Source organism: Puccinia triticina, chromosome 4A (genome assembly GCF_026914185.1).
Source record: "Puccinia triticina chromosome 4A, complete sequence".
Taxonomy (NCBI): domain Eukaryota; kingdom Fungi; phylum Basidiomycota; class Pucciniomycetes; order Pucciniales; family Pucciniaceae; genus Puccinia; species Puccinia triticina.
In genome coordinates, this window is record NC_070561.1 from 6,024,558 (window position 1) to 6,096,646 (window position 72,089).

Genomic DNA, 72,089 nt, shown 5'->3' on the forward strand with positions numbered 1-72,089 from the left:
TAAGGCTTCAGCACCTTTGTTGTTGACATGGAGGGACAAAGCCTCTTGAGGGCGGAGGCAAAGTTCTGTGAGGACGTTCCAAATCCAGAGACCTTCTTTGCAGGAGTCTGACAACACCTTGTATTCAGCCTCTGTGCTGGATAGAGATACGGTGTCCTGTTACCAGGACTTCCAGGATATGGCTCTATCGCCAATTCTATAGGTGTATGCGGAAGTTGAGCGACGGTCTTCACAATCCTCGGCCCAGTCGGAGTTGGAGATAAAGATGTCATCAGGTACCTCTTTGCGGGTACCTTGTGTCCGTGGGCAGGTACCCGCCAGCAGGCAGCAGGTACCTGTTTGCGGGTACAGGTGCGGGTGCGGGTGCCTGGCCTGATGAGCTACAGGTACCTCCCAAAATACCCCCCCGGGCACCGGTGACCCTGGAACATGTCACATGTATGTATGTGGCCCCCAGGGCCCAGATATCCACAGCACCCACCCACTCTGTCCGGACTCCGCACCAAATCATAATACACACCTTCGCCATGGGAAACAGTAGAAAGCGCCGCAAGGAGACCAAATCATCACTATCCAGTTCCCCAGCCCCATCTAAAGAAACTGTCAACAAGGATAGCGATTGAGGAGGACACAATATCAGCAACGATTCCGACGTTGAACATCTGCCTACAGGTTCCGAACATGTCGCAAACGTGCTCACAGACAAACAAGAGCTCAGTAAGCCACTCGTTCATCTAGTATACACATTCTATAAGCATAATTTGATTTTTGTCTGCCTTTGAATGTTCCAGGAAAGGCGCGACGGGTTCATAAGAATCAACTCAGCGGGTGCTATGCATTTTTTGATCCCCCTATACTTGCCAACCAAAATGACAAAAATGGTTGCCCAATGATTGCTTATCTGTGTAAGACGTCAGTCGGTTTTTTATTTTTGTTTTTCCCCTTAAAATCTTTGTGAATGTATCTAACTCTATTGGTGTACCTTTTCCTAGCTGTGGCAGCAAGATCCACCAACCAATTTACGAGACATTGCCAACAAACCTAGCAAAACATGTTGCCAGTTGCACCAAGAGGGAACGTGAGTCACAAGGGAATCAGAAACTTGGCGCCATGGGGGTATCAGGAACGGGTGATATTGACCCACGCGAGGTGAATACATCATTTGCTTTTTTCATTCTTCCTTTCATCGACTAAAGTCAATTATCTGGTAGGTCCCCCAGCTTTTTGCCATTTGGTGTGCACAAGCAGCGCGACCATTTACTTCGCTCGGAGAAACATCACATCTTGGACTCTTACATCCCATGGTTGTCAAGAATCTTCCAGCGCGCAGAACAGTCTTGAATGACATTGCAAAGCTATATACGGCTGTACAAGAGTCACTAATTGAATCATTCAAGGTAATCTTGATCTCGTGTGCCTGCTCTCGGATTTGATTTGATCAAAATGACTTGTAACCTTTGTCTTTTCAGCATCATAAGGGTGCCATGTACCTCGGGCTTGACGCTTGGCAGTCCCCCAATGGGTTTGACATCTTGGGAACAGTTCTATATCGGTTGGTTGAAGAAGACGAAGGTGGCTTCCACTTGGATGCCGTGCAGCTTGACTTTGTAAGGTTGCAGAAGAGCCACACTGGCATTTACTTGGCCGAGACCGTCCAGCTTATTGTCGAAAAGTTTGGCCTGAAGGACAAGGTAAGTTCTCAAGACTCACAAATCTATATACTCATCCTCTTCTGTGTAATTTCACTGATTGATAATTCTACTCATTTGGATTCATGGAATTGTCACGGACAATGCATCAAACAACCGCACTATGATCAAAGAGATCAAAACTTACCGGTGGCCTCGCTTCAAAGGTGAAACCCAATGGGTTCGTTGTTTTGCTCATGTACTCAATTTGATTGCCCAGATCATCCTGAGACCCTTTGGAAGCCACAAGAGAAAGAAGAATGTCAATCCAGTCTTAAACTCTGATAGCGAGGCATCAGACGAGGAGGAAGAAGAACCTGAGGATCGAGATGATCAGATCCGACTGTAAGTTTTTCTTATCCGCTGATAATCCTTCAGTGATTTCTAAACTGAAGGGACTGGTCACCGTTTTGATAGCTTGACCGGCGACTATCCAGATGGCAACAAAGACAACGACCATGATGAGGATGATAGTTCAATTGTCAACGATTCGGTACTGGCGGCCAAGCTCATTGATGATGAGGAGGTGGAACTTGAGGATGACGATGTAAATGACTTAAGTGAGGAAGAGCATGATGATCAATACACATCCAAATTATGCAAGAAAACGTTAGCCAAGGTAAGTCCATCTTTCTAGTTTCTGCTAACAAATCAGCCAATCACTTATATTTATTCAAATTGTTTAAATTTAGTTTTGAGCGATTTCTAGGAAGCTGAACAAGTCACCAAATTCAAAGGCTAACTTTGTGGAGATATGCCAAGATCTGGAGTGCTTGAGGCCGCATAACTTTGGCCGTGACGTCCGTACTAGATGGAATTCAACCATGACTCAATTGGCTAGTATTGTGCAATGCTCGGAAGCAATGTAAGTTCATCTGTTGCTGCTTGCATTTCCAACCCAAGGAATTGATAAGTGTGCCTTTGAAGCCTTGAGTGGCAAAAAGACAGAAGGCATGGCCTATCTCGAGAATACCACATCAATGATGATGATATTTCCTTAGCTGCCGACCTTGTTGAGGTACTTGAACCATTTTATGAAATTACGCTGCAAGTATCAGTCCGTGGGGCCGCTTGAATATTGGACATTGTTATCTTTATCGACCAAATCACCTGTCATCTCTCTACCGTCATCTCTGATAAGAAAAAGTACCCGCCAGCTTTGCAGAATGCATGCTGTGCCGGTCTCCAGCTCACAAATAAATATTACACACTGACTGACAACTCGCCTTTGTACCGAGTTGCTATGGGTATGTTTTGATTTCATTTTCTCATCATGAATCATGTAGACTGACTGTAATTCATCAGTCCTTCATCCGTCTTTCAAAGACAAATACTTTAAGCTAGCGAAGTGGAAACCAGAGTGGATTCAGGAATCCATCCGACTCACGCGCGAGATGTGGGAAGCCCACTACAGGCCTTCACCTCAGGCAACTAATTCCCAACCCCCAAATCCTCCTCCAAAGTTAACTGATAAACTGTGTAACTAGTCTCATGCTAATCATTGATTTGAAAATCACAGCAGCCGTATGCAGGTATAGTTGCAGGTTTGGTTGGCGCCTCTGAAGCGCGTGGAGTTAGCGTCCCTACAGATCCGCTCTCTATGTGGCTTGCTGGAGGGTTGAGTTCAAATGAACTAGGAGGGCCGGTGAACCCCCTCAAATGGTGGATGCGACAACGACGTGCAGGTAACACTCATGGGGGTCTGTCCCAGATGGCCCTGGATGTTCTTAGTTGTCCAGGTAAGATTTTTCATCTTTCATCACTTTCTGGTTGCGATACTCATTGATTTAATCATATAAATATAAGCAACAACTGTCAACGTGGAGCGTGCTTTCAGCTTTGGAAGGGATTATGTATCTCTCCGAAGGCATTGACTTAGTGCGTCCTCGGTTACAAGAGGAATGGCTGTTGCATTTACGCGAAGAACGGGGCGATACAGAGTGGTGTCTTACGTAAATGGAAGACCGATAAGAGGAACGATGCAAAGTTCAAGGGCAAGGGCAAGGGAAGATCGACAGGAAACTGAATTAAAGAAGGATGATAGTTTCTTACTTATTATCTTGAAATGAATTGTTGGCTGGCATTTTTGCCTCAAAAAATGCCGAACACCCGCGGGTACCTCCCCCAGGTACCCGGGTACCTGCTCCCTGCCCCTCAGGGGGGTGCGGGTGCGGGTGCAGGTGCCAAGGATTGGTGGTTTTTTTGGGGAGGTACCCGCACCTGTGGCGGGTACCCGGGTAACAAGTGACATCTTTAGTTGGAGAAACCACTGCAAGAGAGAGAACCACCTAGACAAAGGCGTAGATGTTTTGTGGATACCAGATAGTTCAGAATGCGGATAGCTGCAGCCGGCCAGTGTGCGGCGGAAGGATTTATAAGAAATTGGGATAATTTGTTGACCGCAAATGAGACGTCCGGTCTGGTACATTGAGCGACCCACAAGAGGGAGCCAATGAGTTGATTGTACGGCCCGGGGGACACTGCCAGCATATAAGCATTGGATGCGTGCATCCAAGTTAATCTGGGATGCGCGCAACCGATTTTAAATTGGTTGCGCACACCCGATGCAATCCACATCCAAGCCAAACTTGGGTGGTTAAAACCCAAGGGTTTCCACAACCAATTCAAAGTTGGTTTTGCTCAGGCCGAGTCAAACTCGGGTGTGCGCTCAACCGATTGATTCGATTTTTAGGTTGGTGGTGGGCCGAGTCAAGCTCGGACACCAACCACCGATGAATGAAAGCTTGGCTGCCAGTTCAGCCAAGCATTCTAATGTTTGGTTGCTGGCAACCAATGAATGAAAGCTCGGTTTGTTACACACCGAGGGAAATGAACCTTGGGAGCTCACAAACTGATGAAATCAAAACATCGGCTATGTGCTTCACCAAGGAAATCAAAAATTCTCGTAGAATTTGGAGAACTTCTCCGCGTCGGACAACTTCTCCGCATCGGACAACCTCTCCGGGTTGGAAACGTTCTCCGGGTCGGACAACTTCTCCGCGTCGGACAACTTCTCCGGGTTGGAAAAGCTCTCCGGGTCAGAAAACTTCTCCGGGTTGGAGAGCTTCCCCGCGTCGGAAAAATTCTCCGGGTTGGAAAACTTCTCCGGTTTTCTCTTGCAGTGAGCCTGGGTTTAATCTGGATTTTGACCAGGGTCCCGCGGTCGGGATTGCCCCTGGCGGGTGGCTAGCCAACAGCTTAAATAATTTGGGTGATGGGGTTGATACCCAAATGGTAGGAGTTGAGCAAGTGTGTATGTAGATGCATGACCACAACAAGATTCCTGGCCATTAGATAGTAAGAAACGATTGTTGACTGCTAAACCAGAGTAGCTACTGGATTCGGTATACCAGCCACTGCCACGGTGCACTGTGCAGAGGGCACGGATAATATGGCAGCACACGAACCACCAGCCCCGGGCTCACCCTTGGCCAACCGCCGCCAGATCCGCCGGCGCAAGAAAACCAACCCAACCAGCCATCCCAACGCCGAGTCCTCCTCCGCCGGCCCAGCAAGCTCTGACCCGCCCACGGCCATCCTGCTCCCACCCGTGTCAGGCTGCCAATAACCATCCAGCACCTCTTTGTGCCCCCACAAACCCACCCCGCTGGCTCACCAGCAAACACATACGCCCATCAGCAACAGAGCCACCCGTCAATATCCAGAACAAAACCGCTGTTCAGCTACTACGCCGGCAAAACCACCAGAGCCTTGAGCAGGCACATCCTCCACCTCCCATCACTACCAAGATGGATGAATTTGCGATGTCGTATATTGATCAATATAGCGTATATTGATCAATTTATATTGATCAATATAGCGTATATTGATCAATTTATATTGATCAATTTTTTTTTATTATTCCTCTTGATACCTTTGTCTGTTTTCCATGTCTCCTTGATACTATTCTATAATCTCTCTTCTTCTGCCTGTGTTAGCTTCAAGCCACAGGAATTTTTTTTTCTTTTGCCTGATAACATTCATATATTTCTACATACACCACTCAATTCTTCCTGAAAAAAAGACGTTGCAAGTTTTAGGATTAATGCAGGGTAGCTGAGGGGTCTCAATTTGTTTTTTTATTTTTTTTTTTACTTCAACAATTGATGTTATCAGAAGTCTCCAAATTGACTTTTTTTCAAAAGAGGAAAAACATTGACCCCTGACCTCTCTCATGATACCATCCTGCACACATTTTTAATTTGGTTGGTTGAACTTGCTCAAGATATTGCATATCATACTTGAAGTGCTACATGCATAGAAGGCCTTTTTGAAATTAGTTTACCATGGTTTAGCATATTTTTGTTGGGTTCTTTTTTTATCTACTTTTGTTATCAACCACAGATTAATGAGGAATATTTCCACATAAAATTTCATTGGACAATTTTTCTGCATATAAAACCCAGAAATATTTCAAAATACAATTTATTTGGGGTCGTATCCATTATGCAGCAGCAACAATGTGTTCAGTTCCCAAATATCACTAATTTGGTAGTTTCTGGCCCTTTCTGCCACTATATCTCAACACAGCGCGGGAGTTCTTCCATGATATTGGTATCAAAATGATCAACAGCCCCCAAGGATTCATTTTGTACCTTAAATTACCACATAACCCAAATGTGGCAGATACAATCTGATCAGTTGCCAAATGTCAATAATTTGGTAGTTTCTTGGTGTTGCTGCCACTATATCTCAACACAGCCTGGGAATTCTTCCACGATATTGCGATCCAAATGATTAATAGCCACCAAGGATTCATTGTGTACCTTAAATGACCACGAAACCCCCTAATGTAGCCCCTACAATCTGATCAGTTGCCAAATATCACTGATTTGGTAGTTTCTTGGTGTTTCTGCCACTATATCTCAACACAGCCTGGGAGTTCTTCCATGATATTGGTATCATAATGATCAATAGCCACCAAGGATTCATTGTGTACCTTAAATGACCACAAAACCTCCAAATGTAGCAGGCACAATGTGATCAGTTGCCAAATATCACTAATTTGGTAGTTTCTTGGTGTTTCTGCCACTATATCTCAGCGCAGCATGGGAGTTCTTCCATGGTATTGGTACCAAAATGATCAAACACCCTCAAAAATTCATTGAGTACCTTTGATGACCACAAAACCCCCAAATGTAGCAGCCACAATGTGATCTGTTGCAAAATATCACTAATTTGGTAGTTTCTTGGTGTTTCTGCCACTATATCTCAGCGCAGCATGGAAGTTCTTCCATTATATTGGAACCAAAATTATGAAATGCCCCTGAAGATTCATTGTGTACCTTGGATGACCACAAAACCCCAGATATAGCAGCCACAATGTGATCAGTTGCCAGATATCACTAATTTGGTAGTTTCTTGGTGTTTCTGCCACTATATCTCAGCGCAGCATGGGAGTTATTCCAAGATATTGGTACCAAGATGATCAAATGCCCTCAAAGACTGATTGAGTACCTTGAATGACCACAAAACCCCCAAGTGTAGCAGCCAAGATGTGGTCAGTTGACAAATATCACTAATTTGGTGTTTCTGCCACTATATCTCAGCCCAGCATGGGAGTTATTCCATGATATTGGTACCAAAATGATGAAACGCCCTCAAACATTCATTGAGTACCTTTGATGACCACAAAACCCCCAAATGTAGCAGCCACAATGTGATCAGTTCCAAAATATCACTAATTTGGTAGTTTCTTGGTGTTTCTGCCACTATATCTCAGCGCAGGATGGGAGTTCTTCCATGATATTGGTACCATAATGATCACATACCCTCAAAGATTCATTGAGTACCTTTAATGATCACAAAAACCCCAAATGTAGCAGCTACAATGTGATCAGTTGCCAAATATCACTAATTTGGTGTTTCTGCCACTATATCTCAGCGCAGCATGGGATTTCTTCCATGATATTGGTAACAAAATGATCACATGCCCCTGAAAATTCATTGTGTACCTTGAATGACCACAATACCCCCAAATGTAGCAGTCACACTGTGATCAGTTGCAAAATATCACTAATTTGTTAGTTCCTTGGTGTTTCTGCCACTATATCTCAGTGCAGCATGGGAGTTCTCCCTTAATATTGGGACCAAAATGATCACATGCCCTCAAGAATTCATTGCGTACCTTGAATGACCACAAAACCCCCAAATGTAGCAGCTACAATGTGATTGGTTGCCAAATATCACTAATTTGGTAGTTTCTTGGTGGTTCTGCCACTATATCTCAGCACAGCATGGGAGTTCTTCCATGACATTGGTACCAAAATGATCAAACACCCTCAAAGATTCATTGAGTACCTTGGACAACCCCAAAACCCCCAAATGTAGCAGCCACAATGTGATCAGTTGCCCAATATCACTAATTTGGTAGTTCCTTGGTGTTTCTGCCACTATATCTCAGAGCAGCATGGGAGTTCTTCCATGATATTGGTACCATAATGATCACATGCCATCAAATATTCATTGAGTACCTTGAATGACCATAAAAAACCCAAATGTAGCAGCCAAGATGTGATCAGTTGCCAAATATCACTAAGTTGGTAGTTTCTTGGTGTTTCTTCCACTATATCTCAGCGCAGCATGGGAGTTCTTCCATGATGATTGTACCAAAATGATGAAATGCCCCTGAAGATTCATTGTGTACCTTGAATGACCACAATACCCCAGATATAGCAGCCACAATGTGATCAGTTGCCAAATATCACTAATTTGGTAGTTTCTTGGTGTTTCTGCCACTATATCTCAGCACAGCATGGGAGTTCTTCCATGATATTGGTAACAAAATGATCACATGCCCCTTACAATTCATTGTGTACCTTGAATGACCACAATACCGCAAAATGTAGCAGCCACACTGTGATCAGTTGCAAAATATCACTAATTTGTTAGTTCCTTGGTGTTTCTGCCACTATATCTCAGTGCAGCATGGAAGTTCTTCCATGATATTGGTACCAAAATGATCACATGCCCTCAAAAATCCATTGTGTACCTTGAATGACCACAAAAACCCCAAATGTAGCAGCTACAAAGTGATCAGTTGCCAAATATCACTAATTTGGTACTTTCTTGGTGTTTCTGCCACCATATCTCAGCGCAGCATGGGAGTTCTTCCATGATGATGGTACCAAAATGATGGAATGCCCCTGAAGATTCATTGTGTACCTTGAATGACCACAATACCCCCAAATGTAGCAGCCACACTGTGATCAGTTGCAAAATATCACTAATTTGGTAGTTTCTTGGTGTTTCTGCCACTATATCTCAGAGCAGCATGGGAGTTCTTCCATGATATTTGTACCATAATGATCAAATGCCCCTGAAGATTCATTGTGTACCTTGAATGACCACAAAACCCCCAAATGTAGCAGCCACAATGTGATCAGTTGACAAATATCATTAATTTGGTAGTTTCTTCGTGTTTCCGCCACTACATCTCAGCACAGCGTGGGTGTTCTTCCATGATATTGGTACCAAAACGGTTAATCACCCCTGAAGATTCATTTTTTACCTTGAATGACCTCAAAACACCCAAATGTAGCAGCCACACTGTGATCAGTTGCCAAATATCGCTAATTTGGTAGTTTCTTGGTGTTTCTGCCACTATATCTCAGCGCAGCATGGGAGTTCTTCCATGATATTGGTACCAAAATTATCAAATTCCCCTGGAGATTCATTGTGTACCTTGAATGACCACAAAACACCAAATGTAGCAGCCACAATGTGATCAGTTGCCAAATGTCACTAATTTGGTAGTTTCTTGATCTTTCTGCCACTATATCTCAGCACAGCATGGGAGTTCTTCGATGGTATTTGTACCAAAATGATCACATGCCCTCAAGCATTCATTAAGTACCTTGGGTGACCACAAAACACCCAAATGTAGCAGCCACACTGTGATCAGTTGCCAATATCACTACTTTGGTAGTTTCTTGATGTTTCTGCCACTATATATCAGCACAGCATGGAAGTTCTTCCATGATATTGGTACCAAAATGGTTAATCACCCCTGAAGATTCATTTTTCACCTTGAATGACCACAAAACCCCCAAATGTAGCAGCCACACTGTGATCAGTTGCCAAATATCACTAATTTGGTAGTTTCTTGGTGTTTCTGCCACTATATCTCAGCGCAGCATGGGAGTTCTTCCATGATATTGGTACCAAAGTGATCAAATGCCCCTGAAGATTCATTTTGTACCTTGAATGACCACAAAACCCCCAAATGTAGCAGCCACACTGTGATCAGTTGCCAATATCACTACTTTGGTAGTTTCTTGATGTTTCTGCCACTATATCTCAGCACAGTGTGGGAGTTCTTCCATGATATTGGTACCAAAATGGTTAATCACCCCTGAAGATTCATTTTTTACCTTGAATGACCACAAAACCCCCAAATGTAGCAGCCAAACTGTGATCAGTTGCCAAATATCACCAATTTGGTAGTTTCTTGGTGTTTCTGCCACCATATCTCAGCGCAGCATGGGAGTTCTTCCATTATATTGGTACCAAAGTGATCAAATGCCCCTGAAGATTCATTGTGTACCTTGAATGACCACAAAACCCCCAAATGTAGCAGCCACACTGTGATCAGTTGCCAAATATCAATAATTTGGTAGTTTCTTGACGTTTCTGCCACTATATCTCAGCACAGTGTGGGATTTCTTCCATGATATTGGTACCAAAATGATCACATGCCCTCAAAAATTCATTGAGTACCTTGGATGACCACAAAACCCCCAAATGTAGCAGCCACAATGTGATCAGTTGACAAATATCATTAATTTGGTAGTTTCTTGGTATTTCTGCCACTATATCTCAGCACAGCGTGGGAGTATTTCCATGATATTGGTACCAAAATGGTTAATCACCCCTGAAGAAATGAATCTTCAGGGGCATTTGATCATTTCGGTACCAATATCATGGAAGAACTCCCATGCTGCGCTGAGATATAGTGGCAGAAACACCAAGAAACTACCAAATTAGTGATATTTGGCAACTGATCACAGTGTGGATGCTACATTTGGGGGTTTTGTGGTCATTCAAGGTACACAATGAATCTTCAGGGGCATGTGATCATTTTGGTCCCAATATCATGGAAGAACTCCCACGCTGCGCTGAGATATAGTGGCAGAAACACCAAGAAACTACCAAATTAGTGATATTTGGCAACTGATCAGCTTGTAGGGGCTACATTAGGGAGTTTCGTGGTCATTTAAGGTACACAATGAATCCTTGGGGACTATTGATCATTTTGAAACCAATATCATGGAAGAACTCCTGGGCTGTGTTGAGATATAGTGGCAGAAACACCAAGAAACTACCAAATTAGTGATATTTGGCCACTGATCACATTGTAGCAGCTACATTTGGGGATTTTGTGGTCATTCAAGGTACACAATGAATCTATGGGGGCTTTTAAAAATTTTGGTACCAATTTCATCGAAAATTTTCCAGGCTGTGTTGAGATATAGTTGCAGAAATACCAAGAAACTAACAAAGTAGTGAGATTTGGCAACTGATCAGATTGCAGCTGCTGCATAATGGATGTGACCCCAAAAACATTATTTCTGGGTTTTATATTCAGAAAAATTGTCCAACAAAATTTTATGTGGAAATATTCCTCATTAATCTGTGGTTGATAACAAAAGTAGATAAAAAAAAGAACCTGACAAAAATATGCTAAACCATGGTAAACTAATTTCAAAAAGGCCTCCTATGCATGTAGCACTTCAAGTATGATATGCAATATCTTCAGCAAGTTCAACCAACCAAATTAAAAATGTGTGCAGGATGGTATCATGAGAGAGGCCAGGGGTCAATGTTTTTCCTTTTTTGAAAAAAAAGTCAATTTGCAGACTTCTGATAACAGATCAATTGTTGAAGTAAAAAAAAAAAAGAAAAAAAAAATTGAGACCCCTCAGCCACCCTGGATTAATCCTAAAACTTGCATTGTCTTTTTTTCAGGAAGAATTGAATGGTGTATGTAGAAATTTATGAATGTTATTAGGCAAAAAAAAAGATTCCTGTGGCTTGAAGCTAACACAAGGGGAAGTAGAGAGATTGTAGAATGGTATTAAGGAGACATGGAAAACAGACAAAGGTATCAAGAAGAGTAATAAAAAAAAGTTGATCAATATAAATTGATCAATATACGCTATATTGATCAATATACGACATCGCAAATTCATCCATCTTGGTAGTGCATCAGCCACCTCCTCATCCTCAAACCCCGCCCCCGCCATGAACCCAGCACCTGTCGCCATCAGCCCCGCCGAGGCCCTCCCCAACCTCAAGATGTACAAGAGCCCAGTCAAGGGCAAGCTGACCGAGTGGGCGGTGGCCAAAGGCCAAGTCCTACACAAACGCGACGGCTGGCGCACGCGGCCAATTGTCAAAATCAAGGAACCCTGCACCCATGCCGTCCAGTAGCACGGCCAATGCGCCATCTGCGGCAGCAATCTTACCATGTCCGTCCAGCCCGTGCTTGCCTGTAACGATCTCGTGTGGATTATTGTCATAAGAACGGAGGACTCTGTTAATCGACTTCTTATGTCATGCGCTGACTAATCTAATTCGATCGGACAGCGGAACTCTTCGTGATTAAGGAGGCTTTCATTGTGATTAATTAGGTTCGATCTCGTTCGTCATTCGGATTTTCACGCTATGTCGTCATCGGATCACCTTTTTGTTTCTGGTTATGTTCCTTCGACTCTGAAGACTTGTTCCCTCTTTCTTTTCTTCTTTTCTTCATCGAGATATTCTTTGTCTTTGTTTCCTCGAAAACCATTATCAACAAATCAAAATCTTATATTATACAAACATCATTATATTACATTCGAGGTTCAATCCGCACTTCTGCGATAAATCATTAGAGTTAAGGATACTATTCAAGCATTCGGCAAGATATCCTCTTGGATCATCTTCATAGCCTATACATAGCGAACTGAATAGTAGCCCAGCCCTCACAATTATATCTCGCTCTTCCAAATTTAGTATATAGCATAAAATTTTCGGCCTTTCTAAGTTATGTCTGAGCCATCAGCAATTTCCCCAATCACTCCAGTTCGAGTTTCTCCTCGTTTCACCCCTTCCCCTCCTCAAGTTCCTCAAGTCCCAGCCATGCATATCCCGATACCGATTCCCCCACAACCGACTCCCTTTTTTTCAGTCAACACTCCCTCCCCTTTCGACCATAACTCTCCTTCGTTCATCAACTTTTCTCCTCGACTGATTCCTGGCGTTCAAGATCTTCCACCAGTTGCGGGACCGAGCGGTCACGAAGGCGTTCAAGAAGACTTATCAAATCTTCTATCAAATTTGAGGGTCGATAACAGTGTTCAGTCCAGCCTTATCGAATTGCAAGCGGCTTCAATTGCGCAGTTGAAGACTCAAGCTCGTCAAGACAAAAAGGCGATAGCTTCGTTGGAATCCAACGCTAAAAAAATTAAGAATATCTTTCATTCGGAATTGCTCAAGTACAGATACAAGAATCAAGAATTGATCGCTCATTTGCGCGGCGTTGTTGATGGCGTACATGAGGGATTGACGGGACAAATGGGTCGTTTGGAGTATGCGAATGGTAGAACGGCTGATCGACCAAAAATTTTTATTGAACCACCTCATGAACCCCATATCTATTTTACCGGTATGCCTCGCGAGACTAACAGTTTTTGTTTCTATCTCCGAAACACCTTTGAGCGCATTGGTGACCAGTTCAATACGGAAAAACAGAAGATTCTTTGGATTTCGGGGTTTTTTCGGCCGTCATCCGGCCGAATGGATGAGGAAGTTCCTTCGTACACATGGTGGCGCAGGCTCCTTTCTAAAAACGCGGAAGTATTGGACTTGCCCACTTTGCAAGCTTCATCTAGCATGGATTACGTTATTGCTGAGTTGCATGATGCCAACTCCTTTATCAGCACTATTGAACGTACATTTGCTAATGTTCATGAGTTGGAGCAAGCGGAGGCGGCTTTCAATTCGGCTCGTCAAGGTTCAAAATTGATTGAAGAATTCAACATTGTTTTTGATGCTTTGTTACGCCCCCTGAAACTGGCCGAGCGAACAAAGTGTTTGGCTTACGACAAGGCCATCGACCCCAACATCATCAAACTGGCGCTTTTCCGTGGACCGTGGGATGAGACGGTGGATTTGAAGGAGCGACAGGCAATTGCTTCGATAGTGTCGCGAAATGTCTCAGGCGTCAGCAAAATTTTGGACCCGCGCTCTCATCAAAAGCAGCAACCACCGCCGCAGGCCGATAACCAACAGCGTGGGGCAGGTGGTCATCAGCCTGCGCAACCTTCCGTGCCTCGTCATCCTGCGCCGAGTGCGAAGTTGCCGGATGGGGAGCCGATGGACTTGGACGAAGTTACGGCGGCTATGAAGGATGTTGGGTTTTCTTATTTGGCTTTTCGAAAGGCGTGTGTGGAACGCAATATCTGCATTCGGTGCGGTGGGACTTTTGATAATGCTCACTACAATCGACGAGGGTGCGTTATGGGAGAAGATATGGAAATGGACATGAGCAATATGTTGGCGTTGTGGAAGGAGTGGGGTGGACTAACTGGGAGAAAGAGGCGTGGTGCTGGTTCCCGGAGCGATTCGATGTGGGCACCTGAAAATCAATCAGACGGTCCATCTTCTACTCGTCTGCCGGCCCGCCCGCAACCTTCTCGAAATGAATCGGCCTCGCCTCCCCCTGATAGGAAAGGAAAGGGCAAGAAGCGACAATCTTTAGCCGAAATGGAAGGCTTGCCAATTAAGAAAAAGGCGTCGGACCCTTCAGCGAAATCGGACGATCCGGTTTTGACGGCGGATGTTGTTAACATGGGGGATATGACGGCAGGGGAGATTTATTTCAATACCTGCATGGCAGAGCGTATGGGGGGTTCGGACAGTAAGCAGTCTTATACCATTAAGAAGTGTGATCGACCCGACAATCGACCATTTTTGAAGGGATCTCTGGTTATTGACAATGATCGTAAGGCTGACATTTTGGTTTTGGTGGACTCGGGTGCATCGGCTTCGTTTATTGACATATCTTTTGCTAAGAAAATTAACCTAGACATTTATCCTATGGCGGTGGGGTTGCAGTGCAAGTCCTTTGACGGCTCAGCGGCTTCGTCTGGAGATATCGTTTCTTATGCAAAAGGGAAGGTTTTAATTCCTACTGAGTCGGGTGTTTTTCTTCTCTCTCGAGTAATTCTCCATTTAACCAACTTATCTTCAGCAAATGTTATCTTAGGCAATTCGTGGTTGAGAGACTCTGGGGCCTTTGTAGGCGGCTCAAGCGGCGATATTGTAATGTATGATAGTGTGCAATCTATATGTGAATCCTTGTTATGTAATGAAGCAAGAATGCTTACAGATAGTTTTGCGGACGTTTTCGTCACTCAGTCTTTGGCGGATCTGCCTCCGCATCGTGGGAAGTTTGACTGTAAAGTCAACTTAAAAGATAAGGCTGTCCCCCCTTTTGGGAAGATGTAAAATCTAAGTAAGTCGGAAAGAGATGAGCTTAAAGATTACGTTGACAACAACTTGGCGAAAGGGTTTATAAGGGTTTCGTCTTCTTCGGCGGCGGCCCCTATTTTTCATGTAAAAGTTGCGGGGAAAGCTAATCGACCTTGTGTAGATTATCGAATTCTAAATGGTATGACGGTAAGGGATTCTTATCCTTTGCCTGTAATTGCACATCTATTGAACAACCTCCAGGGTTGTAAGTTCTTGTCAAAAATCGATCTCAAGGCAGCCTTCAACTTATTGCGTGTGGCGGAAGGCCATGAGTGAAAGACGGCTTTTCGGACTCCTTGGGGTTTGTACGAATATCAGGTTATGCCGTTTGGGTTGGCTAACGCTCCTGCAACATTTCAACGATTTATACAGCATGTCTTGCGTGAATTTTTAGACGTATGCTGTTTTGTTTATATTGACGATATACTGATTTATTCTAAAACAAGGGCGCAGCACCTCAAGGATTTGAGTTCTATTCTTCAGAAGTTGCGGCAATACTCGTTAAAGGCGTCTTTGAACAAATGCGAATTTTTTTGTTCCAAGGTGACCTTTTTGGGTTTTGATATAACTGATACCGGTATAAAAATGAATAAGGCGAAGTTACAGACGATTGAGGACTGGCCCTTTCCGGTGACGGTTAGGGGGTTGCGCAAATTTTTAGGATTCACGAACTTTTATAGGCGTTTCATTCCTCAATTTTCCACGGTGGCGGGTCCATTAACGACACTCACGCAGGAGAAGTATAGTGATTCAAAGCATTTAGACTCTCCGGGCGCGATTAAGGCGTTTGATGCGCTGAAGAAGTTATTTGTTGACGAACCCCTCCTGCTTCATTTTAATTTTGACAGGGACAGGGTGGTTCATGTGGACTCTTCGGGATATGCAATTGCGGCGGTGCTCAGCCAGCCGAATGCTAACGGCGATTTTTTGCCTGTTAGTTACTTTTCCCGCAAGCTGTCGGAGCGAGAGCGGTCGTGGAAAATTTTCGACCTGGAGCTTTTAGCTATAGTATCGGCTTGTCAGGAGTGGCGTGCTTGGTTGATGGGCACTGAGAATCCGGTCAAGATGTTTTCGGATCATTCGAACTTGCTTTATTTCCGAACAGCTAAGTATTTGTCCCCAAAGCAGGCGCGGTGGGTGTTGTTTCTCGACAATTTCAATATGTTAATTTATCATATAAGCGGTTCAAGGAATCCGGCGGACGGTCCTAGTCGGAGGGATGATTACTATGATGGATGTAGGATGAGTAGCAATGTGGATTTGATAGTGAAGCGGATGGTGGATTGCGGTGCTATTGATGAGAGCAATGCTGACTTGGCTCAATCTCCTCTATCTTCTCATGATTTATTTTTTCAGCGTCCAACTCAAGCCTTATTGGATTTCTTTTCCGTCAAATATACAGATGAGGAGAAGCTATCGGGGTCTGTCCGATTTGTAGCTGGTGTTTACTGGTATCAAGGGCGGGTTTTTGTTCCCTCCGCGGTCAGAACACGTTTGGTCACTCTTTACCATGACTCTCCGGCGGTGGGGCACCCTGGTATTGCAAGGACTTTATTGACCTTGACCAGAACTTTTTCGTGGCCAGGCATCAAGGGGTTTGTCACTAACTATGTTAACTCTTGTGATTCATGTCAAAGAGTGAAAGCACGGCGGCAAGCGGCCGACGGGAAGTTGGTTTCTATTGTGGCAAACCCTAAGCCGTGGAGCGTCATAGGTATGGATCTCATTGTCAAGCTTCCCATTTCTGGGGGATTTGACTCGATTCTGGTTGTAATCGACTTGTTAAGTAAACTTGCGCACTTCATTCCTTGCAAAGAAGCCTCCTCGTCGGCGGTTTTGGCTAACCTGTTCAGAAAGAACATTTTTAGATTACATGGGCTGCCTGACAAGATTGTGTCGGATAGGGGGAGTACTTTTGTGAGTGAATTTTGGAAAGCACTCATGAAGTCTCTTAATATTGGTTCAGCTTTGTCAACCGCGTATCATCCTCAGACGGACGGTCAGACTGAACGTATGAATCAGGTGGTCAAGGATTATCTTTGACACTTCTGTTCGTACTATCAGGATAACTGGGACAAATGTGTGGAGATGGCTGAGTTTGCGATTAACAACATGGATTCGGCGAGTTTGAAAATTTCCCCGTTTTTCTTCAATTATGGTTTCCATCCCAGGTTCAATATTATGACTGAAAACACTGGCCGGAAAGGTTTAGATGACTTTCTGGTGGACTTGCAGGTAACTCAAGAAACTGCTATGGAGTGTTTGCAGCAGGCGCGGATAAAGCAAGCTGCGTATTACAATAAGGGACGCCGGGATGCTCCGATATATAATGAGGGGGATGAGGTTTTACTTCTGCGGAAATTTATACAATCGCGGCGTATTAACTCAAAATTGGATTACAGATATATCGGACCTTTTAAGGTAATAAAAATGGTCGGTTCTAACGCGGTGAAGTTGGATTTGTCCAAGGATTACCCTAAATTACATCCTGTCTTTAATGTCTCCTTGCTGACGCGCTATTTGAACCCTAATTTAGTTGAAGGGCAAGCGGTTAGGACGGGTATTAAGGATAAGTACTACTCAGACGAGGAGATTGTGGATTGGTCTGCGATCAGAGCAGTCCTCGATGTCAGGACGGTAAAAAAGGGTAAGGTGGATTATTTGATTTGATGGAAAAATGCGACACCAGGGGAGAATACATGGGTTTCACAAAATCATGTCCCTGTCGCGGCTAACCCTTATGTAGAAGCTTTTCAAAAGCTTAATTCGACTAAGCAGAAGAAAGAAAAAAACAAAAGGGAAATCTTCATCGAAGGAAAACGTCTCAGGGTAATAGGGAGACCTTATTTTGTAACGATCTCGTGTGGATTATTGTGATAAGAACGGAGGACTCTGTTAATCGACTTCTTATGTCATGCGCTGACTAATCTAATTTGATCGGACAGCAGAACTCTTTGTGATTAAGGAGGCTTTCATTGTGATTAATTAGGTTCGATCTCGTTTGTCATTTGTATTTTCACGCTATGTCGTCATCGGATCATCTTTTTGTTTCTGGTTATGTTCCTTCGACTCTGAAGACTTGTTCCCTCTTTCTTTTCTTCTTTTCTTCATCGAGATATTCTTTGTCTTTGTTTCCTCGAAAACCATTATCAACAAATCAAAATCTTATATTATACAAACATCATTATATTACATTCGAGGTTCAATCCGCACTTCTGCGATAAATCATTAGAGTTAAGGATACTATTCAAGCATTCGGCGAGATATCCTCTTGGATCATCTTCATAGCCTATACATAGCGAACTGAATAGTAGCCCAGCCCTCACATTGCCCCTCTGAAAACACATCCATCCCCTTGCTGACCCTCACATCCCAACACCAACAACAGTGGGGACCATACCGGCATCTCAGAGAACTCCCGCGCAAGCATCCCCATGTCCCACGGCCCATCCACCCTCACCGTGTCTGTCTTGGAGGCACAAAGACTGGAGTCAGAGACCCGGACGCGCCTGCTCAAGGCCCAGAAACTCTTACTGATTGTTGACCTGGACCAGACCATCATCCATGCCACCGTCAACCCAACCGTGGGCGAGTGGATGGCCGACCCCACCAACCCCAACTGGCCGGCACTCCAGGGTGTCAGCAGGTTCCAGTCCAATGATCCACCCAACCTGCCCAACAAGGGCTGCTACTACAATCTCAAACAACGGTTGGTCCTCTCAACCCCCTGTCCAAGCAAGCCCGACACAACATAGCCGCTCCATTTCCTCCATCAAATACTAAGCAGTTGAGCAATGCCCTAGTCCTGGTTTGGCAGACTTCCTACATTCCCCGGCAGATAAGTATGAGATGCACGTCTATACCATGGGGACCAGACATATGCGGATGCTGTCTGCAAGATTATTGATCCGACAGGCAAAATCTTCGGCAACCGGATCCTCAGTTGGGACAAAAGCGGCAGTACATCTGCTTCATTCCCCTGCTTCTCACACCTGCCAATCTACTGAAATTCTGCCAATATTGAACTCAGGTATGACACAGAAATCAACCACCAGATCTTTCCTGTCAATACCACAATGATCGCGGCAATGTCTGGGAATACAGTCCCAACCTAGTCTCCGTTTTTCCCTGTAAGCCTCTTGGAACTATCACGGCCACGACCACAACCAGCAGCAGCAGCAGCAGCAGCAAGACTGAATCTTGTTGATTATATTTAGATAATTTCTTTGTGGGCATTGCGGACATCAACGGCGCCTTCCTGCCCTTGCCCGGCCCCTTGAGCCTCCTCCTCCGGCCCAACTCAAGGCTCCAGCATCTGCATCTGCGCCAACGGACCCAGTAGCCTTGCCCATAATGACGGTGACGGACGTTGCGGGGACCACAAGTGCGTTAGCGAAGGCCGAGCAGCTACTCGCAATATTGGATGGCTCCTTGAGTGGAGCAGGGCCGACCAGCAAGACAATCGCGAGTGTCCAGGCCAGCAAGACCTCTGCAGTACCCCCCACAGCCTTGTCATCCAGTCTGCAATCCCCAAAAGATACTAGCACACCACCATCGTTGCCGGAGACAACTACGGAAGAGCAGGCAAAAACCGCCCGCTCTAAGCTCATTGCAGACTAAGTCATGAGTCGACCACTCAAGCAGAAACAGATTGAGTTGACGCAGCAGGATCAAGCTAAGCGCAAAGCCAACGCCTATTGGCGTAGTCAGCTGAGCAGCATTGCCACTTGGGGCTCCCAGAACGGCGCCGAGTCTGCGACATCTTTGAGGGCTGTCACTCCAGTCCTTCCCCCCTCCCTTCCTCCTTGTCATCGTCGGCCGTCTCGCCAGAGGAAGTCTTCACGACTGAGGCCGGGGGAGCCACACGTTGTGCGCCCCAAGGCTCGTCCTCCTCTCCGGACCCTGCTGACCCGGGCGCACCGGGCCCCCCACCCTCAGCAAGCACCCATTTCAGGTGTGGAGCCGAGATTTTTGGGGGCCCTGTTTGCGCCAAGAGTTCCAGGTTGACCAGTCATTGCGCCGCCACTAGGAGGAGATGTGGTGAGAGATGAGGTAAAAAGACTACCTGGATTGGTCATAGTAGGCGCTGGAGTTCCATTGGTCGTTGGAACGGGACTGCCAGGAGTTGGTGGCTGAGTGGTCTCTCTCCGGACAATGCTGAGCGGCCGGGCATCCAACAGCTGGATTGCCGGACAAGATGGATTAGTGCAATCAGGGCTAAAGCCAAACACGTCCTCCCAATCACTCTGGTGAGAAACATCGTAAGCAGAGGCTTGCCGATGGGATGGTGAAAAATACACCAAAGGAGATGAAGAAGATGAAGAAATGGTGGAATTGAAATACTCACTCTATAGTCAGTCCTGATGCTCAGCAACTTGGCCAACTTCCTGAAAAAAAATCAAGACAAGTCAGATATTGAGAATGAGGGGTGGAACAAAGACAAGAGATGAAGAATGAGGGGCAGAACAAAGACAAGAGATGAGACGCTCTTAGAGGAACTGAAGAAGCATTCACATATGATTTGTCTTTTTTCTTGCTTGAAGGCACTTGCGGAGAGCCCCGCTTGAGACATGGTAACTGATGAGGATGGGTAGTGTGGAGAGACTGAGAACGATTCTGGGATGAGGTCTGAAGAATCGAAAGGAGGAGATGAAATTGAGTGCGCAATTGGGGAGGAGTGAGGTGATATGTGAAGATTGTGAGCTTTGGTGAGTTTCTGAGAATGAGCCAAGCTCGGAGACCATGGGTGGAGTTGGATTAGTATCATAGAAGTCAGGCAGATGGACAGATACGCCGTGGACATACAGTCTAGTGGTTGGGGGACTCTGGGTTGCAAATGAATCTAGTGCTACCGGATGTGGATCCTGAAGAGGAGTATGGAGCAATGTTGCAGAATCTAATCAGTTAAAGTACTGGAGTATGTCTGTGCAATCTTCCTGCTGACCGTTGCCATCTTCCTACTGACCGTTGTAACGCAAAAGTTGGCCAACACATAACAAAAAACCATGTACAACGATCCCACCTGCATCAATCCCACCCTCAACATCAACAATATGAAATTGTTTGGGAGCTGAATAATTCCAATTAAGATACAAAGTAAGATACGAGTTTGGACCAAAAATGAGGAAAATTTGGAGTCGAACCTGGAAGAATGAGGAACAGTTGGTTAAAAACGGGTTTTGATCAATCTCAAATCAAATTTTTACTTCCGAGAAAAGATTAAATTTCACCTTGAAGGTCCTGCTGTATCAAACCTGGGGCTTTGCCTGATTGAACCCGTAAGTCGGAAAAATCACCAGCTGGCCAAGCTCCGGAGGGGTATGTAACGAATCAAGAGTCCGAGGTGAGCATCTCTTTTGGGGACGGAAGGACACGGGGTAGCAGGGGCTGGTTTGTATGCAAAGATGCACCTTATCCTGGTGTATGATAGATTCCGAAATCAAAGTCTGTTATTCTTCCATTCTTGATCATGGCCAGCAACCCAACCAACAGCTCTTCTGGAGGTACTGGTGCCCCTGTCCTTATTGGTGAAGACAATGCCAATAAATCCCAAGAGCCTCTCTCAAAAGACAAAGAAATGATTGCCTCTGTTGTTGCCAGTCTCATTCCCAAATTCAAAGTTCAAGCTAGCGCAACTCCGATGGAAACAGATCAAGGTACAGTGGCCCAGGGTGAGTCAACCATAGTATCCTCTCTTCAAACTGAATGCTGTTGGTTGATGAAATTCTGGGTGCAGGCAAGTCCTCCAACACATCATCTCAACCAGCATCGCTGCCGCAAGACCCACAGCTCTCGGCCAAGTTTATTGTTGAGCAGTCCCGACTGGAGAAGTCAAGTGCCAAAGAAGCTGCAGGAAAAAAACAAACATAGCGCCGTGTGAAGTCTATAGCCAAGAGGACTACGACCATTCAGCATTTCAAGCCAATCTCTCGAGGGATTCAGTTTTTCATCAAGTCATTTCTTGGTGGTCCGGATAAGCCACAAGATTTTCCATCACCACCTTCGGAGAATGAGAAGGAAGCCTAGTATTGGATTGAAAGGCGTGCTCAGTTCATCTTGAAGCAGCTTGATAGTATTCTTTGCAGTCTGTCAGACAAACCAGTTCTCAAACAAGATTACTTTGTAGCTCAAGCCAAATCTGAAATCCGTAAGAATATCAAACCACCTCCATTCACCTCTGCTCCTAAAAAGGGTGAACTTTGAGGCGGCAAGCCAATCAGCCCTCAGACTAGGGGGGACGTGGAGAGAGCCCATGCTTTGGCAGGAATTTCCAGAATGACGTTTGATTGGACGGTGAAGCCGATGGACCATTCTCCTTGGAACTTGGCGGTGATAGAGGTGATGGGGAAGAAGTCTGTGGAGTGGCTCAGTACAACAATGAAGATAAGTGAGGAAGAGGCAGCTCAGGCACCAGCAATCATTCAACAATGGCTCTGTGGCAAATGTGAAGAAATTCAGAAATTTGGCAGTGTGGACGTGACAAAATTCAAATCTGATAAAAAGTCGAGGTTAGTCAGGGCCCAGTATACCCAATGGCGCAAGAAAGTAAGTTGTGTACCTTAGAAAAAAACGTGGAGTAGAGCAGCGGCACTGATATTCACTATGTACCAGATTTGTGAGAACAGATGTGCAATGGCTGCAAAGCTGTACCCCAACAATCATCAACTCGCTGTGGTCCTTGCGGATAAGGATACTCATTCCAATATTGAAGAGGGGGCAAGCGCTTTGGTTCAACCAATCAAAATTCTCGTGATGTGGCGGTCCGATTCACTTACAACCATTCTCCATGGCCTTGACAAGATGGTTATTGCTCAAGCTCAACATCACAAGACAAAATCAGTGAACAATAATGTCTATGGAAGCTTCAAGTCTTCTCATGGTCATACTCAGGGTATTAATGGAGTCCCTTGCAATCTTCCCACCAATTGCTACTCCAATGCTTGGAAAAATTGGTTGTGTAAATTCGAACAAGATACAGTCTCTCAAGTGCCCCCTTCCAACATCAAAGATCTTGCCGAAGGAATGGAAAGCCTTGTGACGTTAAATCCTCAGTCTGGACCAGGACCAACTGGAAGCGCCCCAAATCCTGCACCTGCTCCACAACCAAGCCCAGCAAACCCTCAAACCGGTGGTCAACCAGGCCCGAGCGGGACCGGATCAATGCATGTTGACTAGCCCTTTTTATTATTGTTTTGTATCATGAAATTTTGGCCGGAACAGGAGTGATGTGTAGTTGGAAGCTGTGGTGCTTGTTTTTTACCATATCTGGTTGTATTTACTAGTTTTTTGTCTTATTGTGGCTGATACGTTGTGTGAAGTCTTTGGTGGTGCTTGTTCAACTCGTGTGATTGTCTGCAGGCAAGCTAGCTGCGGAACTGTGTCACACAAACGTACGGCCGTCACTACAAACATGGATGAATTTGGGAAAGCATATATTGATCAATATGGCATATATTGATCAAATTATATTGATCATTTTTTTTTTTTTTTTTGAAATTTCCCTTTAATTTGTTTCCTTCCTGCAACATCATAACCCTTCTATCATCTCTCTTTCTCTTGATTTCCTCCTTTCTTAGTTTTCAACCATAGTAAAAGCTTCATTTTGTTGCCAGATCAAAGAGTCATTTTTACATACTCATGTGAATTATTCCTGAGAAAAAATAGTCTGTTAAGTCAGGCAGGGAGGGGAAGGGGGGAGGAGGAATGGGGAGGCATGAATTATTGTCACTTGAACCTTGCAGAAGTGTTGAAATCTACTTTCCAAAAAAAAAAAAAAAAAAAAAACAGAAAAACAATCAGTCTCAATATATCTTGCTACATCAATTTTGTCCAAATTTAATGGTTTGTATACGTGACTCATCATATCCAATATCCTAAATTTCTACTAGGCCTGAGATTGATTTAACGTTTGTACCAGATTTGAGTAAGGTGTCTTATATCATGGAAGAACTCCCACGCTGTGCTCAGATATAGTGGGAGAAACACGAGGAAACTACCAAATCAGTGGTATTTGGCAACTGATCACATTGTGGTTGCTACATTTGGGGGGTTTGAGGTCATTCAAGGTACACCATGATCCGTTGAGGCCATTTGATCATTTTTGTACCAATATCATGGAAGAACTCCCACACTGCGCTGAGATATAGTGGCAGGAACACCAAGAAACTACCAAATTAGTGATATTTGGCAATCGATCACATTGTAGCTGCTACATTTGGGGGTTTTGTGGTCATTCAAGGTACAAAGTGAATCTTTAAGGGCATGTGAACAGTTTGGTACCAATATCATGGAAGAACTCCCATGCTGCACTGAGATATAGTGGGAGAAACACCAGGAAACTACCAAATTAGTGATATTTGGCAACGGATCACATTGTAGCTGCCACTTTTGGGGGTTTTGTGGTCATTCAAGGTACAAATTGGGACTTTGAGGGCATGTGAACATTTTGGTACCAATATCATGGAAGAACTCCCACGCTGCGCTGAGATATAGTGGCAGAAACACCAAGAAACTACCAAATTAGTCAACTTTGGCAACTGATCACATTGTGTCTGCTACATTTGGAGGTTTTGAGGTCATTCAAGGTACACCATGATCCATTAGGGCCATTTGATCAATTTTGTACCAATATCATGGAAGAACTCCCACGCTGCGCTGAGATATAGTGGGAGAAACACCAGGAAACTACCAAATTAGTGATATTTGGCAACTGATCACATTGTGGCCGCTACATTTGGGGTTTTTGTGGTCATTCAAGTTACACAATGAATCTTTGAATGCATCTGAACATTTTGATACCAATATCATGGAAGAACTCCCATGCTGCGCTGAGATATAGTGGCAGAAACACCAAGAAACTACCAAATTAGTCATATTTGGCAACTGATCACGTTGTGGCTGCTACATTTGGGGGTTTTGTGGTCCTTCAAGGTACACCATGAATCTTTGAGGGCATGCAAACATTTTGGTACCAATATCATGGAAGAACTTTCATGCTGCGCTGAGATATAGTGGCAGAAACACCAAGAAACTACCAAATTAGTCATATTTGGCAACTGATCACATTGTGGCTGCTAAATTTGGGGGTTTTGAGGTCATTCAAGGTACACCATAATCCGTTGAGGCCATTTGATCATTTTTGTACCAATATCATGGAAGAACTCCCATGCTGCACTGAGATATTGTGGCAGAAACACCAAGAAACTACCAAATTAGTGATACTAGAGGCCAAGGCGCCTTCACCGCTGCACTCCCAGGTCCCAGTATCTAAGCTTTATGGAATATTTGTGGTACTCATACAATACTCTCTGGATTGTCTATTTATTATGATGCCACAATTACTGTAAGCCCCCATCCCTGGAGTCTCACAATAACCTTTCACAAGAGCTATTACAAGTATTACATAAGCTACAAGAGTACTTAGTCTCCTCCTGCTACTTCCCTAGTCCGGCAGAGAGCTTCACTCTCTCCCGGCTAGGTAAGCTATCTTTCATTCTTCTCATTCCCTTATGATCTAGTTGCACTTACATATGAGAGAGCTTCACTCTCTCCCGGCTAGATACCTGCAATACAGCCCCTACGTTGGTACCAGACGGTTTCTTAGGCTTTTGCCTTGTCTTTTGTGCCCCTCAACGACGACCAGTGAAGGACTCAAACGGAGTCCTTACAATTACACTCCTAGCCTAAGTCTGAAAGTTGAAATCCTCTTCCTCAGGATATACATACATACTTTGGAAAGAGATTACTTGATTGTAGACATTGATCTGACCAGAGTACTGTTTTCAAAGTTTTATTTAATCCACAAGGAGATGGAATATACTTCTATGATTGAGATTCTCAAGTTTTCTCAGGCTGGTCTTTAGGCTTTACAGTTGGGTGCAGCATTCCACTGTACAAGGCTTTTGGCTGGTCCCAAATGCTGGGGCCCAAAACCTAAAAAATACAGTTTTTTCACGTATTTTTGGGCGGCTGGGACATGGTATGGTGTCCTAGCTATGGTTTTAGACACACCAGACACTCCTGAGAGCACTGCATGAAATTTTCTGCCTTTATGTGTGGGTTTGGTGCCAACTAGAAGGCATAAGTATGGGTTTAGGAGCCCATAAATATGTACTTATGCCCGTATTTGGGAGGTGGGTCCCAAAATATGGGCCTTGAACAAACCAAAAAAACAAAATTGGCTGGACCAAATTTGTTGCCACTTTAGATTTGGAATCTACACACCCTGTAGACTCCAAAAATATACTCTGTTAGAGTGCTGGACCCCCAACCCAGTCGGGGTTTCAAGTTCTGCGGGTAGCTCTGTACAGTAGAATGCCGCGCGCAACTGTAGATGTACCTTTGAATTGATGTCAAATTATTCTCTGAATTAACAATACCATGAGCCTCAATGTAATCCAAACTTGTACTAAGCTTTGGCTTTGGGGGGGTGGGTTAGGCAGGTGGTACTCCAAAAAATCTGGAGGGCCTATTTTACTCTGAACTCCATGTTTGTTGGAGCACATGCCTGGGCACTCCAAAATACACCAACATGGGATGCAATCCACCTTGATTTTGGCTTTGCACTCCAGTGTGCAAATATGAACTGGAGTAGTCATCAAGCAGGGCACACCCCACTTGATGACCAGCTAATGCGCAACTCTCTCAATGAGCAGTACAGACCAGTCATTGAGCGGTGTGCGACCCGTCAATGGCTGGTACAGATCAGTCTTTGGGAGGTGTGAGACCCCTTAATGGCCGGTCCAACCGGTCATTGGGAGGTGAGAGATCAATGGCAGGCACTGGCCGGCACCGACCGACCATTGAGAGCTATGAGACCCCTCAATGGCCGCTCCAACCGGTCATCGGGAGGTGTGAGACCCCTCAATGACTGGTACCAACCGGCCATCAAGAGGTGTGTTACCCCTCCATGGCCGGTCTGACCAGTCATTGAGAGGTGTGAAACCCCTCGATGGCCGGTCCAACCAGTCTTTGGGAGGTGAGAGACCCCTCGATGACCAGTCAGACCGGCCATCGACGGGTAATATACTGCGGAGTCCCCTTGATGACCGGTGCAGACCAGCCATTGAGAGGTATGAATCTCCTTGATGCCAGGCTGTTCCGGTCATCAAGAGGTGTTACCTCCCTTGATGACCGCACAGACCGCTCATCAAGAGCTATGACTCCCTTCGATGACCGGCACAGACCAGTCATCGGAGAGTAGGAGTGAATCTTCTCAATGCCGGTCTGTACCGGCTGTCGAGAGGTGTGAGCCCAATACCACTACAGACCGGCATTGAGACGAGATGGAAACCTCGCGGAGGATGCCTCCCCGGCAAGTGGGGACACAACTACTCACAGCCACCTGACTGGTCATCTGGAGGATTAAAGCTCTCAAGCTGACCTGTAAACACTTGGATGAGTGTGTACAGGCCTGTACAGGCCGCAGGGCCCTGACAACCAAGTTGTCAAGTTTTGGTTTCAAGGATGTTAGGGCCCAGGGTGTGTGAGCTTGTTTGGATACTTAAAGGGCTGGGGGGAAGCTGTTTGTCCCCCCAGGGGATCTGGTTTTGTCCACCCCCTCCCTGAAGGCCCCCTATTTCATTTGAGTATGCCCCTTCTTGATTTCAAAAACAAAAATTCCAACAAACCCAAACAAAACTTTAACAATTTAAAATTGAAACTCACACGAAACAAGAAAATTTAAACTTTGAACTCACACACACAACACAAAAACATTTAAAGTTTGAGCTGACAAAAAACAAAAACATTTGAACACAATCAAAACACACAAAAACAATAATTTAAACTCAAACAAACCATAAACTCTGTACTGAAAAAAAAAACTTAAACTTTTTAAACTTAAGGAACACAAATTTCCAACTTTTAATTTCTTCTGCCTGCAATTTCAATGAAATGCAGCATGAACCCATGAAGTCAGTTTCTGTGAAACTGTGGTTTTAATAAACTTGGATTTAGCAACTGATCACATTGTGGCTGCTACATTTGGAGGTTTTGAGGTCATTCAAGGTACACCATGATCCGTTGAGGCCATTTGATCATTTTTGTACCAATATCATGGAAGAACTCCCATTCTGCGCTGAGATATAGTGGCAGAAACACCAAGAAACTACCAAATTAGTCATATTGGGCAACTGATCACATTGTGGCTGCTACATTTGGAGTTTTTGAGGTAATTCAAGGTACACCATGATCCCCTGAGGCCATTTGATCATTTTTATACCAACTAGAGTACACGGCGGCTTTGCCGCTGCCCCCTCAAGCCTCAACCACTCCAAAGCCCCAAGCCCACACCATCATCACGCACCCGTCCGTAGTCCTTGCCCCAATGCAACCCCAGTCACAGATGCAGGATCCATATATTTATGATAATTTTAGGAAGTCCTCTCCCAGGATATTTGTGCCCAGATATTTTGAAAATATCTCAGGTTCTAGAATATCATATATGACAATTCCATGGTATATTGTAAAAGGGGCTTGATTGATTGACTCCCAAAAATTAAATTCTGACTCCCAAAAAGTAATTTTTAGGAGTCAGAATTTAATTCTTCTGCGTAGAATGGGAGTCGGAAATGTAATTTTACCAAAAATTACAATAATAAAGAAAAATTTATAACTTCTCACTGGGGCGCCCAAAGCCCACCAAAACTGGGCCTCTCAAGAGCACATGTTGAACTGCACGGCATTAGCACACCCCATTCCTGGGGTGTGCAATGTGGGACTAATTTGATGGATTTACTACAAAAGAAATACACCAAAACCTTAGCCATTGTGCTCCAAAGTGCCCCAAACCTTTGCAGCATCAAGTAAATTACTTGTGTGAATACTATTTCAACATTGGATGTACTTTGCGCACTGCAAAAAACTTGTCCCGCACTGCAGGGGGCGTCCACTCGACGTCCCCGCCACAGTGCGCGGTAGCTCAAAACGCTTTGCGCACTGCAAACGCAAAACTATGAAATTCTCACTTTTTTTTCTGCCAGCCGGCAGAGGGAATTTTTCCTGCTCCTCCATCAAATTCTTGGAGGATTTGGAGCCCCCAGCTGGACACAAAAAAAGGATGAAAAATAAACACAAAAAATAACCTGAGTGCAGGCTCCCGGGCCCCCGGGAGCGCTCCTCCGGGGCTTTCAACCTGCCAAATACTCACGATCCCCCGATGACAGGCCAGGTGCAGTGCAGATTACCGGTCATCAAGGAGAATATGTACTTCTCTCGATGAACGGGTTTTTTCGGTCATTGGAAGGAGCACATACTTTACTCGATTACCGAGTCCACCCCGGTCATGGAGAGGAGTAAACCCTTGCCTTGATGACCGGGTCCGTTCCGGTCATTGAGAGAAGTGTTTTGACCGGAACAGACCCGGTCTTTTAGAGGAGTGCAAACTCTCCTTGATGACCGGGTCTGCTCCGGTTATTGAGAGTATAACATACTCCCCTCGCCGGTCATTGAGGAGTAACCACTGCCCTCGATGACCGGGTCCGGCTCCTCTCATTGACCAGAGCGCACCCGTTCATTGAGGGGCTATTCTGGACATCATCAAGAGGGAGTGCATCCTCCCCTTAATGACCAGTTTGTTCTGGTAATTGAGAGAAGTTTTTCTCTCCTCTCAATGACCAGAACGGACCCGGCCATCATGAGGAGTGTTTCTCTCCTCTCAATGACTGGAACGGACCCGGTCATCGAGGCAAGTGTTTACTCCTCTCCATGAATGGGGTGGACTTGGTCATTGAGTAAAGTATGTGCTCCTTCCAATGACCGGAGCAACCCGGTCATCGAGAGGAGTACATATTCTCCTTGATGACCGGTAATCTGCACTGCACCTGGCCGGTCATCGGGGGATCCAGTGTGTAGACGCCGCTCAATGACCGGGCTGTGCCGGCCATTGGTAAGGCAGCCGGAGCTTCTGCCCTCAAACTTTGTTTTCGCGGGGCTGTGTACCCGATCCGTGAGTATTTGGCAGGTTAAAAGCCCTGGAGGAGCGCTCCCGGGGGCCCGGAAGCCTGCACTCAGGTTATTTTTTGTGTTTATTTTTCATCCTTTTTTTGTGTCCAGCTGGGGGCTCCAAATCCACCAAGAATTTGATGGAGGAGCAGGAAAAATCCCCTCTGCCTGTGGGCAGAAAAAAAAGTGAGAATTTCATAGTTTTGTGTTTGCAGTGCGCGAAGTGTTTTGAGCTACCGCGCACTGTGGCCGCGACGTCAATTTGCCGACCCCCACAGTGCGCGACAAGTTTTTCGCAGTGCGGGCAGTAAATCCGTTCAACATATTATCTAAGTATATTAAATCCACACTTTTGTGGAAATTTGGATCATGGGCTCACCCTCCTCCTTTCCCTGTTGTTGTTTTTGGCTTTTATAGGGCCGCAATGCAGTCTCCGCGGGAGCAAGTGCACTCTGCCGCCTCAATTCTTTGCGGCACAGGACTTGATTTTTGTGTGCAGCAGACAGGACATGCTTTGACCAGGTCTTTGTGCCTCCTGATTGGGGACATATGTTACAATAGTACACATTTTCCTTGCAGGTGCAATCTAGCTCAAACATCAAAAGAAAATTCAGTTGGGTTTTCAAGTAGCCAGTAAAGAAGGGAAGATCACTGACCTGGAGGCTGGAGTGCCTAAAGGATGCATGGCAGGGATCTGCGGCGGAATGAGATGGGCCGGGCCGCAAAGGGGCTGGTGGATTATTGGTTGGATTGGCTGCTGTGCGGGCGAGGTGCCAGAGCTGGGTTGGATGAGGCAAAACTTGGAAGAAACAAGCGCTTCAACTCACGTTGAGTGAGTTCAAGCGGGCGTGCCCTATGTATTAGCCCTGTGTCGACCGCAAGACATGTTTTAGCGGCCTCAAGGGTTCCCCCTATGACGCAGCTAGGCCGGATCGATGGTGGTATGGCCCTGCCCAGGCCCATACCTCATCTGGGCGCCGTTGAGGCGTGTGAGGAATTGATTTGACGATGTGACGCACCCCAGGGCACCCACATGTGATGGCGCCTTGGGGACGCTTGCAACCCCAGGGCGCCACAAGTGTGACAGTCCGATGGGCGTTGTGGCTGCCGGAGCCTCGCCGTGGCAGTCCACCCCGGCGTCCCCATTGCGCCGCGGCCGGTGTCGGCTCTATGACGTACATGGGGGGACCAGGAATTTTGGTGGCCACCTGGTGTACGCCACAAAGGGCGTCACTGCGACTCTGGGTCACCGTGGCGTCCTTCCGGGCGCCTGCATGGCTGGGAAACCATTTGGTTGCATTGCCTTTTCTGGATCTGCCCTGCTGTGTACATGAGTTGATGACCTGATGACATGAGGCCATAATAGTGGCGCGTTAATTGTGAGGCGTTGGGCGAGCAGACGGCTGAAGCAAGTGGAAAACTCTGTATGAATCAATCCCCTTTTTTCAAAGCCGATTTGTGGACGGGGGATATTTGGAATTGTCTCAGGCAGTCCTGAAACCAATCATCTGTGGGCACCAGTTGGGTGACGGGTTGGTCGCAAAGATAAATAGAGGGGTTGTTGGGTGAGCTCCTCCTCCCCCCAGGTCAAGCTCCCCTTTTACATTTGTGCAGGTTGAAATTGACCTCCTTGTGTAACCCCTCCCTTCCTTGCACTTGCTGGGGGCGGTGTGGTAACCCTGTTCCCACTCATATCACCATTCTCATATCATACATATCCCTCACATATCCATCATTATTATTCCAGATTCAGATTCTACACCTCATTTTACCCCTAGTCACTCACTCATACCACCCTGAAATTCCCTTTGGATCAGAAGTTATTAGCATATACAGTTTCATTTGTATTTTCCTGCTTCTCACATTTCATCTACATTACATATTCCAGTCATCATCACCATAGCTACATATATTACACATTACATAGTGCTCATCATTACTAAATTTCATCTACATTACATAGTGCTCATCATTACTTCACTTCATCATTACATTACATAGTGCTCATCATTACTTCACTTCATCACTACATTTCATCATTGCTCATCTTCAGACCTTGTCACATTGTGCTCATCATGATTTCCCCTTGTTGTATTTCCTCACATATATACTCCCCTCTATATGTTGTATCCCCACATTGAATTTCTACTCCATACACCCTGTATGACCTTTTCACCACACCATTAGATACACCTTCATCAGTACATATTTCACCACACCATTAGATAACATTGCCATTCACACATCTTATACACTTTCATACATACCAGAAATATATCCCCCTGCTCTTTGCCCCCCGCTACTCCTCCACTCCTCTTCATACCCTACAGGTACAAGTAGTCAGCTCATAGTATTAGTCAGTCTAAGATTATAGTAGTAAAGCCACACCTTTCTTCTTTTTCTCAGTGTTACACTCATCCCCAGTAGTATTAGTCAGGAAGGCAGCTCTTATATCAGCATCCTTGGCATAGCTTACATTAGTACTAGTTTAGTTATACATTTCCCTTCCCAGCTCTATTCTCCCATTTGAGTAGTTCCACAGCGGGAGGTTCACAATACCAAGTTTGGTTCCCCTGTTGCACTTGCGCAGGCTGAACAATTGACCCATGCCATTCCCTTTGTGGTGGCCCTGGGATAGAAAAGGATTATAACCTCCCCTTAGCATTTGCCCAGGCTGAGGAAATTTGAAATTTTTTTTACAACACTTTCACCTCCCCTGCTGCGCTTGCGCAGGCTGAGCAAAATCTCCTGGGTAGAAATCCATTTTTACCCACGCCACTTGCCCTCCTCCATCCCCTTGCATTTGCAACAGGCAGAGGGGGTTAACCCCGGTCCCTTTTCATTCATGGTTCATGGATTGGGGGATCAGTCTGAGACATTTATGTTTGGGGACTTTAATTTGTCAGAATACTGGCTCATCTTCTTCGCTCACAGTCTTCCTTTTTCCATCACTGATTAGTGATGCCCTAACCCCCCCCCCCCCCTTTTTTTTTAATCTATCATCTTCCATCACAATGTGTGATGTGGTATTTATTTCCATCAATTATTTATTGATGCTTTCCATCACAAGATTGTGATGTGTATTTTCTCTTTCCATTGTTAAGTTACAATGCCTTCTACATGTTAATGTTTCTTTAACATGTGTCTATCTCTCCTTCCATCTCATGTGAGATGTCTGTTTTGTTTGTTTTGTCACTTAGGCCCCCTTTGGATCTTGCAAGGGGGCTCTCTAGTGGTGACTACATATTTCCTCTGCTTGTATTTGAAATCAAATCATCAAGTCAGAGCCCAAACTACTCAGACCCATCTTTGCTCCTTGGTCCAATCTCAAGACCCCTCAAGATTGAAACTCTCACCACATCGAACCCCTTTTCTCTGACTGAAAATCTAACATAATTTAAATTTTCACGGCAGTCAAGTCAAACATACTCCTGTCTGAAAATATGGGAAATGGGGAAAAGCAGAATTGGGCCTTGGCACCACTATTGGGCCCCTTTTGGGGCCTTTTGGGGAAAGGAGGAGGGTGAACCCATGATCCAAATTTCCACAAAAGTGTGGATTTAATATACTTAGATATCATGGAAGAACTCCCATGCTGCGCTGAGATATAGTGGCAGAAACAACAAGAAACTATCAAATGAGTGATATTTGGCAACTGATAAAATTGTGGCTGCTACATTTGGGGGTTTTGTGGTCATTCAAGGTACACCATGATCCCTTGAGGCCATTTGATCATTTTTATACCAATATCATGGAAGAACTCCCATGCTGCGCTGAGATATAGTGGGAGAAACACCAGGAAACCACCAAATTAGTGATATTTGGCAACAGATCACATTGTAGCTGCTAAATTTGGGGTTTTGTGGTCATTCAAGGTACAGATTGGGACTTTGAGGGCATGTGAACATTTAATTTGGTAGTTTCTTGGTGTTTCTGCCAGCGTGGGAGGTCTTCCATGATACTGGTAACAAAATAATCAGATGCCCTCAAAGATTCATTTTTTACCTTGAATGACCACAAAACCCCCAAATGTATTAGCCACAATGTGATCAGTTGCCAAATATCACTAATTTGGTAGTTTCTTGGTGTTTCTGCCACTATATCTCGGCGCAGCGTGGGATTTCTTCCATGATATTGGTACCAAAATGATCAAATGCGGTCAAAGATTCATTGTGTACCTTGAATGACCACAAAACCCCCAAATGTAGCAGCCACAACGTGATCAGTTGCCAAATATCACTAATTTGGTAGTTTCTTTGTGTTTCTGCCACTATATCTCAGCGCAGCATGGGAGTTCTTCCATGATATTGGTATAAAAATGATCAAATGGCCCCAAGGGATCATGATGTATCTTGAATGACCTCAAAACTTCCAAATATAGCAGCTACAATGTGATCCTTTGCCAAATATCACTAATTTGGTAGTTTTCTGGTGTTTTTCCCACTATATCTCAGCGCAGGGTGGGAGTTCTTCCATGATATTGGTGCCAAAATGTTTACATGCCATCAAGGATTCATTGTGTACCTTGAATGACCACAAAACCCCCAAATGTAGCAGCCACAATGTGATCAGTTGCCAAATATGACTAATTTTGTAGTTTCTTGGTGTTTCTGCCACTATATCTCAGCGCAGCGTGGTAGTTCTTCCATTATATTGGTACCAAAATGTTCGCATGCCCTCAAAGATTTATTGTGTACCTTGAATGACCACAAAACCCCCAAATGTAGCAGCCACAATGTGATCAGTTGCCAAATATCACTAATTTGGTAGTCTCTTGGTGTTTCTGCCACAATATCTCAGTGCAGCATGGGAGTTCTTTGAAAGCTGTACCAAAATAATCTTTGAAAATGGATGAATATTTTGGTCCCAATATCATGAAATAATTACCATTCCCGGTTGAGATATAGTGGCGGAAACACAAAGAAAACCCCAATTTGGTGATATTTTGAGACTCATCAGACTGTACCTGCCACATTTTGGACTTTCATGGTCAAGAGCTGACCCAAATTACTCTCATGGTCTAGAGCCAACCTAAATTACTCTCTCAACATTCCTATTATAATGGTATCAATATCATGAAATGATTTGCATTGCGGGTTGAGATACAGTGGCAGAAACACCAAAAAATACCCAATTAAGCAATATTCCAAGACTAATTAGACTATAGCAGCTCCTTTTTGCATTTCAATCCATGAACTCTATACCAAAATAATCTTTGGAAATGTATTAATATTCTGGTACCAATATCATGAAATCATCACCATTCCTGGTTGAGTTATAGTGGCGGAAACACAAAGAAAAACCAAATTTGGTGATTGTTTGAGACCCATGAGAATGTAGCTGCCACATTTTGTGATTTTGATGGTCAAGAGCTGACCCCAATTAATTTTTCAGCACCTCTCATCATAATGATATCAATATCATGAAATCATTCTCATTGCGGGTTGAGATACAGGGGTAGAAACACCAAAAAATACCCAATTAGGCAATATTTTGACACTAATCAGACTATAGCAGCTCCTTTTGGGCAATTCCATACATGAAAGCTATACCAAAATAATCTTTGGAAATAGATGAATATTCTGGTACCAATATCATCAAATAATTACCATTCCCGGTTGAGATATAGTGGCGAAAACACAAAGGAAACCCCAATTTGGTGATATTTTGAGACTCATGAGAAGGTATCTGCCACATTTTGGGATTTTCATGGTCGAGAGCCAACCTAAATTACTCTTCAAACATCCCTCACTTTACTTTTATCAATATCATGAAATGATTCCCATTGCGGGTTGAGATACAGGGGTAGAAACACCAAAAAATACCCAATTAGGCAATATTTTGAGCCCAATCAGACTATAACAGCTCCTTTCGGGCATTTACATACATGAAAGCTATACCAAAATAATCTTTGAAAATGAATTAATATTCTGGTACCAATATCTTGGGATAATCCCCATTTACCATTGAGATATAGTGGCAGAAACACAAGGAAAAGTCCAATTTGGTGATATTTTGAGACTCATCAGACTGTAGCTGCCACATTTTGGGATTTTCATGGTCAAGAGCTGACCCAAATTAATTGCTAAGCATTTCTTATTACAATGGTATCAACATTATGAAATCAATCCCATTGCGGGTTGAGATACAGTGGCAGAAACACCAAAAAATACCCAATTAGGCAATATTTTGAGACTAATCAGACTGTAGCAGCTCCATTTGGGCATTTCCATACATGAAAGCTATACCAAAATAATCTTTGGAAATGTATGAATATATTGGTTCCAATATTGCAAAATGATCGCCATTCCCGGTTGAGATATGGTGACAGAAACACAAAGAAAACCCCAATTTGGTGGCATTTTGAGACTCAAGAGAATGTAGCTGCCACATTTTTCGATTTTAAAGTTCAAGAGCCGACCCAAAGTAATCCCTCAACATGTCTTATCATAATGGTATCAATATCATGAAATCATTCGCATTGCGGGTTGAGATACAGTGGCAGAAACACCAAAAAATACCCAACTAGGCAATATTTCAAGACTAATTAGACTATAGCACCTCCTTTTTGGCATTTCAATCCATGAACTCTATACCAAAATAATATTTGGAAATGTATCAATATTCTGGTACCAATATCATGAAATTATCACCATTCCTGGTTGAGTTATAGTGGCAGAAACACAAAGAAAAACCTAATTTGGTGATTGTTTGAGACCCATGAGACTGTAGCTGCCACATTTTGTGATTTTGATGGTCAAAAGCTGACCTTAATTAATCTCTCAGCACCTTTCATCATGATGGTATCAATATCATGAAATCATTCCCATTGTGGGTTGAGATACAGGGGTAGAAACACCAAAAAATACCCAGTTAGGCAATATTTCGAGACTTATTAGACTATAGCAGCTCCTTTTTGGCAATTTCATACATGAAAGCTATACCAAGATAATTTTTGGAAATGGATGAATATTCTTGTCCCAATATCATGAAATAATTACCATTCCCGGTTGAGATATAGTGGCGGAAACACAAAGAAAACCCCAATTTGGTGATATTTTGAGACTCATGAGAAGGTATCTGCCACATTTTGGAATTTTCATGGTCAAGAGCCAACCTAAATTACTCTCTCAACATCTCTTATTATAATGGTATCAATATCATGAAATCCTTCCCATTGCGGGTTGAGATACAGGGGTAGAAACACCAAAAAATACCCAATTAGGCAATTTTTTGAGACTAATCAGACTATAGCAGCTCCATTTGCGCATTTCCATACATGAAAGCTATACCAAAATAATCTTTGAGAACAGATGAATATTCTGGTCCCACTATCATGAAATGATCACCATTCCCGGTTGAGATATGGTGACAGAAACACAAAGAAAACCCCAATTTGGTGGCATTTTGAGACTCAAGAGAATGTAGCTGCCACATTTTGGGATTTTCATAGTCAAGAGCTGACCCAAAGTAATACCTCAACATGTATTATCATAATGGTATCAATATCATGAAATCATTCGCATGCATTGCGGGTTGAGATACAGTGGCAGAAACACCAAAAAATACCCAATTAGGCAATGTTTCAAGACTAACTAGAGTACAAGGCGGCTACGCCGCTGCACTCCCAGGTCCTTCATGGCCCTGGTAACCAGCCATCTGTATGTATCACCCCAGCCCCCTCTGAAATGTTGTAACAGTAAATGTGGAGTCCCCATTTAATGAACCAGTGGAACAAAGTCATTGAGATTTTTAATCAATATGTTTCTGGATAGCTGGGTCTAATGGATAAATTTGTCTCTGTTCAAGATAAATTTGTGAGAAGTGTTTTATTTTCACATGATTTATTAGAAGTGCATGTCAGTTATCAGGCACAAGTTCAACTTTTAAGATAAATGCCAACCATGCAACAAAAAAGCTGTTAGTAATTAAAATTGTTTGACTTGGTGAATCTTGGCCTTTACATAATACTAAGACATTGTATCATCTTGGCTTGGAAATAAAACTCAAATCCACCATCCACATCAATTCTTGCATAAAATATTATTCAAAGAATCAGCCATTGCCTTTCTGTTAGACCTGATACTGTGCAAAAATGAAGCAAGCTGTCCTTCTCTACTACTGGTAAAAGAAAGAGTGTGCCCACCTCCTTTCTCCCCTCACTTTTGGAAAGAATCTGTGGTGCAGCCAATCATGGCAAGCACCAGCCAGAATGGATTGGAGGGGAATGAGCAGGCAGCAGCAAGTTCCCCCTTTCTATGAATGCAGGAAGTGGAATTGGTGTCTGCTGTGATCCATTTGGCAGGGGGACAAGTACAAAGTCATGTGTCATGCCTGCAAAGACAGCCCTTGCTGTATTAGATTCATGTGACATATGTGACTGGCATTCAGACAGAGTTGCAAGCTCACCGCTTTGGGCTGTCTCCCTCCGTGACCATCAGAGCATCATTACACTTCAGGACAATCACACTGCTTCTAGCTAATATCACCGGTCCAAAAACAGAGGCAATGCCAATGTGTGCACATTGCCTTTGCTTTGGGCCCAGTGTATCATGAAAAATACTTTCTTGGGAGCAAAGTTAATAACTACAAAACAATCGGCCAGGGCCAAACATTCTCAACAGAGCCACCATGTGTATGGCTTTAGCATGGACAACTGAGAGTTGATCATTGTGTGGGATACTGGCCAGTTTTGTAGAAATATCCCCCTTTAAAAACAATCAAATTTCATGGAGAGTAATGAGGGCATCAGCAGATTCAACAATATCTCCATTGTTTAAGCGTCTGGGCTACAATTGGTGACACTCTGTTGGCAGCTGTGTCAGCATCATTGGCCGCGGCCTTCTGGTATGCAAGCAAACAAGGCATACAATCAAATGTACTTACAGCACCGACCCATGGTCAGCTTTCCCAGGGGTCAAGGAAGCCTTTTTGAGATCAAGCAGGCTTAGTGGTTGAGGATGCGGACTGCAAACGCGGTGCCACAGCAATATGAAGAAAAAATTTCCATGTACCATAGCATTGCCAAAGCCTCCAGTCTTGGCTTGCAGCTCTTGTTTGCCTTCTTCAACACCCCATCCAGCAGCATCTTTCCTGTTGTTATTGTTATAGAAGCAGGAGATAGCATCAATTCGGCCAGTCAATTCCAGTTGAGAGAGCTCAAATGGGGTATGAAGAGGCACTGACTATTTTCCAGTTGTGCTCTGGCGATTGGGATGCTCATCACGTCTTTTACCATGATCACAGCGGGGACCACGGCCTCTGGTCCCACGTCTTTCACGGACACCACCACGACCTGTGTTTTAGGGAGGGATGATCTCACAGCATTCAGCAGAGGAACTCAGGTATAGCATGTGAGTCGAGGGACTAACGCTTGGCTTGGTCATCGCGTCCTTGCTTGGTTCATCCGGCAGGGTTGGGGCCGATGAATTCAGCATCAGCGCCGACAGGTTGGCCGCCGTAAACCTTGCGCAACGCGTTGCGGGACGGGTAATCAGCACTGCCAGCATAATTGGCTGGGCTGAGGTTATCCCAGTTAAACTGGGATTCACTCAACCAATTTAACCTTGGGTGATCTCAACTGATGAAATATAAATCCAAGGTACCCCCCTTGCGTTTATATTTAATTGGTTGAGATCAACCAAGTTTAAATTGGTTGAGTGCATCCCAGTTAAACTGGGATGACTTCAACCCAGCCAAATATGCTGGCAGTGCAGGTTCCGCTTTGCCTGCTGTCCAGGAATGGCCTTCTTGGGTTGAGGGCAAACCGCGACGGGTGTTTTGGTTGATTTGATGGCGGCTGATTGGGCGGCACCCCTTTCGCTGTCTGAATCACCTGAAGACAATCGGACGCACAGGGCAATCATGAGAGAATCAGGGATCGGCAGCTCGCACAGAAGTTTAATGAGGGACAACTTACCACTGCTTGAGCAAGCAAAAGGGCTGGAACTGATTATAGACATTGATGTGGGGAGCAGGAGTGAGGGGAGAATAAAGCTTGCGCTGCTTACCTGAAAAGGTCAAGTTCAACCAACCGCTGCTGTTTGCGTATGTACATAGCCGAGTGAAACAATAGGGTCGAATCAAATTTTTCCTGAAGCGTGCTGTTGCAAGTCCAACCCCGACTCATGACTACAAGCCCCCCAATGTGGTACGAGAGGCGCAGGAAGTGTTGTCATGTAAGTTTATCTCTTCGCGTCCCTTGTGGTACGCACCCTCAAAACCAGTGTTTGTCGCCAGTTGAAAAAGCAAATGGAATCCAGGGCCAAGACGACCCACGCCTCCTGATGTCAGGTTACTGAGCCCGACGCCATAAATGGGTGTCGTATTTCTGAAGTAGGAGGGGCTTGTTTCATCCTTCCCATAGCGCGTCAAGCGCAAACAGACCCGCAAAGCGTCTTGTGAGCATTTGTCACCCAATCCAGCAAGGAATAACACCTTCTTTGAGGAAAATACCACAACGCCGAAGAAATTGAATAGGGTTTGTTTATCAGCGTCAAGTTTCCCTGTGCGTCGGAGCTGCCCCGGTAACGTTAGGTTTCAAGGGGCGTGGCGGTCAGGACCCCCGACAAGGAGTTGCAGCGCGTTTCACTCACGGTGGATGGCGGCTACTTCTTTGGGTGTCTCGACCGGATCGACCTGGGGAAACCAATTGTTGGTTGTCAAGCTTTTAACTACCAACTCATTGGGGTTGAATCGCCCTGGTTCCTCCGGAAAGTCAAGAGCGTCAAGAGAGCACGCAATGGAGAGGCCCAGGAGGGTTCTCGCGGGCTGCATCAAACTTGAAGGTGGTTGTCGGATTGGGCTGGCTGTTGCGAGGGAAAGGGATCTTTGCCTATGATGAGGCAAAGCTCAGGAGACAACAACATAAGCCCCCTGACTATCCCCCCGATTGCGCTTGAGCGGGAGTCCAGTGTCAAGGTCAACCGGGCAGCGCCCACGCTTTGCCCAGGAGATGAAATGTTTGAATACATGTCTTCTTGTGCATCACGTCCGAAAGGGGAGGTGCCCCTTGTTGCGTAGAATGACCAGATTTGTATTTTTGCAATTGGTCGGATGGGTTGAAGGGAACATATATACCCAGCCCCTTAGCTTGATTTTCCGGACGGCATCTCCAGCTTCCCTGTTGCGCTTGCACAGATTGAGCGGCCGTCATCCCTTCCCCTCCGCCTTTGCATTTGCAATAGGCCCGAGGTCAAAAAAATACCCTGGCCTGTTGCGTTTGCACAGGTTTTTCAACAAGCCACGTTCCTTTGAAATTGCAAGTGGCCTGAGGTGAATGTTTTACTCAATTGCGCGTTCTGCGTCTTATTTGCCCCCCTCCTGCCCTTGCAATTGCAACAGGCACAAGGGGGTTGAGCCCTGCCCCTTTTCATGCCTGCTTCAGGCATTGGGGGGCAAGTCCGAGGCATTTATGTTCGGGGACTTTAAATTGATTTTCTTGCGGTATTAAGCGTAATATGCTGATACCTGAGAAAATTGGAGGTTGGACAGGAGTTCCAATTTTCCATGTGGGGTTGGGGGATAATTTTTTAGCCCCTTTTCAATAAATTGCAGGGGAAACCCTTGATCCCAATTTCCACAAAAGCGTGGATTTAATATACTTAGATTAGACTATAGCAGCTCCTTTTTGGCAGTTCAATCCATGAACTCTATACCAAAATAATATTTGGAAATGTAGCAATATTCTGGTACCAATATCATGAAATGATCACCATTCCTGGTTGAGTTATAGTGGCAGAAACACAAAGAAAAACCTAATTTGGTGATTGTTTGAGACCCATGAGACTGTAGCTGCCTCATTTTGGGATTTTCATTTTCAAGAGATGACTCAAATTCATCTCTCAAAATGTCTTTTTATAATGGTATCAATATCATAAAATACATGTTAGCCCCGGTTTAGATACAGTGGCAGAAACACCAAAAAATACCCAATTAGTCAATATTTTGAGACTAATCAGACTATAGCAGCTCCTTTTGGGCAATTCCATACATGAAAGCTATACCAAAATAATCTTTGGAAATAGATGAATATTTTGGTCCCAACATCATGAAATAATTACCATTCCTGGTTGAGATATAGTGGCGGAAACACGAAGAAAACCCCAATTTGGTGATACTTTGAGACTCATGAGAAGGTATCTGCCACATTTTGGGGTTTTCATGGTCAAGAGCCAACCTAAATTAATCTCTCAACATCCCTTATCATAATGGTATCAATATCATGAAATCATTCGCATTGCGGGTTGAGATACAGTGGCAGAAACACCAAAAAATACCCAATTAGGCAATATTTTGAGACTAATCAGACTATAGAAGCTCCTTTTGGGCATTTCCATACATGGAAGCTATACCAAAATGATCTTTAGAAATGGATGAATATTTTTGTACCAATGTCTTGAAATAATCACCATTCCTGGTTGAGATATGGTGGCAGAAACAGAAAGAAAAGCCCAATTTGGTGATATTTTGAGACTCATGAGACTGTAGCTGCCTCATTTTGGGATTTTCATTTTCAAGAGATGACTCAAATTCATCTCTCAAAATGTCTTTTTATAATGGTATCAATATCATAAAATACATGTTAGCCCCGGTTTAGATACAGTGGCAGAAACACCAAAAAATACCCAATTAGTCAATATTTTGAGACTAACTAGAGGCCAAGGCGGCTTCGCCGCTGTACTTCCAAGGTTTAGCTTGAAATAACTGTACAATTTACTCAGAGATGCATTGATGGCTTTCATTTCACTCCCCCCAATTCCTCAATTCAGCATGTGATTTGGTAGAAATTTCAGCCACATACCACTAATTTGACTATGCTGCAGGGCTGATAGGTCTTGGTGGAAGGATGTGTGCAGTGAAAGAAATAAAAAGGGTGTCCCCAGGCTGCTCAACAGAATTTTATTTTTCAAATCCATAAGCTTTCTTTCAAGTTATTGTTTTCAATCTGAAAAATGTTGGTAAATGTACATCTTTGAACAGACAAGTGGGGTGCTCATGGCAAGAAACACAAATATTTCCTGTAAATGGGTTGAGCGGATCAGGAAAGGGGATTAGGGTTATACATAAGTCCAGGGCCATTGCACCTGTATTTCGAAGGGAAGAGTCAGCGAGTACGTGCAAAAGATCAAAAAACAAAATGAAGGAGGGACAAACACAGTCGGGTCTATCAAGTTCTACTGAGAGGGATGAGGAAGAGGTTGCATCACATGGGAGGTGGGTGGGTGGGGTTGGGTCCTACCACAACAAAGAACCAAGAGAGAGAGTCAAATCCAGTGCAAGGAATAAAGGGTGTGGCGAAGAGGAGAGAGAGACTGACGGGCCAACAAACGACAATTTCGGGCTTGGGGTAGCTGCTCCAGTCAATTTTCTCGACCAAGAATTGGCTATCAGGGGCCCCATGGAAGGGTCAACGGGACGTGGGGCGGTTGTCGCAATTGGAGCCGCGGACAACGCCGTCAGCATAGTAGATGATGCGGGTGTAGGTGACGGCGACATTAGGGACGAGGAGGCATTTATTGAAGCCTAATGAGAAGTCTTATGCAAAGAGCTGGCACTCGGAGGACGGACACTCGTTAGTGAGGCGGTTGGCGGCGCGGAAGGTGAGTCCCTCTGGGCCCCGGAAGGGCGCTGGGGCCAGGGCAACGATGTCGTTCCAGCACAAATACACGGGCACGGGGAGTACGTTGTGGAAGCGGGCCTGGAAGACCTTCGACTCCTTGGCCCCGCAGATTGCCGCGTAGCCGTCCTTGTACTCCGTCAGGATCTGCAGCCAAGGGCGCAGCGTCTTGCCTGTCAACGAGCGGGTGACCCACGAGTTGTAGAAGACCACCGAATGCAAGCGGGCGTCGTCAGGTGGCAAGGGGTCTGCGAGCCGTACTGTTCCCGTAGCGTCTTGGCCTCCCACCAGTCGGTCCCGCACGCCGAGTCCGCCCCCTGGAAGTGACGTTGCCAGAGCAGCTCAAGGATGTCCTGGGCACAGAGGAAGACGTCGTCGATGAAGACCAGGTTGGAGAGCCCGTCAAGGGCCCGGTCAGCATTGTCGAAGGCCAACAGCGCCTGGTTGTGGTACTCCGAGAGCAGCTTGATCCGGTCCACACCCATCCAGATCGTCTCCTCCTTGGCACACCGCATGTGGTGTTGCACGCCCAGTCCGCTTAGCACCGCGCCCAGATGGGCCAGTCCTTCCGGGGTGTACACACCAACACATACACGTTCTCAGCCCCCAGGTATCGCAGCGAGGTCAGGATCGGATTGGTGATCACCGGCAGCACCTGCTGCGACGAATGCAGATTCAGCGCAATCATCACCTTGAGAGCGCCTTTCGTCCTGCCGGCTCCGTCCAGGAACCGCATCCAAATAAGCGCCTTGGTTTTGGGCGAGAGCCGGCAGCTGAGCGGGGATTGGGTGATCCATACGGGCTGGAAGCGCTTGAGAGTGGGGCCATGACTATCCAGCCGACGAGCGGGGCCCAGGATGTGGTCGGAGAGGTTGTGGGGCGGCACGGAGAGGTCGGGGTCAAGGCCAGGGTGGACAATGACGGGGCCTGTGCGAGGGGGGAAGGCTGAGGAGTTGATAAAAATGAAGCGGTGGAGGTGTTGGAGGCAAAGGAATAAAGTACCCAGATTCAAAATACAGGCACGGCGGAGATTGTTGTTGTCTGCCGATCGCCGTCGACGCTTGCCAGTGGTGTATGGGGGCGGAACCTGTGGAGGGGCAAGCGTGGGTTGTCAGAGGGGCTTGGAGCGGGGTTCCCGGCCGCGATTTTTGGGTCGTGGGGATAGATTGATTGAAAGAGTTGGGCTGTAGCATGACCTTGGATACGCGGCATGGTGATGTGTGAGCTTGGGCAATTGTTGTGAGGGGCGTAGCGGGCCCTACGATGGTGTTGACCAAGATTGATGTGAGGCGTGGAGAGGCAGGATGTGTTGTGGTTGTGGTGGGAACGGTTGGGATGTGTTCAGATTAACATCAGACAATGTGCTTATAAGTAGGGGTACCTCTGGCAGGTACGAAGCGCCAGTCGACTCGCTGCGCTGCAATTCCAGCCAGAGAGTCGACTCAACCCCCTCTGCTGTTGCGCGTGCACAGTTTGAGGGTTAATTTTTGATGACCCCCCTTTGCAATTGCCTTAAATGCGGCGCGCCGGGGGTCATCTGCCCAATGCTTGCAATCTCTCTAGTAGAGATTGGGCTTTGGGTTGGGTGTGATTTTATTTCTTTTTTTTTTATTAAATTGTAGGGGAAACCCTTGAAGTTTGTTTCCGTGATTGTCTGTCTTTAACAAACTTAGATTAGACTATAGCAGCTGCTTTTTGGGATTTCAATCCATGAACGCTATACCAAAATAATTTTTGTAAATGGACAAATATTTTCGTACCAATATCATGAAATAATACCCATTCCCGGTTGAGATATAGTGGCAGAAACAGAAAGAAAAGCCCAAATTGGTGATATTTTGAGAGTCATGAAACTGTAGCTGCCTCATTTTGGTATTTTCATGGTCAAGAGCTGACCCAAATTAATCTCTCAAAATGTCTTATTACAATGGTATTAATATCATGAAATAAATGTTAGCCCTGGTTTAGATACAGTGGCAGAAACACCAAGAAATACCCAATTAGGCAATATTTTGAAACTAATCAGACTGTAGCCGCTCGGTTTTGGGATTTTCATACATGAAAGATACACCAAAATACTCTTAGCAAATGGATGAACATTCTAGTACCAATATCATGAAATAATCAACATTACTGGTTGAGATATAATGGCAGAAACACAAAAAATGAGGCAATAGTTTGTGACTGATTAAATGGGGCTGCTAAATTGGGAGATGTTCATTGGCAAAAAGCTTTCCTAAATTAATTTTTCAAATGTTCTCATCATTATGGTCCCAATATCATGAAGTCATCCCCATTGCTAGTTGAGATATAGTTGTAGAAGCACAACAAAACCAACCAATTAGGCAATATTTCACACTGATCAGATGGTAACTTCAACATTTTGGGACTTTCATAGACCAAAGATTTCTCAAATTATTGTTCAGATATTGCTGATCCTCATGGTACCAATATCATGATATAAATCTTAGCCCTGGTTGAGACACAGTGGCAGAAGCACAAAAGACACTAGTTTCAAACCAACCAGACTCAATCAATCTCTTTAGATTCAAAAAATGTTGAACCTCAGATTCTGAGCTAACATCAGTTGACCCATTGAATATATTGGGGAAACACCTCCCATTAGTATTTGATTGAAAAACAGAAGCAAAAGACACCTTACTCAAATCTGGTACAAACGTTAAATCAATCTCAGGCCTAGTAGAAATTTAGGATATTGGATATGATGAGTCATATATACAAGCCATCAAATTTGAACAAAATTGATGTAGCATGATATATTGAGACTGATTGGTTTTTTTTTTTTTTTTTTTTTTTTGGAAAGTAGATTTCAACACTTCTGCCAGGTTCAAGTGACAATAATTCATGCCTCCCCATTCCTCCTCCCCCCTCCCCCTCCCTGCCTGACTGAACAGACTATTTTTTCTCAGGAATAATTCATATGAGTATGTAAAAATGACCTATTCGATCTGGCAACAAAATGAAGTTTTTACTATTGTTGAAAACTAAGACAGGGGGAAGTCAAGAGGAAGAGGGATGATAGAAGGATTATGATGTTGCAGGAAGGAAAAAAATTAAAGAGAAATTTCAAAAAAAAAAAAAAAAGATCAATATATGCCTTCCCAAATTCATCCATGTTTGTAGTGCGTACGTTTGTGTGACACAGTCTGGTGGGTGCAATCCCCAAGTATCAGATGCATGCTTATGTAACAGGAGTTAGTGAGGTGAACAATTTTCAAGCCAAGAGCCAAATCTTGGGCACCGCCCTGTTGGAAGACAATCCGAAGTCTGCCACAACCCAAGTGGAACTTAGGGGATTTCTGGACTTGTCCCAGACTTCCAACTGCCTTGTGAATCTCTTGTGCACCCATACTAGCTAAGTGGCAGCTAGAGGAGTGCCTGCCTCAACCCATTCAGTTTAAATAGCTGATGTGGGCGGTGATTTACTGGTTAAGTCCTTGCTTGATCCACAAGACTAAGCGGGAGGGCGGCCTTTGAATGGAGTGAGCTTGAATTTAAATATATACAAGATTCATCTAGAAGGGCATAATGATGACGGCACCCACCACTTCTTACAAAGGATTATCCACTATGTGACATAATAAGCTCTGTGAGACCAAACATATCTAGGGAAGATGCGGTCAAAGGGGGGTATGTGGGTGCACAAAGGGACAAAAATTTGCACTCAGCGGTATCTGAGGCTTACCACACTGGGGAGAATTAATATAAATAGACTCCCCCCTTGCCCAGTTGCGCTTCATTCGTCCCTCCCATCCAAAATCCAACATGTCCACTTTCCTCTTATCCACAAAAGACTACTCCCTTCCTTCCCATCACACACCTTCCAACTCTCAAGCTTTCCAAAATGACTTTGCCATCACCCGAAAATCCAAGCGCTGATAACCAAATTGCAAGATGCTGTGACTCCGAGAAACCACGGAACTCCTCCCCCAAGTAAGTACCAGCTATGTACGGTTTACACATACATAAAATCTAATTCCCCTCCCTTCTTATACAGCCCAAGCAGTACTAGATATGAACTTCCCCGGCTGTGTAGCACCCCCTGCTCCCATCCTTCCGGCCCCCTCGTTTCAAGAATTCTCAAGGAACTCCAACGATCCAACATTGGCTGCCCCACTCAACCCCAGCAAGCCCATCCTTGATATGGAAATTCAACAAATCACATCTGAAGAATTCAACCAAAACCTGAATGAAGCCAAGCAAGCTACACGTATATTACGTCGTCTCAAACTGCCAAAGACCACCAAGGAGATAGTGAACACACTTGAGAAGGCTTTGACTAGCACCAAGCAAAGTGGGTATTTCTCTTCAACTCTCCCCTCGACCATCATCACATCACAAGCTCACGTTTCACACACATTCCATTGCAGCTTGGGAAGAGACTGGTGAAATCCCGGAAGATGAAGAAATTAAGATCCACCAAAGCTCCACAAAAATTCAACCACCCACAACCTCAACCGCTTCCAAGCAGCCTACCAGGAAGAAACCAAAAACTCGCAAGGGTAACTCAGTCAAACCAGTCAACTTGTTGAACCCCAAGCCCAATTTCTCACCGACAATCAATGGCCCCATAGGTTCTGACCAAACAGCACCTCCTCCCCAGCCAGCTCCCAATGCGTCTAGCGTTCAACCTGCTGAATCAACACTCAAGGACGTTCAGCATACCTTGGACGAACAGCACCAACATTCTGAAATTCCAGCCAGTGATCAAGGTCAAACCAACGAGCCAGCTGACCCACTTCTGGATCCTTCCTCAGTTCCACCTCCCAATCCACTGTCTGAGCCAGTACCACCCAAACAGGAGCCACCAACCTTGATCACTACCTCTCTCTTCCCTAGTCCACATGCACCATCTCAAACACCTGGTGTCCCATCTGCCTCCACAAGCTCTCTCCCACACGGAAATCAACCACCACAAACTCCTTCTGATGTGCCACCACAGCCCACCACCAATTCAGAACCTGCCACACCTACCACAAACAATCCTCTTGAAATAGGAGACAAGCTTCCCAACAATACATCCACCCCTCTCACCAACAGCAACCTTACGATCATCAAGTCGGTTGATGTTAGAATCAAGCTGGTCAAGCTCCATCAGGAACTCGACGGGGTAAAACCCAACTGGAATAAGTATCAGGATATGTGGAAATCTCTATCCAAACTGGTCCAGTTCCAAGCCAGATCCATGGAAACCGAGGCACCTCACAACCCTGACTTACATTTTGCAAGGACATCTTGCTCCTACTCATTGTGGATCAAGAACATTAGCTCTCTGGGTAAGTTTTTTTGCTGCAGTATCCTACTCCTTTTTATACATCAGCTTATTCCTTACCCTTTTTCAGCCCCAGAATTTCTAGGACCATCAACCAATGAGCAGTGGTACTGTCCCGATATCATCGACTTTCCACTTCTTGCTAGATTTTTGAATAAGGATGAAAACCTCCAGCCCCACGAAATCATCTCACCGTTTGTCAAGACACCACATCCTGAGTTGACTCTTGTCCGGCTTCAAAACCCTCCAGCTAATTTCACGTCCAGCTGGGCCAAGATCGTTGCAGCCTCCATCGAACTCATGGCTGAAAACCTTTACAAACCACCGCCACCTGAAACCGCTGAAGATGACGATGAGATCACACAGGCAGTCCAAGTCCTTGATCACCTAGAGAACCTCAAGAACTCATCCTCAACATTCGATTCAACTGATCAGAACATCCCAACCGCTGAATCAGATGTTATTCCACGATCTCACTCTGTCGACGTACTCCACACCTTTTGTAACATGATTATTGATGTTTTCATGGGGTATGTCATCTTCCAAACACACGGTCTCAGCAAAAAATCTCTCACAGGCACCCAGAGGAAGAAAATTTCACGTACAACTCAAAGCTCCACCAAGAAACCTGGCAACTCTGCTGCACTCACCACAAGACCCCAGGGGGATTCATCCCTGACCAACCAGAGGGATGAATCGGCTAAGTGACTCCGAGCCATTCAGTCAAGGCAAAACTTTCAACCTCTGATATATTTCTTATTAGCTGGTGTTTGGGGACTCTTCATTGCCTCCCGGGACCACCGCACTGCTCCTGTCTCGGAATGTATGTCTTTTGTTCAGGCAATGTCAATCATCATGGACAACTCGGTGGCCCAACACACCCCTGAAGAACCAATATGGAAGAATCTCTCTGCTTATATTGTCCGGCTGTTCCAACCCGCTTTCCAGTCACCAAACAAGATTTCAACGCTCCACAAACCACCCACCCGGACTGAACTTGCAGAAGCCATTACTACCGATTTCCTCAAACACTGGCAACACAACCAACCCACCAGCCCATTCCTAATCCCCCATTCCTCCTCTCAAATAGCTGACAAATCCAAGTTTCAATAAACAAGTGTTTTACAGAAACCTGGAGCATGGCTTCCCCCTTGGTATTTGGGGGGGTCACTTCCGTAAAAGTGAGACCCCCAAGACTGGTGCGAATCCCGCTAACCTGTCTTAAACCCCCTATTCCCATTGAGCCCCCATTGTAAATAAACCCCGACGGCATAAAGAAGCCAAGACCGGGGCTTGCTTCTTTTCCTCTTGGCCGCTTCGACCCCTCTTTTATATTCCACCCAGCCCAAAATTTTCCCCCCCCAACAAGCACACACCGTTTCAGCTTGCCCATACTTCCCCCCTCACAAAACGCCTCCAGCTCCGTCCATATCCTAAAACCTTTCCCCCCGTACATTTTTTGCCCATCACGAAACACTTCAAGCTTTGCCCATACCCCTAACGGTTGACACTCGCCACCGCAAGGGCACCTCATCCGGATTACTTGAAACACCGAATTGCAATATATCACGATACTGGACCCTGATGAATCGTTGTCCCCATAGTGGTCGCTTGCTGGTCGTCTCACCCTCCCTCCCACCAGTTAGTACAGATCCTGTTCTTTTTCCAATTTCACCCTTTAACGGTATTCCGACAATACTGAACCTTCATTGACCTTACAGTGTGTTTGAACTCCATAATTTTCCGACACGATACGCAACAAGTTCACCCCACACCTCACAACGGTTAAACCCCGCACTGGGAGCACACTCAGCTAGATTCCATGAAACGCAAACTGCATCTACATCTTCACACTCAACCCTGACGACTCGTCGTCATCGCCAGGCTCCCTTTTTCGCAAATCCTATGACAACCCGTCGTCTTAACTGCCTGTTGTTCACGCCACGGTTCGTCCATCAGTCAATACAGCGGGTCTACCCTTCGCATCGAACCTTCCACTATTCCCCTTGAATTATCTTCCAAGACTGTCAGACCCTTATCACCAACGATTATCTGCTACCCCGCGACTCTCGCTCTGTTTTCATGCGGTCGTCTACCTTTGCCTTGCCCCCTAGCATCGCCACATGAAGCCAAGTTTGTTTTCCAATTTATTTATTCTTCTCGTTAGACCCTTACCGCCACCTCAAACCTTTACCCTTGCTACTCCACTTCAATTCTTCTTGCCGGTGTTGACGTTTACATTGATACCAGTTCTCCCGGGAGAGAAACATAGTCTCACCAGTTCGAAAATCTCTCACTTATTTAAAGACCTCCCACCACCTCATCCGTCTCATCATCCACATCGCCCAACAACCCCAACATAGACTCAACCCAATCACTCATCCTTTCATTTAACCTCGTCTAGCATGTCGGTTGCCAGACCTTCCAATCATCTGAGCGTTCTTTCTGGACACTTCGAGGCCACAGCTGATGTGAGCTTCTGGTTTGTCCTCTTCAAGGACGCAAGCTGTTGATTCCATTTCCTCTTTTAGTCTGAAATCGATGTAGTGCGCGGCAACCAGTACGGTTTGGTAACCACTGGGACCTTTTTCCAATGTGCTGGTGTTGCAGGCGACAAAGAAATTGATTTCAAAGTGAAACTCATGACTAATACCGCAATCACTAACACCTTGGAAGAAGGAGTCCTTTATTCTTTGACGGGAGTACGAATGATCGCCCTCAACAACGGCAGTACTCCTACCATCACCTGGACTCAAGAATCAATCATGCGGATCGGTAAAGCATCAGACCTTGGCCTTGATTTCAGCAACCGGACCGGCGTTGTTGGCTTAGGTGTCATTGTTGAGAGAAACGAGATTCCCAGCCCTCATGCGGGGGAAGACAATCAGCTTGAGGTCATTCTTTTGCACAATGACTGGGACCCCGTCGTAAGTTCAGATAACCAATCACCAGCGCCCAAATTAGTTCTAGCTAACATTTCTTCTGCAGGCCCGATGTCACCAACCATTCTTATCCAAATATATTGTTCCAGCATCAAAGAACCTTGTCAAGACTCACATTCTTTACGTTCTCGGACGAGAGATGTCCATTGTCGGTCATCTCGTTGACTGGGACATTGAGGCGAAAATGCCTGTCATCTTGGTATGTCTTTCCTCTTCCTTTAACTCGCACGCATTTCATTCAACCAAGTCTTCAAAGGTCGGAGGAGTAAGCGTTACCAGCGGTCATCAAAATTCGCGTTCTCCCAACAAAATATTATCGGGTGGCTCAACTCCAGGTGGCCGGAGAAGAAAATTGTACGCAATCTCAATAATTATTCACATAAAATGCTAACGTTGCCTTCAAATCAACACAGGTTTACCTTCAAAAAGGGTGACTCTTCCCCCCTCACGCCAACGCCAACACCATCAGGTTCTGGCAGCAATATCGGTTCAACACAATCCTATAAGGGCAAGGAGAAGGCAATTGCCAGTCAATCCAACAATGAAAACGACAATTTTCCAGATCAAGAAGACGACGAGGACAACGAAGAAGCTTTCCCTCCGCAAAAAAGGAAGGGGCCTGGTTGTCCCCGCAAGAACATTTTGGCCGATGCTTCCAAGAGGATGAAGCGTAACTAACTCCTCAGTGCCTTATCTTTGCTTCGACTTCTCTCCCAGTCCTTTCACACATCATCGCCAAGAATCGCCAAGAGTCCCAACACTTAAGCTTGAAAAACATCCCCCATTCAAATCACAAGTTCATCAACCTATACTTCAAGGTTTCCGCCACGGTCATTCCGGTTAGAACTCATTAATCATCAAAAGACTATCACGCCCGCCCGACTTTACCGCCGACATCTTGGCAAGTTCTACTCGGTTTTTCTTCTTTCTCTTTTCTCTCTAGCAGTCACGAGAATTAGTCGTTATTACAAAGTCCCCTTCATCTCTTGGCTTTCATCGAACATGTTTTAGTTGCAGTTATTCTCTACACATCGTCGTCCTCTTTCTTCAACTTCTTGTCAATCCTGTTCCTCGCCTTTCTCAATCACCTTTGCGCGCAACTCAGATCAGTTCTGATTTACAGTCCCACAACAGCCCGATGCAAACATATCACTTTGATCCATAAATTAATGTTTGGATTGGGAGACTCTGAAAGCATAACTAAATCAAGGGTATCTATTAAAGGTAAGACCATAAGAAGAGGAACATGAAGATTTGGTCCGCAACAGAAATCGTAGTTGAGATATGTCTTATGTGATTGTTCAGCGTTTCTAAGACTTTGTAAGAGTTCTCTCCTGGTATAAACAGCCTAACATTGGGATTAATGATGTTGTAAAATCATTTATAACTTCTTGAGAGATACAGGAACAGGCAGCAAATCTGTTTGAAACCTTCAAGACAAGGCGTTCGATCCGCTGTTAGTGTCCACGGCAAACTGGTAAGTTAAGTACTGGGTCTTCCTTTTCATAGACTCAAGGTAAGATTCAATCTATCGCTCTTTTCTTCAACGTGGCGGTCCTTCTCATCTAAGTGGTTCAACTGGTCCAGATTCTTTCCCAACTTTTCCTGAACACGAGGTTGTCAAGGCCCAGCCTGTTACTCGTATTCATTCAACCACTTAACATCGAACCCCGCCTCGTACAAAATGGCCTGTCCCGTGTTGAAATGATCCGAGGGTGTTTTTGCTGTACATCCCAAGTTGGTGAGTCAACCGTCGGGTCATGTTTTTCATGGACTTAAGGTCAAATTTAGGGTCACGTCGTTCATTGCAGCCCCACTACCTTCATTTGCCTGGCCCGGTCACGACTGCATCGCAACCTTTCCATCGCACACGAGAGCTGGCTTTACCGCGCAAACTACAATTAAGATCTGCCGCCGCTTGCTTTTAAAAGAGAATCCGCAAGTCCCCTTTGCTTCATCTGGTTTCTTCATTATAAGGTCCAACTTCACTTCCTCATCGTCGTACCACTTGTCCCTTCTCAGATACCACTGCAAAGATTCATTTGAAGCTTCCAACCCGTCCCATTTTTCGGTCTATTCACATATTCTTTCACACTTCTTATTTAACCGCAGATCAAGTCGTTGTCAACTCGTGTCACTTTTTGGTTAATATATACAGTTACGCTCGTTCCACCACATTCTTTCCTCAGAAAGAATTCAACCTTTCATTGAAAAAATTCTTTTAATTGTTCGGTCGAAAAAATCCTACCAGCTAGATTCATTTTTTCCTTTGGTTAAAACGAGCACGCAGGCTCTGATATTTAATCCATTTTGCCAAAGGAGGATCCAGAACATTTTGAAGGCTCTTGTAAGTCATTAACTAACAATAATCCGATTAAAAAGCCATACTAACTCAACAAACACCTCCTCCTAAAAGATTCACGGCAAAAGGTTACCTGCCGAATAATTTAATCACTTCCTTCAAGTGAGTCATTATAAAAATTAGTTGATTAACCTCATTTCATGCTATGATCCACACTCTCAAATTCGCAGGACAAAGAGCTTAGAATTTCATCCCACATTTATTTTTTAGGTATGACCTTCAAGTTCAAAGCTATTACTCGCAAATGCGACAACAACGAGAACTATATTTTGAACCAAGTCTTATTTACTATTCCTCATCGGCTCGGTGGGTGTTGTGTTGTTTGCACTGGTTGCGGTGCACTACACTTCAACAAAGAAGCAACCAAACTTGACCGAGTGAAAGTTCACAAAGAATTTTCAACCTGTTGTCAAAAGAACCAAGTTACTTTGCCAATGATGGACCCCGAGGCACCCGAGACGCCAAGAGTCCTCAAAGATTTGTTTACCGGAACTGATGAGAGTAAGGTTTTTACCTATTGCAATGAATATCTCATTGAATTGCTAACTCTTTCTCAACTAGGGGCTGTCAACTTTCAAGCATTAATTTGCCTTTATAACAATTCTCTCAGTTTCACTTCTCTCGGGGCAAATATCGACACCTCCGTCAGGGGCCAAAAAGGAATTGACGTTTTTAGAATTTTGGGGGGTCTAAGTCACTTAGTGCCAAGCGTAGAGCCTCTCAATATGAGTGACCCCGGATGGGCACAAATATACGTCGTCGGCAATGGCGAACTCGAGGAAACCCGCTTACGAATCACAAAAGCCTCCGGCCGACGTAACCCAGCAGGATCCAAGTTCAACATGAGAGAGGACATTGTTTTGGACTTGATGACGTTGATGTATCGCCGGAATCCTTACGCCAAGATTTACCAGAATGCGCAAGCGACCCTCAAAGGATCACCCTCGAAAACACTTGCTCTTACAACAATTCACAAACCTGGCACGGATCCGAAACGATATAACATACCCAAGCCGGAGGAAGTAGGGATTGTCATTGAAGGAGGCGGCGAACTCAACAAGGCCCGCCACATCCAGTTGAGACGCAAAGACGGGAGATTCAAATACATATCCGACCTCCATTCCTCCTATTTTCCCCTCAGATATCCAATCTTCTTTCCATTTGGTTCCCAACAATGGGACAACGTTTACAGGTGTTCAACAAAACGTTGTGAGGAGACCAGTCTTAACCTAACCATTTCATATTCAAACTAACCCACTTCGCAGCCACGAACCGGCCAGTAAAGTCACTCGAGTGGTTTGCTTTCCTCCTTTTCGCCAGAGTCGGTTGATATTCAATAATCTTGCACGGGAGGACTCTTTTCCAAGAGTTTGTTGTAGACATGTACGTTTGCATTGAAGGCTCACGGCTCAACTTCATCCGCAACCATCAACTTGCCTTAAAGGCGAGTCAGTACAACAGTCTCATGGCTTCTATTGAGAACTCTATTGTTCCCACTGGCTGTCGCGTCATTCTTCCGTCGACGTTTATTGGCAGTCCTCGAGCGATGACTCAGTTGTACCACGATTCAATGGCAATCGTTAGGAAATACGGTCCACCGTCATTATTTATTACTATGACTGCCAACCCAAAGTGGAAGGATATAACTGATGAGATTGGTCTTTCAGCTTCATCGGCCGATCATCCTGTGCTAGTTGATAGAGTTTTCAAGCTAAAAGTCAACACTCTTCTTGAAGAAATTGTCAACCTAGGCCGGCTAGGCAAAGTTATTTCCCACGTCTCAGTCATTGAGTTCCAAAAACGTGGTCTTCCTCACCTACATTTGATGGTGACTCTCAAGGAGACCGATAGGCCTGACACAGCTGATAAAATTGACTTTCTTGTCTGTGCAGAAGTGCCCGACCCAAAGCGAGAACCAAAGCTTCACGATATAGTCTCCCGGTTGATGATTCACGGCCCATGCACTGGCAGAGCATGCTGGTCCAAGGATGGTTGTAGCGCCGGTTACCCCAAACCTTTCACCGCGAGGACAATTAATATAAGTGGCGCTTATCCCGTCTATCGCAGACGTATTTCCGGTCACGTCATCTCAAAGAACAAACAAACTTTTGATAGCTCCCATGTAGTTCCTTATAACAAGTACCTTTCCCTCAAGTTCGATTGTCACATCAACGTAGAGATTCCAGTCGACAGCACAGCAGTAAAATACTTATACAAGTACATCACGAAAGGACACAATCGGTCCTCCATTGAGATTAAAGACGGCGATGAGACAATGGCTTTTCTTGACGCTCGATACATCAGTGCTCCAGAAGGTGAGGGCTTCCTCTTCTCAATTCCAATTTTAGTTATACTGATTTTTCAATTTAGCGGCATGGAAACTGTTAAAATTCCCTCTCTCAAGGCGATGGCCTCCTGTTACCAGATTGAGTATTCACAATAAGGACGAAAAAATGGTTTACTTCCGGGATGGTGTCGAAGTCATGGATCAATTGAAATTTCAAGATCCAGGAAACACAAATCTTCTTGCCTTATTCGCTCTCAACGCGAATGATGCCATAGGTGCAGAGGGTCGTCGGGCCTGATCTCTTCTCTTTGAACAAATTCCTGAATTCTTTACTTGGAATCAGAAGGAAAAGGAATGGACTCCTCGCAAGAACAAGACCATTTTGGTTGGAAGGATCTTTAGCGTTTCGTATCTAGCCGGGGAAAAGTTTTATCTGCAAACTCTACTTTGTCATCGGAAAGGGCCTACATCACATGAGGATCTCAGAAGGGTTGGCGAAGTCTTATGCGAGTCTTATCAAGATGCTTGCAACGAACTGGGATTATTGGTCAATGATCTCCTTTACGATAAAGCCCTCAAAGAGGCTTCGTCATTTCAGAGCGGACATCAACTCCGCCACTTTTTCTGTTTGATGCTTGTTAACTCACCGCCTTCCAACCCGACTGCCCTTTATACGAAGCATTGGGACGCAATGACTGATGATTTGCTTCGCCTCAATCGAAAAGATAGGAACGCTATTCCTCTCAGTCGCTCGCGGAGACGCGTCTACAGACTTTTCAAATTGAAGTGTTTGTTGGAAAAGATGAATACTGACCTTCAGCGCGTTGGAATAAGTGTAACATCTTCTGATTATTGGAAACTACGCCAGTTTGAGGATATTCCTGGAAAGATCGAATCCCTCGCCACGGTCGTCGTCCAACTTGATGCTGCTATTGAAAGTTTCAACAACGAACAGGCGGATTTCTTTGCCATTGTAAGGACATCTCTGATCAAGCAACACGTCCCCCAAATGTTCTACCTTGATGGTCCGGGAGGAACGGGCAAGACTTTCCTCCTCAATTCAATTATTGATTTATGTCATTCAATGTCAAAAATTCCGGTCGTTGCTGCTTCCTCTGGAGTTGCCGCATTGTTACTCACCGGCGGTCAAACATCACATTCCACATTCAGTATACCAATCCACTTGAAGCCTGACATCGAGTGCAACTTCGAGCCGCATCATAAACTGGGAAAACATCTTGCAACGGCTCATCTGATTGTTTGGGACAAGATAGTGACTATACATAAGGACGCAATTGAAGCCGTTGACCGATCGTTAAGAAGGTGTTGTCAGTCGGACCTCCCCTTTGGAGGGAAGGTGGTCATTTTTTCTGGCGATTTTAGGCAAATCCTGCCGGTGGTCAAATATGTCGAATATCCTCAATCATGGGATGCAACGATCAAGTCTTCGCCGTTGTGGAAATCAATTCGGCAATTCAAGCTAATTCAAAACATGCAGCTTCAAGTCGGTGCCTTTGGCTCTCAAGATAAGAGCGGGAACCAAAAATTTTCCGAAGCGCTTCTACGCCTTGGCGAAGGGTCCAGCCAGCAAGCAGACTATGATGTGGTCAGCGTACCTGAGGTTAATATCATCGCGGTTCAAAATGAGCGTGAAGGGAACAAACAACTCATCGACTTCGTTTATTCTGAACTCATGTCAAGGTCAACTTTTCCTCCCAAGGACAACTTATCCTATCTTGCCGAGCGCTGCATCTTGGCACCTTTGAACATCGATGTGGGAAAGTTAAATAGAGAAGTAGCTCTTCGCCTCAAGGTACCTTTCATCCGAGCAATTTCTATTGATTCTCCTGACCCTAATGGACTTGATAGTCTTCCAGAGGAAGTATTGAACAAGATAAGTGTGCCAAATTTTCCTGAGCACATCTTGGAATTAAAAGTCGGAATGCCAGTCGTTGTGATGCGTAACCTTGATATTTCATCGGGGATTTGTAATGGAACGAGGCTGATTTTGACACAAATAGGACGTGGATCCGTCAAAGGGATCTTGATGTCTGGCCCTTTCAAAGGCAACAATGTAATGCTCCCGAAAATAAAACTTCACCATGAAGGGAGTCAGAAATCAGGCCTTAGTTTCTTCCGTCATCAGTTCGCTATAAGGCCTGCGTATGCTATGTCAATTAATAAATCACAAGGTCAAACGCTACATCGGGTCGGAGTGATGCTCAAGAACTCCTGTTTTGCACATGGCCAACTATATGTTGCCCTCTCCCGGGTTACTCAACAAGCAAATCTGTTAGTATGTAAGCTTGACCAGAAGGAAGGCCTCGTCAACATTGTTCACAAGACTATTTTCAGTGAGTTGGGTTCCGCTTCCACCACTTTTCAATTCTATAACCTCAAGAACTCAGTTTCTGATCACTTCAACTGGCATTTATGGGAAATACAGATTGCCCAATAATAAAAGATTAACGGAAATTTACATATAGATTCGACATAGTTAACAAAACTTGCTGAGTGATTCTTAATGTATTTTTTCTTACTTTGTCAACATACACTATTATTCTTGTACACAAAGCAAGGCTTGATGATGAAATTAAAGCCCCTATATTTGAAATGATTAGAAACACTTTACAGACCCTTGTTGTCACCAGTGCCAAGGGCTCTTGTTCCTAATCAACCCTTGACAACCGCCCGGGAACATCTTAAGGCGAAAAAAGGTCAATTTACCATGAAAAGCTGTCCTTGTAGATTTTATATCCACCTTGCACTTGATTTTACTTACTCGGATGCCGGGGACCACACTAACCTTCTCCTTGCGTAAAGAGGAATTTGTGATTGACTTTGTTGACTCCTTGATGTTTTCAGGGAGATTTCAAGTACTCATTCCGGTAAGCACTTATATTCATCTTATCCGAAGATAAAAACCTTACGACATGAATTTTAGTCACGGATGGACTACGCAGATCCGCAATTTCAAGATATGCACATAGGAGAAAATTATGCTTGGACTTCAGGTGTTTTCCATTCATCTCGCGGCCTCCCAGTTATGTTGACCTCCGCCAAACCACTGACAAAAGTCCTCATCTTCGGAGAAAAACACGCATGCAAAGGGAATGTAGTCGGTCTCGGCGCCGATCAGGTTCCAATTCTCAAAGCTATTCCCTCCACTGTTACCAAAACGACCTTTTGTGGTCCTCTACTGTTGAGGAGAGGCGTCTTATTCTCCGGTGTTGGTATGATATTCAAGAACGAGGTCATTGAGCCTGTTGCTGGCAGTGGGAATAAAGCATTGAGACTCACCGTTTTTCATAACTTAAAGGTTAAACATTTCTTGAGGAAAACGTTAATGTCATTTGGCTGACCCCATTCATTAAAGGGCTTCAACCACAACCGAGTCTACGTCAACTATATCATTACACCTGAAAAATTTGGCGTTTCTCATTTACCGTGGTTTGAATTTGGGGATTGTGTTGATTTGTGCGGAAGACTTCAGGGCATTGATGAAAAAAGTGGCCTAATGATCGTCGAGGTATGTCTTAAACTTTTTATTCTTTGCGTCAAAAACTTACATCATTCACAGGTTCACTTTGGGCGAATTGAGCGACGCTCCGATTAGTGGACGAATTATTCATCTTTCATCGAAGGGTTGGTTGCTTCACCTATTGCGAAGCTGGATTGAATGCAAGATTGTTGACTCGTTTTTCCAAAGACTTAGGACAATTAAGTCTCCTACTTAGGATTGATCCCACAAACCTGATTATAATTTCTCTTCATGTTCTTCACACCACCGCATTTATCATATGTCACATGTTAGTCGAATAAGTCCCCATTTGTGAATGAAACTCACCTCAATTTCACGTGTTTTCTCCCAATTTACCATGACTATTGTCAAGCTGGATTTTGGTACTTCATTAAAGCTCTTCTAACATCTCTAGGCCTCACATCGGGTATTATAACCCGATACTTGTTGCCTGAGACCAAACAGATTTAATTTTCAAAGTTAAGTATTGCATTTTTTTATTTGCCTGGTCGTGATACAATGACTTTAATCCTAATAGCATTTGCTAAAAATTGTATCAGACGCTTGCGAGAGCCATTATATTTGTTTGATAGACTTGGTGGTCGAGTAAAGGGGTGCGGTGGTTGCCTAAAGGTGTGCAAGGAATTATCTTTTGGCTAAATACATTAGGTGCAATATATTCATTTCTGGTTAAAAACCTGAGTCTTCATGCAAAGAACAAGTTGGCCATATAAAACTTAAAATTTGACACGCATCAGGATGAATTGAATATTGACGACATAGAATGAAATGTTACTATTAAATTTTTTGCCGATATGGAAGTTAATTCACCAGCTGAAGCTAATTGAAAGAATCCAGCTTCAAGTTGGTGCATTTGGTCTTTGGGGTAACGGGAGAATCAAAAAGGTTGCTGCAGCGTCCCTACGGCTCGGCCAAAGGCCCCGCCAGTAAGCGGACTCCTATCATGTGATTAGTGTGCCTGAAGTCGACATTATTGTTCCTCATTATTAGCGTGAAGGCAACAGACAACTCATTAACTTTGTTTAATATCAACTCAGCTTGAGGTTGACTATTTTTTCCAAAGACAACTCATCCTATTTGGCCGAGCGGTATATTGGTTATTTTTCCACATCAATCTCGTAAGTTAAATAGAGGACTAGCCCTTCGCCTGAAGGGACCCTGCATTCAAGCCATTTCCATGGATCTCCTCTACCGTAACCGACTTGATAGTTGTCAACCGTAGGGTCAGAAACCCCAACAACAAACGCCACATTAATCTTATGCTCGACCATCACCTCATTCCGTGGATGAAGGTTCTAGGGTCTTGTGTGATGATAGCGTGTCTGAGGTGATGGGCTCTTTGTTATTCTCGAAGAATTAAGGCAAATCGTCAGGTCTGCAGGGTCCGACGATCTATTTAAACTTCCAGTTTAGTCGCACTTATTGTTTTTTTTATTATTCACCATGACCGATATCAACAACTCTTATTTCCAGAAAGTCGTCCGGATGTCTTCACCAGATCAAATAGGTGATATCGACGGGATGTGGTTTGAAGGAAAATTTCAGGCAGTTGCGATGGTTAGTCACTGTTCATCCCTTTATTCTAAACACTCACCGCTGACTTCACTAGAGATATTAACCTCACACCAAACCAGGGAGACATATCAGCCACAACCCGATCTATAATTGAAGTGAAAGGAGACCATACCTCCCAAGCATCCAAATTTAGTGTCATACTAGGACCGACCTCTGATAATCCAGGAGGATTCGCTATTGGCGAATATTACAACCTTCGAGGAGAAGTAATTATATCCGAACCTCTAGGTAATCTGCAGTTCTCCTACTCTCCAGTCGGAATTCATCAAATTCGGCACACGAGGTCGTCATCCTCATCGTCACTCATCTCAATTATTGGGGTGGGCACAATACGTCGGGTTCGCCTTTTACCAGACCTGGCTAACAGGAGTAATGGAAGAACCGACACCAATGTTATTGAGATGATTGTTGGCCACAAATCAGATGTGAGTCGACTCGCGCATTTTCCCATTGAGTGTATTAGTATTGACATTCTCCTAGAGCACAACTGCTGGCAAATTTTACGCCAAATATGTACTTGACAGCTCTCGAATTCTGGTTGATGACTTTGTCCGGTTGGAACCGGGTATTCGAGTGAGGTTTGCTGGCTATATCATTGGATTCAAAGTTAAGACTGGCAGGTTAATTGTAAACGTATGTGTTCGACTTTAATAGTGTTGATAAATATATCATCTCATTGCAAAATTTTTTCAGGTGACTTCAGGAATAACTGCCGGCCGTCCAAATTACGCTAATGGTCCTAAGCGCACTTTCATTTCAATTCGAGATTGATCCTCAGTTCTTGTCAAACATAATACTTCTACTCGTCATTATGATAATTTGACGCCCCTACCCACCTTGCTAAGTTTGTTAGTCAGTTAGGATTGAATTAGTTATTCTCAATCTCAAACTTAATGATCACTTTAGTCAAGAACAACCGACTCTGTTTTTTCCTCCGACAAATGTTTATGATCAGCAATCTCATTTAGCATAATGCTGAGTGTTGATTGTTTAAATGTTTTTGTTCAAGTTAGTATTTTGGGCGAGTGGTCACTTAGTCAACCTAGTGACACGCGGGAGTTCTTGTCGGTCACTTAGTTGACGGAGTGACACAACGGAGTCCTTGTTGATTGTATTGGTCTGGAGAATATCGACCACCGCCCTCTCCAAAGTGACTACATTGAGTTTTGGCTCAAAAAACAAAACCTCGGATGATGACGTCTCTCCGTGACAATCATGAGTGCTATGACTTCTTGATGTGTTAAAATACTTTTCTTTTGTGTTGTTATTCTCGAGCAACAGACTCACAACTGAAGATAAACCCCTTCAACGAAGAGCGGAGTATCCAAAAGGCGGTAGATTTGAGCACCACCTGAGGCTCATCTTCGAGAAAATCTCGTTTTCTCACGGAATCCCTTACTCCTAAGTTTTACAACATACTAGGAAGTAAGACAAAATCGTCCCTCAAAGGTACCCCACCTTTACCGTCGTCTTTCGCGTTTGATCACCAGGGCTACAGACTGTCAATGAAATTCCGCCTAACAAGGGCTCTAATTCTCAGTAGTCAACATTACTGGAAGTATCTACCTTCGACCTTTGTACAGTCTCTATTGATCATTGCGGCTGATGGTCGAACTTGACCACAAGGGGCGCTAAGGGTTTGACAGGGTCTTCCCCAGGGTTTAATGGAGTAGCTCCTCACTCGCGTTGATATCACAAAAATCAAGTTAAAAGGCGTCCTTAAACAGATGGAGAGCTTTGCCCCAATCATTAACGACAATGAAGACTTGCTTTTTTTGTGAAGCAAATGTTGAGTGTGGTTCTTAGTTTGAGCTTTCAGGAGTTTTCTTGATATCACACACAGTAAGCACGACCCAGTTTATCCGTCGAAAGTACAGACACTTATTCTCACAACTTTGACAAGTCTGTTTACCAGTTACCGACGAATGGATTAAAGGCGGAATTAATGACTCGTTCCAAGTACGATGTTTCTGGTGGATTGATGGCGGACAAGGACCACACCTGTGTTTGGTTAATGTATTGCGCCGACTTCTCCCGCAAGTTGACTTACGGTAAAACTTATGCCATAGAGGGTTTTCTCGTTGGGGCAAAGAGGCACGAAATGCCATTCATAATGTTTGACATTAACAACACCCGGGAAGTTCCGACTACGCACGCCGGCGGAGAAACTCGAGTTCATTCACTAGGTGTTATTGTTCAGACTTTACACTCTAAATCAAGCCTGGGGCTTCAAGGGCCCATCTCCCTAATCATAAGACATGATGGAGTCGACAAAAATGTAAGCAATTGGGAACACTTTTATCAACTTGAATACTAACCTGTTAATCGGACAGGACCCGGAGAATGATAGCATGCTTGTAAATTATGTCGTCCCATCTAAGATTATTCCCGATGATGAGGTTATATTACTCTCAGCGGGGAAGCGAGTCTTATTCCGTGGAACATTGGCCGGTTGGAATCGGGAACTGGATATGATGAGGGTAGAGGTGAGTACGAGTCTGTCTCATATGGTCTGCTTTATAGTGACAAGTATGATTGCATCAGGTTACCAGTGGAGATTTAGAAATTCAAGACGAAGAGTCATACAGCGATTAATCAAAATCACTTGCCTATTCAAACATCTGATTGACTCTCATTCAAGTATTTCTTCCATGAAATGTATGGGTCTATCACTTAAGAGAATCAGCAGGCCCTTATCACAATTTTGAATTTTTCATCTCATTCCTCCAATTCCGCTTCCATATCTACAAAGGTTGTTCCGCACTTGTCTACTCAAATACAACATCTAAACTTAATTGCAAAGTCGCTATCTTAATCCAGGACGTCATGTTTCCAGCTAGAAAATGTCATGGAGATCAATCAACTACCTTTCTTGCAATACACTATGTCTTGATGTGAGAACTTGATGGCCTGAAATGTGATTCGTCGTTTACAATACGCCGACCTGAGCCAAACCGCTAATGCCTTGCGCGACGGCGCTGGGACTTAGGGCCAGTCAGTGTCAGCCGCCAAGCCAATCGCCAAACTTCAGCCAGACGATCTTGGCTAAACATGCTGCCCCGGTCGTTAGTTTTTTCCGATGGCGTTGCGGCCCCATCAATAAAAGAGAGCGTCATCGCATAGGATTCCTGACAAGAATCCCCCGTCAATTAAAATCTTGGTGACTTATCTACCAATTGATACCGTAATTATCCGATTTCACGAATTCCATTTATATATTTGCGCAAACATTATGATTTCAATCAGGCCACACACCGATTTCGATGGACTAACGGATTTTGATGGTTTACACTTCAAAGGAACGTTTCAAGCTACAGATTGCGTAAGGTTTGCTTGTCCTATCTTCTTATTCAGTCAGTGGAACTGAGATTATGAATTGTAAAAGAAATTGCGCCTCGAAACATTCAATGGAATTGTTTCTCATGAAGAAGTCTACCAGTCAAAAGTTCTTTCCCCTAGCTTATTAGAATCAACAGCGGGCATGTTGGCGATACAACTCGTTCGTCATGGTCGTGGGGTTCCAAAATTGCGCATGGGCGAATATTATAAGTTGAAAGGAATCGTGAGAGTTTCTGACACTCTTGCAAATCAAGAGTTTTGTTACACGCCTGAAAAATTCCACAGAATACGATCAAACCACGTTAATGAACCATTGAAACCAATCAAAATGGAAGGAACAGGTACGATTCGACGCCTGAGGTTGATCCAAAAAGTCAACACCCTAATCTCAGCAAATTCATGTATTATTGAACTCGTGGTTGCTCATCGCACTGATGTGAGTTTGTCATGAACTCGTGGTTTATTCGACGTTGCTGACAACACAAATCAGGCACTTTTCACCCGCAAATTTTATGTTACATACATAATCGACAAATTCCAGCTTAATCCTGATGTATCTGATAATTTGTATCCTGGGGTCAGGGTGTTTCTTAAAGGCGAGCTTGATGGGTTTGATTCAACCACTTCCCGATTAATAGTCAAGGTAGGAAGTAGTTTGTCCAAAAGAACATCAGTATGAATGCTGATTCTTCAATCTCCAGGTTAATTCAGGCACTTTTGGTAACCCCCCTACTTACAACAACGGGAATCCTTCTTACTTTTCATCCATTATCAACCTGTCTGCTTGAAATTCATATTCCATCATTTCCTGAGCCGTAATGAAATGTCATGTCATAGACCATTCGCGCTTCATTTGTATACAGTCTTAGAATTAGAATAGTCTGCATCTCTTTTCATTAAAATTTCACATTCGAACTTCAAATCACACAATGTTGGCGGTTGCTTTTCAACTCCTTGTAAGTAGGGCTGAGGGGAATTTAGAATTGATGTTTGGATTGTAATTAGTCTGGGACGAGCGGCGGCGAAGCCGCCTTGAAAGTCTAGTAATCTCTAATATATATGTTTTTATTTTCCTATTGTTAACCCGCTCCTTGTTGGCTTGTTTGGTTTTTTCAATCCCATGAGTAACCACCTTGGCCACATGAATTGATTATTTTCCTACCCACCACACCTTTAAATACTATTGTACTGATAGATCTTCCATGGTGTCAATTCCTGGAATAACAATTACAACCTGATTTTGGTGAGATCAAGTGACCATAACTGGCCTGACATTGTGAGAAATTTTCTGCAATCAAAGCCATCTGCGGCAAGTGGCAAGCCTAGAAAACCTTGGGGCAGCCCTGCCCAAAAGCTTAAAAGACTGATTGCACCTACGTGAATACAGATACAGATTTGGTAGTATGAAAACAGAACACAATTTGCTTATTGAAACGTCACTGAACAAGGGAGCTATCACTCAACACCAAAGGTAAGAGTCAATTCAAGCAAAGATCTATTGGCATGACAAGCGGCCAACACCATGTTGCAGTTCCGCCAGTCAAAACGGACCAGAATAAAAAAAACCAAGACTAATGCTTCAACTGGGAAAGCTTAAGAGAGCAGCTGTGAGCAATGGACTCCTCAGCCAGGCTCAAGAAACGGAGAGCTGCTGTACAAAACTCCTTGTATAAGGGTTTTGTACAGCAGCTCTTTGTCCCAGGGGCATCACCTAGCCCCTGGGACATCATGGGAGCCACAAGCCTCCACCAAGTCAAGACTGCAATGTCTTAGAAATGAGAAAATTCTAAAGAACCAATGATTAATGCTTCTCACCAGACCTTCCCATCAACCAGGTAGTCACCGTGCAACACAATTTCTTGCTGGATTCCACCTGACTTGCTGTGTTGCACATTTAAACATACAAATTGCTACCATCACCGCAATCAGTTGTAGTTCCACCTCAAACAATGCAATTCATTTATATACATTGCGCATTTTTGATGCAGCAGGAGGATTACATCAGTAAAGATTTTGAACCCCGTTGACCTCCCTGTTGAAAAAGGTTTGTCTTGAAAAAATGACATTTTTGTCTTGAAAGGCTCTTGTAGCAAATGATTCAACCAAGAACACAAGTAGACATCAACACAAAATATCAAAATTGGAATAGAATCTGAGGCTATCTTATGAATTTGACCTGCACTGGACCAGGTTCTTTTGGGAAGGGTAGAAAACTTCTACCCAGATGTCAGCTGGCTACTATGGCAGAGCCACCGTGACATAGAAATAATACAAACAAAACCATAAAAAGTAGTGTTACATATGAAAGAGACATTATTACTCTTACATATGTAAAACTACACAAAAACATTAAATACATATATAAATAATTAATTACTCAGATTTATGTAACTAATATGTGAAATATTATAGAAGATTCTTATTCTACGGGTAAAATAACCTAGGGTACCTCACTTACACATACCCTTAATTATTACCCCTTCCTTGTGTAAACTAACTTCAAAGTTTAAGCAAGTGCATCACGCCCCACGTGAATGCACTTGTATGCACATATATATATAAGTACATATATTTACAACCATTTCCAGTGACGTAACTGAGGTGTTGTGTACAGTTCAAAAGATAGCTTTATTTGTTGCGTGGCGCACCCAAGCCCGCGGGTTCTGTTGCCTAGAGCTCAAGCCCGCGCCCATAGTGTACATATATGCATAATGCATAAACTAGCCCGCAACCAAAGCGCTCAGGCTACCAATAAGTAAGAATGGGCCAGAATACGCCCCAATAACAATATTACATGTGTTACAGGACTTGTACACATGTAATTAATCACCAAACAAGATGTAATTACCACGTCATTCAATATAAAACATTCTAGATTGAAAAGAGCTCTTGCAGCGTGCACAGGAGACACTAGAAAGCGCCCCAGCTTCTCCCAAGCCTCACTACACGTAAATTACAACTGTAGTAAATGTGTAGAAGGGATCAAATGGACTGGAGCAATCAATGAGCGCCCCCAGAACATGTATAAAGCACTGTCTACACGTGTACAATTACACAGAAGCCAGTTCTAGTACCTTCTGTGGCACATTTCCACGGAAATGAGCGTCACAGAACCCCCAAACCAGCCCCCATGACGTGTAAGGCATGTGTAAAATCACGCAGAACCTCTGTAAAAGGTCCTTGGCAACCCTTGTATCCAAGCCCCAAGGTTCCACGACCCACAGCGCCTTCTAGCGCAACCAAATTGCCTCAGAATGCGCCCACAAGTGTCCCCATGTCCCCTGGGCGCCCCTGGAGGCCTGCCTAGGCTATAAAAAGGGCCCCTTCTCCGCCCAAAAGGAGATTCCCCAGCTTTACATTACCTATTAGAATTTTAACCGCCTTCAAACAGCCTCATTAGCCTGTGATTTGCCAGGTAAAATACCTACTTTCGTGATTTTTAGCCCCAATTTCCGCCCTGAAGCTGTCCAGTAACCACCCTGCCCACAAGATTACCACTTCTGAGCGCCTCCAACTGCCCAACTTCACGCCTGAAGAACCTCAAGTGCCCCTAGGGTCTTATACTAGTAAGTTTAAGCCCCTTCTCTTGAGATTCTGCGCTATTTCTTTCTGGGATTTGAAACACCCCTGTTTACAGGCCCCAGTTCTTAATTCTAGAGGGATTAAACACCCCTGATTTATCAGGCCCCTCTTTAAAATTAATTATATTCATTTTATTACGTCAAATTGGCCCAAATTGGCCCAAATTGCCTTATTCTTACGCCATAATTCCCAACAATTACGTTGGAATTAACCCTTATAACCTTGTCTTAGAGTTTTATAACTCTAATCTTTTGCTTTGCACCACGTGTAGCTAGAAGGATAATATCCTTGGCATCACGTAGGCTGACACCAGAGGTGCAGACAATGACAACTAACAAACTTAAGTAAAAATCCTATTTGCCATTTCAAACATGATCTGTCTGGGCAAAGTGGAATTTGCACAAGATCAGATTTCATTTTTTGTTGAAAATCTTGACTGTCTGAAAAACCGCCTGGGGGGTAGCTTCTTTCCTCCTCTTTTCTTTTCCTTCTTCTCTGGCTTCCAATCATTCACTTTCAAGTTGAACCTCTTATTTGGATCCTTTCTGAGAACATAGGGAGTTGACTCGGAGCACCCCAAAACTACAAAGACATCAATTTTTCCCAGAAACCATTTTTCACCCAGTTAGCTCTGGCTTTTTCTGATATGAAAGGATAGTTTTTTGTGTATAACAAACTGACCTTCACCTTGAACACCCCATCTTCTTGGGCAAGCCCTTGCGCACTGTACCCCTGAACTTGTATCCAGTCACCACGCTCCAGCTTCTGAATTCCTCGCAATGTGGTCGCATTCCGGGCGGATAGTTGAACATTGAGCTTCTAATGAAATTCAAGGAAAGGGATAGGCATTTCCCAAAAAAAAGGCAATCCTCAGTCAATGATCATTGAAAGCAAAATCAACCTTGATACAGGACACACCTTTCCAAGGGAGGGGTCCAAAACTATGACATAGCTGTTCCACTGGTTCCCACGGTTCCAAAAGACCTTTGATACATAAACGCTTCCGGAGACAAGGGCTTTCTGGACTTGGCTTCCAACCAACACCTCAAGATCCCCCTTATGTGCAATCCAGGAACCGGGCGGAACATCAATTCTTGGATGAGAATTTGCAGATGAGGCTGCAAGGTGTCCGGAGATGAAAATTTGGGTATCTCTATTAAGCAGGAGAGGTGGGAATATGGAGTTGTATGTCTTGAGTACTATATGGAATTGAGCTGTCTCAGAATCTGATATATATTTAATGATGTTGGGACTTGCAACACAGTTGACCATGTGTATCTCCTTATCAACAATGGTGATTGAGAAGAGTTGGTTCAAAGACATGTGAATATTACCAACAAAATCAAGCATCGTGAGGGGATATCTGAATACTACTTTTGATTGTGAATTGGTGGACTTTGGAGTTGATGGATGATGGAATGGCAGAAACAATTTGTGGGCAAAGCTCCCATCTCTTATAATTTTTCTGAACCAGTCTCTTCGCGCACAGAATGCTTTCAAGAGGCTATTTCACCACCAATCCACTTCATCATTATCTTATGAAAGGCTATCCACCCCCATGCCCAGGCAAGAACAACGGAATTCTATTTATTATGTAAATTATCACAATTGATTTCTGCATAATCCCTTTCAGCTACCTAAGTAATAGGTTGGGCACAAACAGGAACCAAACACTAATAAAGTTACTTGTCCCAAGACACACCAAATGTATTTGTATGATGTGGGAATGAGTGTTGATTTTTTAGCTTGCAGGACAAGGAGGTAATTGACCAAACTCGGCCAGCTATGGCCTTTGTTGGATCTACCACCAGTAGAATCTATTTGGTTCATGCATGTATTTGGCTGCAGCAGAAGAAAATACCTTCCCTGCATGCGGAGTGGTGCACCCATTTTGTCACACAAACGTACGGCCGTACGTTTGTGTGACACAATAATTCAGACTGGCGCAGAGGGGACCTGTCTCAAGAATGAAATCAGGAGTCTGCTATTTTATTCCTTACCACAAACCCCCAAGTATCTACTATTAAACTCTTGAGTCCGTAAGGAGTATACACCAATGATTTTGATCATGTGGGCTTCTTTTAAATTTCACCCTCTGCAGTTTGCCCTAATGAAACACATGAGACCTTTGCTAGTATAATCATATATTTGTTACCCCCAAAGGTTTACAAACTGAAATGCTAGACTGTAAACTTTGTTTCATATTCCAAAATTTAGTGAGACAAAACCCACATATTTGACATTGGGCCCACAAAACCCTCACTCTCCCTCCTATTACCAGACACAATAAAATTGGCACAATCTTGACAGCTTGTGTGGCTTTGTATCTCTGTTAGACTGGGGACATAACAATGCTTACTCCATACTGACTCCCTATGAACTCTCAGTATTTTGTGACCATAATTGACACACATTCAAACAGGGAAATTGAAGCTTTCCAAATACAAGAATTTTCTCTGTTTTTTGGCTCCTGAGGAACTTCTTCTTGTAATTATGCTGGATAAAATTTGTGCCTTGTTACTAAACTAAATCAATCATTTTTCATTCATCTACAACTAATCAAGACATGATCCATCAAGCAAAATAGGATTTAGTGGAGTGTCAGACCATTGAAACTTGTTCACGGGATAATGAGGGAAGGCAACGCAAAGATTCAACTATCATTTTCTATGGGGCTTACATTGTACACTTTCCATCTGGATAAAATATTCCCACTTTGCTCCCACCCCTCATCATTTTATCCAACTCCACGTGGGAATAAATGTATAATTGATGGTCTGGGGGGGATTTGTGCCAACCCTGAAGCAACACTTCTATGTACAGATCTCTTCTTCTACTGTTTGGAAATCAAGACTTGACAGGCTGCTGTGAGCGGGAAGAAGGGGAAAAGCCAATTGTCCAGACACATAGCATTTTGCTTTCCTCCGGCAAAGTCAATCAAGTTGGGTCGGCTTGCAGCTTGGATGTTCCATCATTAGCGGTACTCAAATCTAGGACATTGAAGAAGATAAACATAGATGGTTCAACTTTTCCTGCTGACAATCTAACCAGAGATCTTGAAAATTCTGGGTTGCTTCTACTTGATCAACATGAGAAGGCAGGGGCAAAAAAAATATTTGCTACTAGAGTACTGGTGCAACTTGCAACCTGTAAACAAAGGAAGAAGAGGCAAAAAAAAAACACCCTGCCAGTCAGAGATGTGCGGCGTTATGTTGTTTATATCATCACTTTATTGGCGGGTGGTGAAATGTAGTTGTTAATATGTGAAGTAAATCACAAAGCTATCCCCTTTATCTTCTGTTTCCCACCCGCGCCCCCGGCCTTCTTGCTGCAGGCTGCTTCAAAATTTTTGGGTTGGCAAGCGCAAAGGAGGCTCCTCTGTCGCTTCAAGGGACCCGGGGTTT

General features: G+C 44.3%; 7 protein-coding genes across 7 annotated transcripts; 3 read left to right on the plus strand and 4 right to left on the minus strand.

The window, feature by feature from the left end:
* Positions 1-11,930: 11,930 nt before the first annotated feature.
* Positions 11,931-12,119, plus strand: PtA15_4A667 (uncharacterized protein; the record flags this gene model as incomplete). Its single annotated transcript, XM_053168574.1, has 1 exon — positions 11,931-12,119. The coding sequence occupies one exon, from the start codon at positions 11,931-11,933 to the stop codon at positions 12,117-12,119; it is 189 nt and encodes a 62-aa protein (XP_053019770.1).
* A 6,518-nt stretch (positions 12,120-18,637) lies between these two features.
* PtA15_4A668 (uncharacterized protein) lies at positions 18,638-19,823 on the plus strand (the record flags this gene model as incomplete). The annotated part of the gene is made up of 3 exons (XM_053168575.1): positions 18,638-18,912; positions 19,007-19,163; positions 19,485-19,823. The coding sequence occupies 3 exons, from the start codon at positions 18,638-18,640 to the stop codon at positions 19,821-19,823; spliced, it is 771 nt and encodes a 256-aa protein (XP_053019771.1).
* Positions 19,824-20,137: 314 nt separating this feature from the next.
* On the minus strand, positions 20,138-21,156 carry PtA15_4A669 (uncharacterized protein; the record flags this gene model as incomplete). Its single annotated transcript, XM_053168576.1, has 4 exons — positions 20,138-20,449; positions 20,551-20,590; positions 20,751-21,067; positions 21,148-21,156. The coding sequence occupies 4 exons, from the start codon at positions 21,154-21,156 to the stop codon at positions 20,138-20,140; spliced, it is 678 nt and encodes a 225-aa protein (XP_053019772.1).
* Positions 21,157-31,057: 9,901 nt separating this feature from the next.
* PtA15_4A670 (uncharacterized protein) lies at positions 31,058-31,327 on the minus strand (the record flags this gene model as incomplete). The annotated part of the gene is made up of 2 exons (XM_053168578.1): positions 31,058-31,116; positions 31,180-31,327. 2 exons carry the CDS (start codon positions 31,325-31,327, stop codon positions 31,058-31,060), a joined length of 207 nt encoding a protein of 68 aa, XP_053019773.1.
* Positions 31,328-39,093: 7,766 nt separating this feature from the next.
* PtA15_4A671 (uncharacterized protein) lies at positions 39,094-40,922 on the minus strand (the record flags this gene model as incomplete). Its single annotated transcript, XM_053168579.1, has 5 exons — positions 39,094-39,239; positions 39,333-39,441; positions 39,518-39,611; positions 39,870-39,981; positions 40,742-40,922. The coding sequence occupies 5 exons, from the start codon at positions 40,920-40,922 to the stop codon at positions 39,094-39,096; spliced, it is 642 nt and encodes a 213-aa protein (XP_053019774.1).
* A 2,632-nt stretch (positions 40,923-43,554) lies between these two features.
* On the minus strand, positions 43,555-46,964 carry PtA15_4A672 (uncharacterized protein; the record flags this gene model as incomplete). The annotated part of the gene is made up of 5 exons (XM_053168580.1): positions 43,555-43,670; positions 43,716-44,012; positions 44,093-44,264; positions 44,348-44,709; positions 46,916-46,964. 5 exons carry the CDS (start codon positions 46,962-46,964, stop codon positions 43,555-43,557), a joined length of 996 nt encoding a protein of 331 aa, XP_053019775.1.
* A 14,668-nt stretch (positions 46,965-61,632) lies between these two features.
* PtA15_4A673 (uncharacterized protein) lies at positions 61,633-64,359 on the plus strand (the record flags this gene model as incomplete). The annotated part of the gene is made up of 5 exons (XM_053168581.1): positions 61,633-61,746; positions 61,824-62,189; positions 63,680-64,042; positions 64,098-64,250; positions 64,309-64,359. The coding sequence occupies 5 exons, from the start codon at positions 61,633-61,635 to the stop codon at positions 64,357-64,359; spliced, it is 1,047 nt and encodes a 348-aa protein (XP_053019776.1).
* Positions 64,360-72,089: the final 7,730 nt, after the last annotated feature.